Source organism: Prosopis cineraria, unplaced genomic scaffold (genome assembly GCF_029017545.1).
Source record: "Prosopis cineraria cultivar Desert tree isolate PC_DT_omini unplaced genomic scaffold, ASM2901754v1 PC6, whole genome shotgun sequence".
Lineage (NCBI taxonomy): Eukaryota > Viridiplantae > Streptophyta > Magnoliopsida > Fabales > Fabaceae > Prosopis > Prosopis cineraria.
In genome coordinates, this window is record NW_026555337.1 from 6,819,722 (window position 1) to 6,891,810 (window position 72,089).

General features: G+C 31.7%; 4 protein-coding genes and 1 long non-coding RNA gene across 8 annotated transcripts; 4 read left to right on the plus strand and 1 right to left on the minus strand.

The window, feature by feature from the left end:
* The first annotated feature begins 11,257 nt into the window (after positions 1-11,257).
* On the plus strand, positions 11,258-13,754 carry LOC129313355 (F-box/LRR-repeat MAX2 homolog A). The gene has a single exon (XM_054956364.1). The coding sequence runs from the start codon at positions 11,500-11,502 to the stop codon at positions 13,609-13,611; it is 2,112 nt and encodes a 703-aa protein (XP_054812339.1). The 5' UTR covers positions 11,258-11,499; the 3' UTR covers positions 13,612-13,754.
* Positions 13,755-13,831: 77 nt separating this feature from the next.
* Positions 13,832-26,804, minus strand: LOC129313354 (probable serine/threonine-protein kinase SIS8). 4 transcript variants are annotated; one of them, XM_054956362.1, is made up of 18 exons: positions 26,489-26,803; positions 25,928-25,979; positions 24,123-24,528; positions 22,491-22,694; positions 21,696-21,884; positions 21,289-21,548; positions 20,937-21,056; positions 20,608-20,700; positions 19,933-20,028; positions 18,988-19,074; positions 18,175-18,295; positions 17,257-17,539; positions 16,160-16,283; positions 16,056-16,075; positions 15,720-15,876; positions 14,915-15,203; positions 14,728-14,800; positions 13,832-14,117 (listed from the first exon to the last, which is right to left on the minus strand). In XM_054956362.1, exons 3-18 carry the CDS (start codon positions 24,369-24,371, stop codon positions 14,035-14,037), a joined length of 2,448 nt encoding a protein of 815 aa, XP_054812337.1. In that variant the 5' UTR covers positions 24,372-24,528; positions 25,928-25,979; positions 26,489-26,803; the 3' UTR covers positions 13,832-14,034. The 4 variants fall into 4 exon arrangements, with proteins under 4 accessions (XP_054812337.1, XP_054812338.1, XP_054812335.1 ...); XM_054956363.1 differs by lacking the exon at positions 25,928-25,979 and having other exon boundaries at positions 20,608-20,652; positions 24,123-24,374; positions 26,489-26,804; XM_054956360.1 differs by lacking the exon at positions 25,928-25,979 and having other exon boundaries at positions 24,123-24,374.
* Positions 26,805-40,095: 13,291 nt separating this feature from the next.
* On the plus strand, positions 40,096-41,809 carry LOC129313357 (uncharacterized). Its single transcript, XR_008593900.1, has 3 exons — positions 40,096-40,321; positions 40,987-41,052; positions 41,600-41,809. It is a non-coding gene; the product is annotated as an uncharacterized LOC129313357 (long non-coding RNA).
* Positions 41,810-52,224: 10,415 nt separating this feature from the next.
* On the plus strand, positions 52,225-52,970 carry LOC129313271 (uncharacterized). Its single transcript, XM_054956226.1, has 2 exons — positions 52,225-52,916; positions 52,961-52,970. The coding sequence occupies exons 1-2, from the start codon at positions 52,225-52,227 to the stop codon at positions 52,968-52,970; spliced, it is 702 nt and encodes a 233-aa protein (XP_054812201.1).
* Positions 52,971-53,035: 65 nt separating this feature from the next.
* On the plus strand, positions 53,036-54,487 carry LOC129313068 (uncharacterized). The gene is made up of 3 exons (XM_054955905.1): positions 53,036-53,168; positions 53,257-54,168; positions 54,249-54,487. The coding sequence occupies exons 1-3, from the start codon at positions 53,088-53,090 to the stop codon at positions 54,276-54,278; spliced, it is 1,023 nt and encodes a 340-aa protein (XP_054811880.1). The 5' UTR covers positions 53,036-53,087; the 3' UTR covers positions 54,279-54,487.
* The last annotated feature ends 17,602 nt before the right edge of the window (positions 54,488-72,089 follow it).

Sequence of the window (72,089 nt, forward strand, 5' to 3'; positions counted from 1 at the left end):
ATTATTTTTATATAATAATGAAGTCACCATACAGACATGTAAATTTTTTTTATTTTTTGATAAAATTATTTTTTATTTTTTCTTGAAAATGTTTTAACATTTAGATAAAAATTAAACCACAAATATTAGTGAATATTGATTTTTATTATCTTATCGGTTATTTCAAATAAAACAATTGCGGTTCCTTTTTCTTTTTTTTTTTGGATTAACAATTGCGGTTCCTTTCCCCTTGCATTGATTCCTGTGTGAAATGGGCTTTGTTGAATAATAGAATTTGTTAAATAGCATATAAATTTAATTTTTTTATTGCTAAAGAGATGTAATTCATTTTATATAATTTCAAATATACAAATATGATATGCTTTTCATAATTTTTTTTTCAAAGTATCATACAACCAACAATTATGAAACTAATTTCAAAGAAATTGTCTTCTTTTAAACAATGTTATCTATATATATTTCTAGGAATGATCATTCTTATTGCTTATAAGAATTTAAGTATTATCTTGCAAATAATCTAGTTTTAAAAGCAATGCCACCTAGTCAAGTTCAAATGATGACATCGGTTGATATTGCTTGAACGACATTTTTAAATCACTAAATTATAAATATTCTATTAAAATTTCCATTTTTAGTTTACAGTCCTGTCCATTCCATGAGGAAATAATCTTCACAGGCGATGTTGCTTACATGAGGACAAAAGCGCATTGTTGGGTGATTAAAATTTGTTATCTTGTTAGCATAAAAAATCATTAATTTACTCATAAGTTTACTTGTCCTTCTCATACTTGCACCAAGTATGTATGGATGTATACTATAACTAACTCAATTAAGACAAAATAATTGTGATTTTTTTGCAATTTTATATAAATAAATAAACTTAAAATATAATATATAACAAACTGCATTATTTACAAATTATAAATAACGTGAGCTGCTATCCAAATTTATTGGAAAATACTTGAGGCTTTCTAGTATCATGAAAATGAATCCTCACCTAAAAATTACTCTCTGTTTTTTTAACTACTTTTTGTAGATTAATTCAAGTAAAAACCAAGGACGCAGTTAAATGGCTGGGGATTAAATTTCATACATAGAATTCAATTAAGTCTAAATAAAAAGGAAGGAGGAAGATGATAAATTAAAAGATCCATTTCTATTGTACACTTTATATAATCATAAATAAGTTTTTCTGAAATGTCAAATTTGAGTCATAAAATATATAATCACATAAATAAAGATGTTAAAGGTATCATCGAGATGCCCATCAAACTACAATTGATAATGAATGACAATCCCATATATCAAGAGTTTCAATTAGTTTGAGCAAAAATGATAATTTTTCAGAGTATCAAGTGATAAAATAAAAAATATAAGAAAAAATTAATCTTTTAATCCTCTAACTTTTAAGTCATTTGTGACTCAGTCCCTTAACTATGACTTGCTGTGACTCAATCCTTCAACTATAACTCTTCTATGACTCAATCCCTCAACTTTTGAATCACTTACAAATTAGTCCCTTAACCTTTGTTAATTTTTTTTCATATTAGCTTATATCTCACATCAATGAATAAGAAGAGGATATTTTAAAATAATATATGAACATTTTTTTATCCCTCTTATTTGATAAAAAAATTTAAAAATAAAGATCGAGTTATAGATAAATCAAAAGTTGAGGGATTGAGTTGCAGTGAGTTATAGTTGAGGGACTGAGTTGCAGCAAGTCATAGTTGAATAATTGAGTTACAAGTGAATTAAAAATTAAAGGATGAAAAAATTAATTTTTTTTTAAAATATAATAACAAATCGGTTCTCTGTTTCCTTACTTCATCTAAAATATACCCGAGAGCATCTCAAGAGGATTAAAATTGAGTAGAGCATGAATAGGGCATAATTCCTATTTTTTGTTGAAAGAAAAAATTCCTCAATCTTGAGAGAGAGAGAGATAAGTAGATAACAACATATCCTAATGACATTGAGGCAATGATTGATGGTATTTGGGTGCCAAATCCCCATCATCCCTCACTGTCACGTCATGCATCGTCAAAACAACAAGGCTGCGATGGACGGTGGATGGTGGGACCACGTGGCACGACGGTGGCCCACATAGTGCATGCCAATACACGATTAAGAAGAAAATGAAATAATGAGCAACTTTGGGGCAAAGAACGGAATAGTGAGAGACTAAGACTTCAATGTGGATATGTTAACTTCAATCACTCTTTTAGTCTTCAGGAGTCTTGTTTCTTCGGATAAGGTTTCTCTACTGTTCCCGCTCTCGCCATCTCCCGGGCCCACCATTTCCTCTGCTAGAAAATCATTCCTACGCGAATCTGAAAAATCAATCCAAATTATAAGATAATTTTAAAGCCTCGTGTTCTCCACCAAAATAGTCAATTATTGCTAGATTATTGTTAATGATTTATACTTATTGTTAACTGAATAACTCCATTAATTGATTGACAATTTTGGTACATATTTTTTTAGTTTGAAAATAGATTCTAGTAAGTTTTTGAAACTCAAACTCACCTAAAAATTTTATAATAAAAAAGTTATTTTTTCCTTATTTTTTAAAAGTATAAATTGTTTAAATTAAAGAGTTCAGTGTATTTACACAAACTCGGAGATGATTTACAGGAAGATTTGAAAAAGATACGTTGCTCTATAATTTTTTACTTTATTATTATTGTTATTGTTTTAAAGTTGGTTTTATTATGTTTCCACTAGAAATCAATATCACAAATATTAATATCAATATTAAGTTATTAACTATATTGAATATAAATTTCATAAAAAGTCTTAATCTCATTAAAATAAGCTGTGGTTTATTTTTTAGAATTTAAGGGGCCCACTTATTTAATATTGAACCTAACACATGGCTGGTTTGAAAGTAATAATGATGCGTGAATTATGTATTAGATGTTTGTCAAAAAAAAAAAAAACCTATGAATTAGATGCTGACATGACCGCCATGGGGATCAAAAGTCAATGAATGATAATATAGGACTAGGAGTTAATTTATACTTACTTCAATTACATTCATAAATCAAATTTTTTAAAAAATATTTAATTTTATTTATAAATTATGACATAATTTTAAATAATATTTAAATTTTTTTAAAATTATTTTTTATAAGAGAGAAAAATAGCAGGATATTATTTTTTAAATTTGTTATATAAAGATATATTTAAGATTTTATATACTTTTATTTTTTATATTTTTTTACATTGATATTGATGAGATTGATAGAAATGATTTATAAAGAGGATCAAAGTAATATGTGTGTGTATAAATAATATGTATAAAATTTAAATTTGAATAAATAATCTACTATAAGAAAGTTTGAAGTGCATCCAGCCAACAATAATTTTTTTAAAGAAAATATATATTAGATAAATTTAATACGAAACTAGTTTTTTTTTAAACAAATCTCCTTTTTTTTTTGGGGTCTCTTTTTGAATTTGAGGATTATAAATAAAACTTTTCAGTTGAATGCTAAAAAGCTCTCACTGAAAGTAGCTCATTTGACAAGGTTGTAGGAACTTAAAAACAAAATTAAAAAAAAATGTTTTCAATTATATGCCGCTTTGAAATTCTAATATAATTTTAATTATTATTTTCAATAATTCAATTATATAGTAAGAAATATAATTATATTCTTTAAAATATATTAAGCACATGCTAGAGTTTTTAAAAAGGAGTTGACATATTAATCTTGTTTTCAATGTGTTTTTGTGTTAAAATATTAAACAACAGGCAAAAATGGTTTGAATAATAATATAAAATCATATTTAAAAAAAAAAAAGAAAAAGAAAGCTAAAACGACAATCCCTCTGCTATTGATTCATGCAGGTGTTTCCTAGTCCAGTTTTCAGTGGCAGGGGATAGTCCTTGACGCGGCAAACAAAACTAATTTTAGTGTGTGTCGTTTGTGTGTGCCAACACCTTATGTTTGGTCTCATTTAATATATACTTCCTCCATTAAAAAATATAAAATATTTTTAATTAAATCTCATTTTTAATAAAATAATTAATTATTTTTTAATTAATTTTATCTTTTTATATTTACCTTATTAAATATCCTACAATATATATAAAGTTATTATTTATAGATGCACTTTTGAAAAAAAAATAATGATTACATTTTAAAAAATTATAAATATTTTATATTTTTAAATATTTAATTTTTTAAAAAATACTTTATATTTTTAAATAGATGAAATATATTATTTAATTCACACTCCTTTGATTTAATTTGCCGTGCATTATCATTATGTAAAAGACATCGCGCCGCCGCAAACCTCCAAATGAATCGTGTCATCACAAGCTTAGTATTTTTAATTTTTTTTAAGGGATTGCATACCATTACAATCTTCAATTATAAGTTTAGGAGTAATTTAAAATTTAAAATTTTAAAATATACATTTTAAATAATTAAAATTAAGATAATTTTGTTTCACCATTAAATTTTAACAAACATCTAATAATTTTTTAAAAATTTAGACCTTATATGTAATTTTTACTAAATTTTATTATTTATTCTACCTTCGTTTAGTAAAAATAGTACATTAGACTCTATTTGAATGAATGTTTGTTTAATTTAACATGAGGACAATTTTGTTTATAATTTAAAATATACTTTTTAAAAATTTAAGATTTAATTTATTTTTAAACTTATAGTTCAATATTCAAATTACATATAAACTTTATATGAAGAACCGAAAAGAATTTGAAATAGTTTTACAGACCTAAAAATTCCCCTTAAAGATAAAATTTTCTCTTTGTAAGATGCACAACAAAACATTCATAAAAAACATTTAAAATCCATTAATTAATAATAAAACGGTGCCATTCTTTAAACCGAAACGGAAGCACGCGCTTAATATTTGTGTGGGTAATTAATAAATAATTGTGAATAATGAAGTGATAAAGAAAAGAAAGGAATGGATTAGGATGAAAGTAAAGGGAAAGCGGAATGAGTGGCATCCACAGGGACAAGAAAGTGAAGGCATGAATCAAAGGCTTTGTTAAGTATTCGTACTTCTCTCCTGCCTCCCTCTTTCTCTTTCTTGTTTGGATGACATTTCACTTCATGCTTTCTCGTTCCCTGGGCCCCACTTTTGCTATTTGCGTGTCGTTCTGCTCCTCACTCCCTACGTACACTAATATCATTCCATATCATCGCCCATATTTATAACATTTTATTTAAAGCAAAAATTTTCATACTTAAATATTTATTTTTAATTAAATCAAAATATGTGTGTTTTAATAAATTATTTATTTCATAACAAATTTTATTATTATGTTATGAACACGTTAAAATTTAATTTTTTAATTAATTAAATAAAAATATATTAAATATATAAAATCAGTTACGTAAATCATATCCTTTATTTGATAGTCATTGATATAATATTATTTGCAAACATCATACCTAATTTTTGAAAATGCCCTTGTCTTTTTATAACAGCTTTTTTTCCTTTTTTTTTGTTTTTGTCTGTGAGCACCAAGACTCCAAGGGATTGCCTCGCTTTCAATGAAGATTATCTCTGTCGTGATTGAACCCTCAACCGAGGAAATGTTATTCTTACTATAATCCCTGACCTCAACATCTAACTCACATGCCCTACACTCTCTACCAAGCTAAAAGTTTAGATCTAGATCTATGCAGCTAGTAAATCCCTTCCAATTAAGTTGTTATATATGTAATGTTGTGATTCAAATTTTAACTACTTACTTGAATAATGAGAGGCTATATCACTCATGTCACTTTGAGTTAGTAGCTTTTTCTCATTCTGTGCCTATGATGAAGTATGCAAATGGAAAAGGTAATGTTAGGACATTTCGAATTTTTTTTACATTTACTAACTTTAATAATTTTTTTCAATCTTATAGAAGTAGTTAATAGGGTCTTCTAAAAATGTTTAGAGGAAGTATTGCTGAATTAGAATTTATCATGCCAAGGATTTTATTAATATGCCTAAAGTGTTGCTGAGAGGAAACTATAAATCTACCACCTCACCTCAATTATTAGTAGTAAGGTAGGAATTACAAATTTTATAAGGAAGTGAGTACGCTCAGTCAACTCGAAGGACAATTAAACCTGTGTTTGTTTGGATTAGTATTTGCAAAATCGAAATTCTCCCGAACTAGAGTTGCAGAATAAACTGAAATTTGATTAAAATTTGATCTAATTTGCTTTTTATACATTATATGTTATAGGTTTTAATATGATTGGGTTAAAAAAGTAATTCGAATATATATATAAAATAATTATCCCAGGCAGCTTTTGACCTCTTAAACTCAGTTTGGATCAGCAAAGCAGCACTAACCCAAGCATGCCTTAAATTGATAACATGATATGTGGAAAGAATTGGCTTCTTCCTGTTTCTTTTTTTCCTCTCCACTTCCCATTCTATTCTGCAAATCAAATGTTGCATGGCTAGGATTTAATTATTAGAAGCAATTGATTGTAATGTTTTAAAAACTATACCAAAAAACAAGCTAAAAAATTAGTACATCACATTTTTCATAATTTAATCGGTTAAACCGACGGTTAGACATGTAACATAATAATTAAATAAAAAATAATTGTACACAATGTGTACAAATATATAAAAAATTAAAAATATTGATAATTTCATTTCCTAGACAATAATTATTTAGCCATAACACAATAAGTTTTAATTTACTCACTTTTTTTCATATGTATATTTCTTATTTAATTTATTTATCCTTTTAAAGTAAATGATTTTTTTATTTTATTTATAGTTTGATACATATAACGTAATTGAAAAAAAAATTACGTGCTCAAAAATTTACTATACCAAATTTAAAAGAAGTTGACACTGATTTTTAAAATAAGATGGACATTTTTATCACTACACTGAGAGTACAAAGAAAGAAATGGTTTGAAATGATCCAACCATTATGAGTCACTTCAGATTCTGCCTAACCCAACTAATTAAAACGTCTAAAACAAGCAACCTCTGAAATAATTTCAACTACGAATCAGATATGTGACTTAATTATGAGTGAGTCTTGAAAAAATTTAAAACTTTAATTTAGACCAAAAGGATTAAAGTAAAAATAATTTTAACAATAAAAATATGAAAATAACTTTTATTTGTTAATTTTGTCTGAAATGCATAATCATTATTTATTAATTTTTTTATTTAACTTATTAATTTATTATTATGAGTTATAAATTACATGATTTGACCTGTCATAAACTATAATATCAGTTGTTAATTTGTTAACTTTACTTATTAATTTATAAATATTAATTGTGAGTTACAAGATCTATTAGTAATTCACAATTAATATTAATAAATTAATAAATAAAATTAATAAATTAACATCCAATGTTACTGCTTATCTTACAAACCGACATAATCTATAACTCATATTAGTAAATTAAATAATAAAATAAAAAAATTAATAATTAATTATTTTATATGTAGCAAAAGATTAATAAATAAAAAATACTTTAATTTTTTTTTTTTGATGATTGAAATCATTTCCATTTCCTTCCTCATAAATTGAAGTGAAATTTTAATTTTTTTTTGAGACCTATTAATCATTAAATGATATCTTTGGTACTTAGTTGAAATTCTCTCCAAACTGAACCACGTTTACAGATCACTGTCCAATCAATAGGATGAATGAGGCGGGAGGGCAAGCAATGGGAGGTTGGAGGTTGGAGGTTGTGAAGTCCACGTGTGCGGTCTGTGAAGCCCATGAATCACTGTCCACTACTCGATCCCTCTGCATGCCACGTGGCTCTTTTTACCAACACCAGTCGCCAGCTCTTTCCTTATCAATGTCAATACCACGTTACATGCCACCCCACTCCTCATACACTGTCTAAAAGTCCAAGATTCTCACCATTCACGGGTAGCCAAATCTAACTTGACAAGGATATACACTCAGTTGATTAAGGGAACTAGTGCCCGTAATCATTAATATAATAAGTTTAACCTTAAATATTCATACATAGCGACACATTAAATCTAACAAAAATAACCAATCCTTTATAAACGTGGTGTAGAAAGTTGAATTTTTATTGCAACACGCATCATTGCAATTAATGAAACGATAGATGCACACAATTAAAATAAAAAAAATAGCATGGTCATATAACGTGGCAAGTCTGCAAGTCTTCTCAAATGTTATCTCAGTTAAAACTATTCCCGAATGTAATCTTATAATCTTATACCATACAATATACATCAACTACGTTAAAAAACCATATGATGTTTGCTATGACTGTTAGGATGTTATTAAGAGCTTTCTTAAAATCCGAGATCTTTACCCGATAAAGATTTCTTTTTCTGGGTTATATATATATATATAGAACGGGCTCTCAATCATAGCTTGTTCTTTTATGAAAATCTTTTAAAATGTATGGATTCATCTTGATTAATATTTTGAGATTGATATGAAACATTATAATATATATTTTTAATTCTAAATTAGAAATTTGATCTTTAACTTATAAAATAGAAAATTCATAAAATTATTGTCACTTAACTAATTTTTATAATTTTTTATGTGTATAATATTTTTTGTCATTTAAAATGAAAAGGATCAAGAATTAATAAAATAAAGTTGAGAGATGTTTGATTTAATTGGTTGAGAGAGTTGAATTAATTTATTTTAAGATCTCAAGTTCGTGTTTACATTAACAAAAACAAATAACTCCCAAATGTTTTAAAATATCGAGCGATGAAATGGAAAAAATAATTAACAAAATAAATCTCTTAAATTTAATTTTCACACGAAAAATATTTGGAACTAAATTTGAGTGATGTGGCATCAAAATTGCGCCTTGACAAAAACAACACTTGGATTACTTCTACAGTCTACCAAAGCCGCTTTCTTATAAACACAGCAAATACAGTTCTTATCAAAACAAGTGGAATACGGCTCCATCCATTGGTTATTATTTATTTTATTTTTAAATTCAGACATCCATGGATGGCCTACTTTGCACGAGATTCTCTTGCCCGCATTTATCAAAATTAATTAAAATTAAAACGACCAACTAAAATTAGAGAAAAAGGTACACGGTACATCGTGGAATCCTAAAACTGGAAAACATGCGATTGACTTCTCCTGTCCTCGTAAAACGTCACTGTTCAATTAAACTGGGCGAAATTAGGACTGTTTACAGGATTTTGTTGGGACAATGACAATTGGGTTTTAAAAGTTTTTGATAATTTTTTTTCAAAATAAAAATATTAATATAGATAATTGTAAATTCAAAAATTTCAATTGTAAGTATGCATTTAAATATCAAGCATGATTCTTATACTATAATATGCATTTTTATTTATAACTGTTAGAATAAATATTTAAATTTTTTAAAATTTTTTTATTAATAATATAAATATTATTAATTCAATATTTTAGGATTTAATTTTTATTTTTTTAATGCTAGGTTATGGAAAAACAAACCATGTCCTGATGTAACAAGTCATAAGGTTTTGGCACCCAAGCAGATCATTAAAGATTATTATATATAAATTTTTTTAAAAGGCTTGATAAGTAAACATGTCAGTACATCTTTTTTTTTTCAAAAAAAATGATTAAAAATAATTCTCTAATCTTTTATTACAATATCCTTGACACTCTTTATAGTTTTAAAAAGTAGACGGTGTTTGAATTTAGAGTTAAAAATATAGACAAACCCGACCTTTAAGGGCATGAGTTTTAAAGTTTAATTTTTTATTCTCAACTCCATTTCTAAAGCCTAGCCTTATGTGAAGGATTTAGGGTCGGGCCCGCAAGCCCTTTAAAAAAAATAAAATAAAATAAAATATTATAAATTAATTAAAAATTAAAAAAATCAAAATTTTTATAATTTTTTAGAAATTAAACAATGCACATATAGAAGTCTAGTAATAAAATTTAAATCTTGATAAAAAATAATTCATTTTTTATAAATACACAAATATAGTAATTATAGAAAAATGAAAAATATCAAATTTTTTATACTATACATTGATATTTATTAAATTATATTAAATTAATTTTAGAATAAATTAAAATTAATAATAATATAATGCATGTAAGTCAGGTGAGCATATCATTGGATTTAAACTTGTGTTCCATCAAAAAATAATAATAATAATATAACAGGGTTTGAAGGGTTACCCGAACTGAGTCTTCTTTTATAGGGTTTATCAGGATTAAGCCCTCAAATCCGATTACTTTTAAAAAAATTTATTTTTAAAATTTAAATTTTTATTTAAATAGAATCTCTGAGTTCAACCTTTATTTTCGGCTTGATGAGGTTTGAGCGACAGTGCTCCTATTTATAAAATTAGAATAAATGTTGATTTTGTTAAATTTAGCATTCAAACAGACTGAAAGGAAAGATCTTCCAATATACTTGATGGTTCTGCAGCAATGAAGAATGATGAAGGCAAAAGAAAAATAAAAAAAGAAGAAGAAAGATGTTGACTGTTTACAGGATTTAATGATTTATGCTCAGAGCATCTCACGAGTTTCAGGACTAAAAAAAATTAAAAAGAAAAAAAAAAGCATGTCGCCAGATCTTCAGACTTTACCCCTAAAGTTTAATAAAAATAATAAAAAAATTGGTACCATTAATTTTTTCATTAAGATGTGTGGCATTGAGTTTAAGGCGTCACATGTTTTCGTTGATCAAGTATTAATTGGTAAAAAAGTATATCAAATCGGGCTAGTGATAAATGAATAATATTATTGCCATGAATTTTTGACATCACACGTTAGTGAAAAAAAAAAAAAATTATTAGCCTACATTGATGGTTAGTGTCAAAGCATAATGTACATGTTATGATTAAAAGAATAGAAAGAAATCCCCACATTTAGTGATCTTAGTAAGTTCCTGAGAATTTAGTTAGGAGGTCCCAAATGCGAGATTCATCCCACACTAATTATTTACAACAATGTTATCACATGTTACAATGTTGATCCCAAATATGAGGCGACATGTTTCTGAAACAAAGAGATGACATTTTATCTGCATTATTGAATTTTAAGATGCCATTTATTCATCCATAAATATTTTAAAAGAAAAAAATGCATTTTTTATTTTAACTTAAAAAAAATTGATATGAAGTTAACAATCAACGCTAATGATCTTTAGTTAAACGATAATATTATATGGATTTTAATACTGGACGAAACGAAACTACATCACTCTAATAAAATACGAGTAGAGTACAAAAATCGTAAGAGGGGTGCGCAAGTAATTTGATGTAAAAATATCATCGAAGCAGAAAAGTAGCTGACTGTAGTAGTTAAGCAGAAGAAGCAGCCATACACAACCCTCTCTGGCTCTTCCTTTCTCAGCTTAGCTTACACTATCACGTGGCTTTCCATACTTCTTCACCCACCTTCACGCATGACGCACCTCCGTCTCCTCATTTAATGCCCAATCCTATCCCTTCCTCATTTCTATCCCACCCCACCTCTCTAGATACCTCCACCACCCCTCTACACCGGCGATGGCCGGGACCAACGCCACCGCCTTATCTCACCTTCCCGATGAGATCCTCGCCAACGTATTTGCTGCCGTCTCCGACACTCGCACCCGCAACGCCCTCTCCCTCGTCTGCCAGAGCTTCCGCCGTCTCGAGAGGAAGACCCGCACCTCCCTCACGCTCCGAGGCAACGCGCGTGACCTCCACCTCATCCCTGACTGTTTCAGCTACGTCACCGACCTCGACCTCTCTCTCCTCTCTCCTTGGGGCCACTGCCTCCTCGCCCACCGCCTGCGCGACGCTTTCCCTCGCGTTACTTCGCTCACCGTCTACGTCCGCTCTTCCGCCACGCTCCAGCTTCTGCTTCTCGATCCGTGGCCAGAATTGCGCCACGTCAAGCTCGTCCGTTGGCATCAAAGGCCAGCGTCGACGCCCGGGTCCGATTTCGCCGTATTGTTCGAGAAATGCAAATCACTGTGGTCTTTGGACCTGTCCAGCTTCTACCACTGGACCGAGGATCTCCCTCCTGTTCTGACGGCTAATCCGGTTACGGCTGCCTCGCTAAAGGGGCTGAACCTGCTGACGACGTCGTTTACTGATGGATACAGGTCTTATGAAATCCAGTCCGTCACTGCGGTTTGCCCTAACCTTGAGCACCTTCTGGTGGCTTGTGCCTTCGATCCAAGGTATCTTGGGTATGTTGGAGATGAGACTCTGTTAGCAATAGCTTCCAATTGCTCTAAGCTATCGCTTCTTCATCTTGCTGATACATCTTCATTGGCTAACCGGAGGGGTGATCCTCTCGACGAGGGGTATACTGCAGAGGATGCTAGGATTAGCCGTACAACACTAATTGAGTTGTTTTCTGGGCTCCCTTTGCTTGAAGAGCTGGTGCTAGATATTTGTAAGAATGTGAGAGACAGCAGCTTTGCCTTGGAAGTGCTGAATTCCAAATGCCCCAGGTTGAAGGTACTCAAGTTAGGCCAATTTCACGGGATTTGCTTAGCCATTGGGTCACAGCTCGATGGGATTGCCCTCTGCCAAGGACTTGAATCTTTGTCGATTAAGAATTGCGCAGACTTGACGGACATGGGTTTGATAGAGATTGCCAGGGGTTGCTCAAGATTGGTCAAGTTTGAAGTACAGGGATGCAAGCATATAACGGAAAAAGGGCTGAGGACGATGGCTTGCCTACTTCGCAAGACTCTGATCGATGTTAAGATTTCTTGCTGCTTGAATCTTGATACTGCTGCGTCTCTGAGAGCTTTGGAGCCAATTCGTGATCGGATCGAGCGGCTTCATGTGGATTGTGTGTGGAATGACTTGAAAGAAACTGATAGTCTGGGAAAAACCAACCTTAATTTCGGCCTTAACGGCTTTGATGAACCGTGTTCTTCAACCACTAAGGCTGCTGAAGAATTTGTGGATTATTTTGGGAGTAGTGCAGATATAGAAACAAGCAAGAGGAAGAGGCAGAGATGCAATTACTTAATGGAGGCCAATTGGAGCAACGGTAATGGTTATTGGTGCAACAGCTGGGACAGGTTGAAATACCTTTCCCTTTGGATAGGAGTTGGGGAGCTACTGACTCCATTGCCAGCGGCAGGGCTGGAAGATTGCCCCAACTTGGAAGAGATTCGCATTAGGGTTGAAGGAGATTGCCGAGACCGGCCAAAACTGTCTGAGCATGAATTCGGGCTGAGCATTCTCACATGCTATCCTCAGCTCATAAAGATGCAGTTAGATTGTGGGGAGACAAGGGGTTATGCTCTCACGGCACCTTCTGGGCAGGTGGATTTGAGCCTGTGGGAGAGGTTCTTCCTCAATGGTATTGGCACCTTGACTCTTCAGGAACTTGATTACTGGCCGCCACAAGATGAAGATGTGAACCAAAGGAGCCTATCTCTTCCAGCTGCTGGCTTGCTCCGAGAATGTGACACTCTAAGGAAACTCTTCATTCATGGAACAACCCATGAACATTTCATGAATTTCTTCCTCAAGATACGCAACCTGAGGGATGTGCAGCTGAGGGAGGATTATTATCCAGCACCAGAGAATGACATGAGTACAGAGATGAGAGTGGCTTCATGCAGCCGCTTTGAAGATGCTTTAAATAGTCGTCCATTCTATGATTGACCCACGAAACGCTTGGAAGCAGAGAGAGGGAAGAAGAGATTCTGGCCAAGGTTGTTTGTGTAATGTGCAGTTCATCATAAATATCTTTTTCCTTACAATTTTATCAGTAGCAATGCAAGGTTCTGGCCCAATTGAGTCATGAATATATCCAATCCATACAAATACTAGAAGTAGGTACGTTCTTTATGCACAGGAAATGATGCAGGGAAAAGATACAAAATTCAACTTTGCTTTGAAATACTTTCATTGCTCAAAAAGGAGATATGTTTGCACGGGAGAGTGATGAAAATTGTAACGATAACGTTTTCACAAGTTTGTGAAAAAGAACAAAAATCACGACTACAACGTAAGCCGGGAGGAACATGTTGCAACAACTCTTACCCAAAAAAGTTAACTATGTACAAGAGGTTCCCTCAGATTGCCTCAGCACATAGAGTACTCGCAATCAAGCAAGCGAGAAAGGATCTCCTCACAACTTGGCCGTTCATTTGGTTCTGCCCAACAATCTGCACAAGTACCACCCTCGATCAAAGGACAAGAAAGGGTAAAACATTTGGATAAATTTAGCTTTCCGCATATTATTTTTATCATTTGCCAATCATCATCCATAAGATAACACAAATAAATGACACTACTCTTTACAACAATTACTTGATGTGACCTGGAATATCAGAACAAAGTTTAAAATTCACATCATACTATACACAAGTCAAATCACATTTGCTACACATAATGCATGAAAAATCACATAATTCACTGTTATGAAACGTACCAATTATTATTTCTTTTTAATATATGGTATATATATAGTTTTTCTAATAAAAAAAATTGAAAGTCATCATAGTACAAAAGCTGGACTGGCTTGGCCGGTTTGAGTAAAAACTAGGACCGATTTTGCATAGTAATTTTTTGGGGGGTAAACTACATAGTAAATTTTTTAAAATTTAAATGACAGGGAGCATCTTACGATGACCTAAAAGAGACGGGAGTTGACTGTGGTTCTTTTAAGAAGAGATATTGCAACTGCTGATAGTAAGTGAATATTTTCTATACAAAAACATTTTATGATTGGATTTTGAAAGAATTCACTTTCACAAGTTATGTTTACACACAGACCTGCGATAAGCTTGCCTAACGGGCCTTCAGGAATCTCCAGCCTAGATCCCTCGTTGGCAACAGCATAAACCACCTAATTGACACAGAGATTGTAGGATCCAAAGAGTCAATTTTTTTAAAAAAATCAGAATGAAGCAAAAGACAATAATAGAGAGGCCAACATGAAAATGAGATCAATAAAACATACCCTCTCTGGTGGTATGCCCTCCCATGGCCTGTTCAAAGTACAAAGCTCCCACATCAACACCCCTAGGCTAAATATATCGCATTTTTCATTGAATGGTTCATTCCGAATAAGTTCAGGGGCCATCCATTCTGGAGTTCCAGCCGATGAAGTGTCTTTGATGGCAGACTCTGTCATGATCCTTGAAAGACCAAAATCACAGATCTTCACAGTCCAATGCTTATTCACAAGACAATTTGCACTTTTCAGGTCACGGTGAACTATCTTCATTCGGTGTATGCACATCAGCCCCCTACAACACCACCATGGGTGCTCTTTTTATAGTCTTCCAACAAATATGCATGCAAACTGATTTTAAGAGAACAAATAATAGTCTATCTGGCACTGAAATGCATTGAAATATAACCATTTTCATCAACAAAAAACATGGTATGACTGAAATACATTGAAATTGACCATTTCGAGCATGTTTGGTACGTGAAACCAAACAGGTAATTTGTACAGTGTACAGTGTGATGGAGTTGTCCAATAATTAAGTGAAGAAGCTCAGAATTTCTTATGAGTTGTCAAGTCCATTTATCTTCTATTGATGGGGGAAATGCTTGAAAACCGAACCTATTTGCATGTTATATAGATAATCTGTAATCCTTCTCAGCATTTAAAAATCGGTACAAGAAATGAGTTCATCACCATTGCCTCCATCATCCCAACAGAAATGGTTGTGGAATATAGAATTTAAAAACTGTTAAGCATGTAAAGTTGTGGCGAGGATATTATTTTGGAAGGAAATAAGAGAAATAATCCACACCTGCATATATCTCGCAACATCTTCAGTCTTCTCCGCCAGCTAAGCTTCTTCTTCTGGCCGCTCAAGTGGATCAAGTAATACAGTGATCCCATTTCCATGTACTCAGTAACCATTGACAAGCGTGGAGGCCTTGTGCACGCCCCAAGAAATAAAATTACTGCATAAAATATCATTTCCTGATCAAGAGCAGCTTAAATCAAATGAGACGTGCAACAAACGCCTGGAAATAAGAACTCAGTTGCTTTTGCATTAGTGATCATAATATCTAGAAGGCAAGATGAAAGTTTATAGAATGAAAGACCAAAATTAATAGCTTGTGAGGATGAAAGTGAATACCATTTGGATGTCGGAGCCGGCTGGAAAAAAACACAAGAGCATGGAGGTCAGGAACTGTTGGATATAACAGAAAAAAGCTGACAAAAAGTATAACAAATAGATACCTGAGAATTGATATCTCATTGCAGAAATCTTCCATGTTTTCAGCAGTTAAATCTTGCTCCAGAAAAACCTTGATTGCAACATCTGTGCCATTCCAAACGCCACGGAATACTTCTCCAAAAAAGCCTGAAAAAGATTGCAGCAATGATCAGCAAAGCCCTTAAAATCAGTTTCGCATGAAGTTATTCTTTCCTTCTCAATTTCAGTTTCTAATTTAGGGGATTCTTTGCTTTTCTGAGTTACGTCAACAACTCCACCCCAAATTAAAAAAAAATCCGCATGCTTCAAAATCATGACAACATTTTGACCATTTATTATAATCAGCATTCAACAGATAAGAGTTCAAGTGATGTAAGCTAGTCCATTTCACTTCAAGTCTAAAGCTTCCAGCCAGTGTTGCCTTGCATTCTCATTTTTTTTAATTTCTCCTTCCTTTCTTCCAGGTTATATTAAAAAAAAAAAAATTGATTACGAAAAGAGAAAGGGAAAAATAACAGATTCTTAAAAAAAAAAAAAAATCATCCAGGGTGAGTGATCAAAATTCAAATGAATAAAACTAATAATTCCAGGTACAAGAACCAGAAGAATACAAGGGCTGAACCCTTTTCATTTGCAGAAAGCTTGAATAGATTTCAGTAGAAGAAAAAAATCACAACAAAACCTGAGGTTTAGTGTCATTTGAGTTACTGAATGGGGAAAAAGAAAAGAAAAGAAAGACTTCAACCTTTCGACAATAAATCTCGTGAATAAATGAACTACGCAAGGAAAACAAGCAACTTGATATATGCCCGATAGCTTAATGCCATGGACCTTGCTTTGCTGTGTTTGTTTTCTTTCACGACTTGTTTCTTGCCTTTCTCATTCCAAAAACGGTTTTTTTTTTTTTTTGGTTTTTTTTGGGGGAGGGGGGAGGCGGAGCAACAACTGATCTGTCGCAAGCCAACCCAAATCAGAAATGCAGAAATCCAGCCCCATTCACAATCACAACTATTGACCTAAACCCAATTTACACACCAACGATATAAATCATAATGAATTGCACAGTGCAAATCATAGATCATGCAATGCCGATAATTGTTTCAAGTAATGCAATACTTACCGATCCCAACACGTGTTCCAACAGTTATTTCTGATAAGTCAATATTCCATTCTTCATATGGTAAGAGGGGTTTATTATTAAACATTGAAGATTCAAGGACTTTATTCCATGTTGACTGCAGTTCGTTCACGCCATATCTTGATAGTCCACTTCTCTCAGATGTCTGACCCCCATAACCATGCGGTGAAGAGGGTAATGACATTGCTTTTTGGGAATTTACTTCATCAGGTGGAAGAGAATTCAAAGTAGCTCTCTCATGACCATCTCGTTGGAAATTTGACATCTGTTAAATTGCATGGAATCAGATAAACTTGGAAGATATTTGTGCTAAAACTAAATAATAAAGCTTGGTACCATAATCATTAAAAATAATTTTTTAATAATAAAGACACTGTAATCATTAAAAAAATCTTCAATGATCAAACACAATAAATGCAGATAGCAATTATCAGATTCTCATCCTGGTTTATCATTCATTCAACACCAAAATTGACCGTGTTTGGGTACAGTACCATCAATTACATTTACCCTTTTTTTTTCCCATATACAGGGATTTAACCTCAGAATACGGTCAAAACAATATATTACCAGCAACAGAACTAGTAAAAATATGACGGAACCAAAGGTACAGAAAGAAGTAAAACATGTGGAAACACAAGATTATCATTTGCCAACCATGAGAGCTCCTCTAAAGTAGTTTGCAAGACAACAAATTAATTTATTTAAAAGAAGAAAAAGGGGGGGGGGGGGCTAGATCAGTGGACAATAGCATCATTTAACAAATGAAGGCCATGGTCATCTATGATTTTGGAGAAATAATTTAGTAAAATGGGATTGCATAAGATACAATTTTCGTCATACGCTGAAAGATAGACAGAAAGGTTAGATAGAACAGTTCACAAAATAATGCAGACATACATTTTTCTGAAGGTCTCCGATGCTATTTGCATCGTTTGCAGAATCAGAGAATGAGCTATTATCTCCTCGTTCTCTCAGAAGACGATTTTGCTTCAGCGTTTCATTCATCGCACGTACAGCCCTGGATGTATTATAGCCACTTTATATCAGAAAACAGATGATAATACATAAGTTAGTCAAATAAAGATCACCTAAAGATTAAGCACTTGATGAAAGTATAGGTAGCAATATGCATACTTCCTTTTAGTTATTTAGGAACAAGTTGAAATAGTCAATCACCATCTCACAACACTCCATTAAATTAATTCACTAACAATTAGAGTCAGAATACAATTTCATGGCAGCAGGCCAAATAGGGGAAATAATTTCTCAACTACATGGCACCTATAATTTGTGGTAAACAGAACCAGGTAAAAGCAGTCAAGGGATGATCAATGTCATTGTCCCATATACTAAACAAAATACAGTTTGCCAATCTTCAAGGAAATAATGAATACAGATAATGGCAACCTAAACCATTAACTTCAACAGATTCTGTGGCAAACCCCCAAGACAAAGGTCATCTTAGAAAAATATAAATAAAATGAGAGGGGGAGAAAACAGAAAGACTGAACCCTATTAAGTCTAAAATAGAAAATAACAAGTAAAGTTTTTCATACATAAAACCTAAACAACTAGACATGCTACATTCTTAGACAGAATCCAGTGAAACTATCATCACTCATATCCAAGGAACCAACGTGGGCAGGCATGTATCCAAAAATCACAATGAAGCAAGCACAATATAGGAAGTACAATGGAAACATGATCAACCTTACGATATCATCACCAATCTCAGGTGTCATGCTGACACTTCTTCTTCTAATCCTACGAGCTTCTGATGAAGACGCACCATCTGACCTATAGTATAAGGATAATTCAACTTTTAATTCATGCATATATACCTTGGTAGAGAACTATAAAGAACATATGCCTCCAAAGTAAAGACAAACGACCATGAGTGATGATAGTTAGGAAAGAATATTCTTCCCAGTCCTTTGTCCACACCACCAGGAGTGATGATGATTAGGTTATGTTCCTTTTTTTCTTATTTCACTTGTCATTCGGTTGGCAGCTCTCTGGAGACAAATTCATTGCTTTCATCAAAACTATAACTGACACCAACATGCAAATCTTGAAGATTAATGCTACAACCTTGTACAAAGCTTTAAGATAAAGTTTTGCAGAATTATGTGGTATTTAGTGACAATGTGAATTCATGACACAGACAGAAGAGTAGATTCTACCTACAGAAAATCATGTTTGATAAGATTGAATACAGTTAAGCAAGTGTAAGGGGCTTTATTTAAGGATAATATATAAATGTATAGTCTAGTAACAGGTAAAATAATATAACTATTTCAGCTAATAGGAAAGAAAGGAATTACATATTTTTCTTGACAAAGTTTCAAGTACTAAATACTCTGCAATTTATTTTACAATTTATAAACCATACATGTCAGAAATCAACTATAGTTCAATAAATGTTTAATAAATCAAACCAAAAAAAAAAAAAATCAATGACAAGGCAACCAAACGTTGGGTAGAAGAGAAATTAAAAATTTAGTAGACAACAATTCTCATTCAAACCACAGGGAGAACCCAAATATTTAGTTAAAAATAAAGCAGCTAGACAATACAGGAGACTCTAAACATATATGACCACATAAATTTATATCGGAATATAAGCAAATGTTAAGGGACCGTAAAGGCAGGAACCTTGATGCAGCCTCCTCATCAGCAAAGTCTCTGAATACTTTCCTATCACCACTAAGCATGGACCGTCCACGTCCTTTAAATGATGGATGCTCTGGACTGCAAAACATCATTTAAAACAAAAAGAAAAATTATAATAATATAGGAAGTTGCATCAAAATCCAAAACATGATATGATATAATCAGACCAACGTAAAAAAGTTGCAGTGACCCATTCTAGCATGATAGCATCAAATTAGCTCACAGCATGCTACATTTACAGCCAATGGAAAAGCTCCCATCTTCACAAGTGATGGAATGCATTCTGGGAATTTAAGTCCAAGCACAAACACAATGTACACATCACACGCATGCACGCCAATGTAAGATTTACACTCACATCATGAACATTTATAAGAACTGATTTTTATCGATCCACCTAAAAGTTATTTGATATAATTGGGAGTTATAACAACAGGAATTATTTAATACTACTATTTGATGATATGAAGTCATTCCAGACCCAAGAAGAAACCCATAGAGCCAAGTAAAAGAAATTAAAGGAATAATGAATAATCTAACAAACTGGCTCAGAGATTCTAACACAACGACCAGCAAAGCAACAGCATCAGATGTCATATACAAAATCAACATCTGCATGCTCATGATAACAAGAAAACAGGAGGAATTGCAACTAACCTGGAACTTGCTGTCCTTTGTTCAGCAATGACCTTTCTTCGACTACTGCGTCGACCAAATGCAATTGCAATATTGGGTTCACTATGAGACAAACTGAGGGAATTGGCAAAAGAAATTCAACAAGAAACCATTGGCAGTTTATAATTTGAGATAAAAATGTTTCACCAACTATTTAACAGATTGAACCTGATGACATAACAATTTAAAACTGAAATTAAAAAAGGAAAAAAGGGGAAAAGAAAGGTGGGGAAACAACCGCTTCAAGTGAAAAGGAGATGGTGAAAAAAGGCTGGAAATAAAGTTCTGGGTGTAGCAACGTAAATCACTACCTCAATTTCCTATCCAGACTGGTGTTTGCTCGTAACATCAAATTTCGCAAAGAAAGGCCTGATACATTTGAAGGAGTATCAAATCTCCTCTGGAATGGGAGGTTCTCCTCCTTTTCAGCGCTGTAATAGAAGACCATGAAGATAAATGCCAGCCCACTTGACAACACTCAGAATTAGCATGAACAGATTCACGTAGATGCCAGAATATCACAATCGACTTATTCTTAAAAAGGTGGGCATTCAATTTAGGACCAATGGTAGTGAGAGACTAACTTGACTAAATTAAGTCAATGCATAACCAGAGATTGAAATAAAAAGTATGAAAGCAAAAACTTAAGTGCAGCCATTACACCTGTCAGGATCCACTTTCTCTGAAACCCCATATAAAGGACTGTTCGGTTCTAGTGGTGAATCACAGGAATCATTTTCTGCAGAATCACTCTCTCCTGCTGCAGAAATATGTGTCATGAAAATTGCCTTGTTTGATCGAGGTAATAATTGACCAGGGCATCTCATGAGATCAACGAGCAGTTCCACAGAATTTAGTACAACAATAACTGACATATGCTTGTATGAGTCCACACATTCAACAACCCCATCGTTTGGCAAACCCTGTCAATGAAAATGATAAAACAAGTTGAATCGTCCAAAAAGTAGATATCGTGATTAAAATGGGATGTTTATTATGACCTCTTATATTAGTTGTGAGTATAAATATGATAGTGAGTATTAAGCATACGAGCAGAAATTAGTGCTTACCACCATGAGCCTACTTTCAAGACCTACGGTATCTGCTAACACTTTAAATAAGATTGCTCGAGGACAGCATGAGCCATTCTTTATTTGTCCGAGTATCTGGGCACCTCGATTCTCAAACATGTGGGAGGTTTCCTCTACTACAGCTTTTGCTGGACTTTCCACATTTGATCGCTTATAAAAATCAGAAACCTGTACAGACAAAGTGATCAACATGGACATGAAACACCCTGGCTAGAAAATTCATTAAAAGATGAATATAGGCAATGAGATGAAAATATCACACATGATGGTTCCTAAATCCTGTAATGTCCACCAACATTTTAGTAATAATGATGAAATGATTGTGTTAGGAAAAAAAAGCCAGCTCACTGAAGTCAGACAGCAAAAACTGAGCAATGCAGATAACTAAAATAAGCAAACTTCAAGAAAACACTTAGCATCATGTAGGTTTTAGGAGTTCGCTATCAGATTCTCTAATAAAGACATGGCATGTGGACTTTTTTCCTTTTTTAAAGCTTAGAACCACATCAATGGATTTACCAAAAAAGTTCCTCCACATGCTAAATTTTTATAAGAGAACCTGATAGCAAACAACCTTGCTTAGGTCTGGTCTGTAAATCTAACACATTATTGGAGACAAATAAGATTGGATGAACTTATAAAATACACTTCAATACAATTTCTATGAAGGGATAAAAGCTTTTAGCAAAATGGTAATAGGACCACAGGCATATATAAGCTGTCCTTAAGACTGAGAACAGAAGCTACACAATAAAATCCAGTAACAATACATACTAGTCCAGCTATCTTTTTTATTATCGCAGCTGGATTTGAGTTCAATCCTTTAGCTAGGGCCACGATCAATTGCTTCAACATAGATAATTTTTTATCTTTCTCTGCGTCTACCAAAATGACATCAGCCTTTAGACCCTCTCCACCCAAAGCATGAATCTCATCCATGGTAGGAATATTATCAAAAATTTCCTTGAGCCTTTTATCCTGCACATTATCAGACTAAACTATTATTACATGACAGAAAAGTTAAAGTAAACACCATTTTGCTTACGCACCAAATACAAGGATACGACCAACAAACTCAAATAATGATAAGTGATTAAGAAGTTATTGAACAGCATATCACAACCAAAATCAAGTAAAAGCTACAAGCAGAGATAGGTAACTGAAGAACCTAAAGTCCTAAACTAAATATACTAAACAGAGAAGGTTGAAATACGATAACCTTCTCACATTCAAACAAACAAGTCACCGAATATTACACTTTGCATGAAATATATGTATGCAAAATTTAACCAATATGAATTCCCAATCTCACTTAGTTTTCCTCTCTTCATGCAAAATCAAATAATCCTTTCTTGAGCAATTAATGACGCCTGTAGCATGCAAACTACTAAAATAAGTCAGAGACAGATAAGGTATTGCCTATGAAACCTTTCAAAGTAAAAGGATGTTTAAGTTAAACACCAAAACTTTAGCTCTTTCATGCACAGTCGCCACTCCAGGAGCATCTCAGAGATAGTTTTTCTTTTTTCCCAGTGAAAGAGATATTAGTATTTTACAGCAACAGACGACAAGATTGTCATAAAGATAATATCCAAGACAAAGGACCATAAGTTTCTCCTTTGACCATTATCCGTGACATGATAAACCCACAACATTCACTTATTGAAGATAGTGAAGGAACCAAAGCATTTTATGCCAGGGCTTTGCACTTTAAATTTGTTTCCCATTTGAATTCACCAGAATCCATGTTAGTTGTAGCCCTAGCCCTCATCTCATCTTTGCCATTTAGATACCATGCTTGACAGCAGATAGCATCTACCACAAAATCTACTAGAACTGTATATTATATCATGAAAGCATTAAAAAAAAAAAATACAGCAAAAGATCCTTAAACTTACATAATCAGACATCATGTACATGGAAGATTCACTACAAAGACAGATCTTGAATTCCATTTTTGACAAAAGATACACTAAAGGAGAACAAGCAGAAGATTGGATATTAGGATACACAAAGGAGAAATTCAGATACAAAGAAATGCAAATCATGCCTAAATAAACATGGGATCTTTTCCTACTCATCCCTTGTAACAATACTAAAAAAGAAAGTACCCTGCTAGCATGTGTATTAAGAATTTTAAAACATGAACCATCAAAATGCTTTATGCAAGAAATTTATTAGATGTGAGATTGAAAACTTAAAGAAGCTAAGAAAGCAAAGAAAATAAAAACTAACAATAGGAGTTCTCAAGACAGTACTTTCGAAATAAATTTCATCAAAACCAGGATGCAGATTGTGAAACAAAAGAAAAGGTTATCAAGTGCAAAACTATATTGCACGGGAAATGCTGGCAAAAAAGCAACCAAATATCTGCACCAAGAAGAAAAGGTATGAATAGATACTCACGGAAATGACCGAATAAAAACCATTTGGTATTGGTTCTGCAAGCATTCCAGTGCGCCAGAAGATTTGTGATGCTTTATAAGGTGACAAAACATCTTGCTCAAAATGTCTAGGTGATCCTTTATTATTTAAGCTCTCTTCTTGAGAACCCAGAGAAACAGATCCAAATTTTTCAACAAAGTCTGAGGGCCACCATGAAGAGTTTGATGGCCCTTGTTCTGCAGGCCCTGCATCATTTCGTCTCTCATCCATGTCCTTGTGTATTTGGAATGTAAAATCATTTCGTCACAATTCTTAACCCATAAGAGGCATCAACAAGCTAAAAGTAATTTGGTAGTTTCAGCCACTTGAGCTGGAGTCCATGTGACATGCATGAACCAAAGTACCAAACAAGATATACGACATCAATCTGAAAAACAACATCAGAATTTGAAAGGAAAGCAAATCTTAAAATATTATATACTACATGGAAGCAAAGCATTCAAATTGAGAGAAAATAAGATTGCCATAAAAAATAAAACATGAAAATTTGTTCAATGCCCTAGTTCCACCATTGTTTCAATATGCCACGTGAAGAAAACAGACATGACTTGTATTCTATCTCACACTTTCAAAGGAATATAGAAACTGTAAGGCTAATGACCATCGAGACGTTCTGTTGAGTATTGACCGTTTCCAACTCAAAGCACGTTCCCCTTAAAACACAGAGAAATCAGAAATCATTGTTCCTTACATCAAGGATGCAGCTACTGACCCAACTTTCTCATGAAAAATATCCAAAAGCCTAGCTTAAAGGGAGGAACTTGCTTTCAAAGCAAGGGTGTGAACATGGTCATACGACAAAATATTCAAATAATCAGCCCATTATTGTGACTAACAAAGATTTCACATCTTTGTATATATACCACACTTCCATACATGTGTTGTTTACAATTAATATAATTCCTAAATGGCTGCACATCCATATTAAATTTCATTTTTTTTTCCTGAGGTGAAAAATCTTTAACGTATTATATGACATTTTCTTTATTTAGAAAACAATCTTTTGGTGACAGAAAATAGTAATTCAATCACCTCATGCACAGCCAGCAACAATTTGTGTATGAAAAAGATTAAGGTATCCAAGTAAGGTGAGCTCCACTAAATCAAGGGGGGAAAGTTTACCTTAGATCCAACACACAAGTATATATAATACTATGCTATTAAGGCAAGTACTACTGTAGCAGTTCTAAAAATACTATTACTGAATTAATCACAAGGTTCTCAATACTTCCTGATTTGAAGTATCTTCTTGCTCCATGATCAATCATTTCCCCTCCTTTTTTTGCCTTTTTGGCTTCCTTTCATGGTTTCTTCATTTCTTTAAGATACAATATATAAAGTAACATTTGAAACAATTTAGTTACACTAATTCCTTTTATAGATTCGTCAAAAGCATTACTAATCCTACCTTGTTTCAAGTATCTTCATTTTTATTAGAATTGAAATGACCAACACCCTTAAATTTCCAACTAAACCAAACTATCCCAACTCAAGTCTATTTTCTTCTTGTTTTTTGATCAAAGTTTCTTTCACATTTTCTGCTTTTTCTTCCCTTTTAGGTTCCTTCACTCAATTTAGGTTCAAAATAACAGGGAATGTCAATGATTTCCATTTCCTTCATTTATCAATTTATTTCGTTCTTTTCTTAGATGCTGATCTCTCTAATAAGGACCATCACTTTTCCTCCTTCTCTTGGTTATTACACCAAGAAAGCAATGATTGAAATAGGAAAGGATTGCAAGACCGTCCATTGAGAAGGGACAAACCTAATTACTCCAGCAACAATAATACAACGCAGAAACCGCCTATTCTCGCATCCTGGATTGGTATGAAAATTCGTAGCACCAAAAATTTCAAAAGAAAAATCAGGGCCACTGTTAAAGAAACCATAAAAATCAACTGTATGCAGTAAAAGCTCGTAATTCTGACGTTCAGCCTCTGCAAGGATTCAGTTTTTAAAATTGAAACTCACAAAAGAAACAGATATCAAGTTCAACAGCATTAGAATCAAATTATTGCTGATGAGACGTGCTCACTCCCAAAGAAAGCCAATTCATAACAAAACTGAACTCCAGTGAGGCTAAATCGCCACATGAGTCCAAAAACAAAATTTATATTCCTCTGAAAAACCGTTAATTCCCCAATGCTAACAAAACCACCGGAAAACTCGCACCAGGAATCCAAAGTCATCAGAAAGACGAAAGAAACATAACTGAATTCAAATTGTCAACACAAAATGACAAAAAAAAAAAAGAAAGAAAGAAAGAAAAAAAGGCCCGGAAAACAATCATCAAGAACACACACGAAAGAAAAGATGAGTGATATACCTCCAGAAGATCCAAGCATTTGAGCATAAATCCCGTATCTGGTGCAAAAGCATTAGAATCTCAGTTCATCCACACGAAGGGCATCATCATCATTCATTCATTCATTCATTCCCCAGTTATTATAGAACTGAAGTAGTCAAGTCAGCGACAGGAATATGAATGGCGAGAGAGGGACACTGTGTGTGATGGAAACGAGGAAATAAAAGAGAGGTTCGGGATTTGATTTTTGGGAGACGTATTTTTTTGATTGATCGAAGAAGAAAGCGATGGGCTTATATTTCAGGGAGTTGATGTGGAGTGAGGAAGGGAGGAGGTGAGAGAGGTGTGGTGGGTCACGTGCAGTGCAGGCCACCTCTCCCCCATGGCGGTATGTATATGTGTACGTTTGTATGTATTCGCAGTTTCACTCATTCACAAGTCACACCGCTTCGCTCGCTTGAAACAAGAAAATGCCCCTATTTATTGTACACAATGCAAATCCAAATTTATAAATGCTGAAATAAATTCTAATTGATTGTTTAACAGTTTGTTTGTTATGTTTATCCTTCGGAGACCATTTTTTTCAGCTGAGTTGGTCTACGTGCATTGTTCTGGATCGCATGAATGAATTGCAATGTTTATCAATTATAAAGGGTTATTTTCTTTGACATTAAAATTGATGATTGGTGGCAATGTTATTTTTTGAATGAAATAAATGTTTCCTTCATTTGTCGACTTTTGATGATTTTCATCTATTCAGAATACTATATTAAGAAATTAGTCATCATGATTTTAACAAATCGAGAGGTTAGATAGTCGAACATATTCATGCATGCATTGTCTATATCCATGAATTTCTTTTGTCTACGAGTTGATTGACTTTAAAACCACCCATGCATCATCATATATGATTTAATATTTTTATGAAAAATTGAGCTTTTAAAAACCAGCAATAGTATAATTCATGTTATAGACTGTATGTAATGTATAAAAAAAAATACGTATGACTCATAGATATTTCACTCCTAACAGTTATTATAACTCTTTGGAGAAAGTCTTAAAAAAATAATTAATGATATTTAAGTCATTCAAAAAAATGAGTTATAAGTATTGAGTCATACAATTATAAACATGAATTATAATTGTAAATTAAAAATAACATTGAGAATTTACATGCTTTATTTATAAATTGAAACATCTAAACTTGTAATTGTTTGAATTAATCTTGACAACTTAACTTTTAAAACATTTTATTGGGAAATCTGGAAAATTTTTTGCATGGACTACCTCATCCATTTTTTATCCAATAAAATTACATTAGTTCAATTAAATAAAAGCTTACTCCCTCCAATCTAAAATATAAACATTTATCTTTAATTAATCTTAGTTAAAAATATAAACAATCTAGTGTGTATGAAAATTTTTCATTTTACTCATTATATTTATTAACGTAAATATTTGTATAAATATATCTCCAACTTATCATATAGCGTGTTGGTAATTGTGTTAGAAGTAAAAAGAAAAAAGAATATATATTTTTGTGTGGATGCATGAGAATTTTATTAGCTAGGATGAATTTAGAGGGAAAAGCAGGAGTGCTTGCCCCGTCACAAGATTTTCCCAAAAGATACTTAGTTTTTTTACTTGTAAAAATGTTAAAATTAATTCTAGCCCCATACTATTATGTACTATTGCCTTTTGGCCCAATGCAATTGTTTCTGGTTCCATCCCTTTTTATTGGTATGTGAATTTATTTAAAAAAAATTATCTATATTTTGAACCGCAGGGAATATGCGTTGTTATTTTTAATAATTTTGTTTTTATAATAAAGTGTTTCTTTAATTTATTGTATTTTTGCCATCTATCATTATCAATATAATTAATTTATTTTTACAATTATTTGATATGGTATGTTTTTATTGAATAATATACAAATAATATGGTATACTGACTCCATCCAAAAATTTCGCTCATTTTCTATGCTTCAATTCTTTCTCTCTCTTTTGGTTTAATTACTATCCATCTTTAAAATTAGATATCATTAAATCACAGAGCATAGGCTTGACTAAAAAGAAGATTTAGCATTTTCATTATTATTTTCTCTCAATTTTCAAAAACTATACGTGAGTCAGACTTTTTTTATATACGTAAATATTTCCTTATTGGAAGTAGTGCCGTAAAATATTGGACACTTCCTGCAAGCCAATATTCATCCAAGATGTCGGACATTTTGCAGAAAATTAATAACATTAATTTTTTTCTCATTTTCATAAATTTCTCCAATAATTATATTGTAAAGAGTGATCATATTGAAAAAATAAAAGCACATCATATTTATCTTATTTATTGTAGGAAAAAAAAGGCTATATATTTATTTTATTTTTGAGAAATAAATTACCAAATATATAAGGAAGTTACAAACATTAATACAACTAAAGATAAATTTAAAAACCAAAGTGTATAATACTTTGATCATATTTATAAGTTATTTTTAACATATTTTACGTGTATCAAAAAAAAATCTTAAAAATTATTAACTCTGTCTTAAAATTTAATAAATTATTAACTTTGCTCCTATTAAATATACACATTTTAATAATATATTTTCTCTCTCTAACTTTTAATGGAAGATAAAAAAAATTTATGATAAAAATTTAATGACGTAACTTATAAATAAAATTAAAAAAAATTCCCTTATCTCTACTCTATAAATAAGATAAGAGGGAGTACCAATTAAAATTAACATAAATAGTGGGAGCTCTCATCTTTGAAAGAAGTAGTTGAGAGTTTAAACCCATCCTAAAGCGCATTAGAAAAATACATAATCTGAATCTGAAGTCCTAAAGCGTGCGAGATATCAATCAAATTGTGTTTTATTTTCGGCCAAAAAACTATGAACTTACTGTAGGTGGGCCACGCGGGTTAATTCAGTGTAGATCTTATTTATCTATGTATGTACATGTACGTTCGTCCCAAAAAAAAAAGCATGTACATGTATGTACATATATTACAATATTGATTGAATTTTTTTGCAACGTACGATATAAGAGATGAAAATCATTTTTCCTTTTCTTTAATAAAAAGTGAAATATGTATAATAAAATGTTTTAAAAAGTTAGATAATAATAATATTTAAGGAAGAAAGGGAAGCAATAAAAATATCTAATAAATATACAGAGCTATATTAAGAAATAGATTTCTCGTTGAAATGGTAGAGAATGTATGCTATGTTACGAGTCAAAACTTTTGACAAAAAACTCCCAACTTCATCCCTTAATTCAGTTTCAAACCAGAGAAAATGAATCCATTCAAATTAAAGGTCATTCAAATTTTAATTTCAATTTTGCAGCACTGATGAAACTAATAAAGCATGAATCTACACACAATAGAAAATCCCTGCAATTTCAAAAATAGAGATTTCTTGGGGAAAAAAATTCTTGAACTTTTGGCATTCCATCCGCTATGAAAGAGCGAGTACTAGGTCATTTTTCTGACAATCAATAGTATATTTACATCAAAGAAACTTAAAATTGATAAAGTAAGTAAAACAATAATCGCTACAGAAGACTTTTGTGGTTTTTTCTGTACTAAATCTAATTGGTACAGTACTGGTGGGGCCCATCTGGTCAATGGGCCCGGGCCAGTTCATCGTTCATACCCTCGATCGAGCTGCCATGCACGTGGGGAATTAATTAGGTCAAGTTGCTTTGCTTCTCATGTTTCCAATTCATCGATCATCCGTGGTTGTTTTATCTGGAAGATAAACTAATAAAAAATATAATTTTTTCGAGATCCAATCTTTCTTTATTACCAGTAAACAACTGGTGATCAACATATAAAAACCATGGTTGAATCTGATTTCTTTAATTATTAGGATTATTGTACGTATAAGAACAATTACATTATTTGAAGAAATTCCAATTCGAATATGCGTGTCTGGTGTGAATTAGCTTATGGCACCTAACCGGGATGGGATTTAGTATTTTTTTTTAATTTTTAATCAACTCTTTGTAATCACAAGATTGTGTATAATTTAATATGTTAATGATTTTATATTTTCAATAATATTATGTTTAATCATTGAACCACACAAAGAATGAATGATCAAAATTGTGATTAGATTGATTATAAACAAAATATTGCATTAATTTATCAAGGCACTAATTCAATTAGCAAAATTAATCTTATTTTCAATATTATATATCCAACTCTTCATTGTGAAAGTAATTGATTGTTAGTATTAGAGGTGAAGAAAGAAGTCACACTTTTAGAAAATAGAAAATGAATTAAAAATATATAAAGTTTATGGCGTGTCTAACTAAATGGCTTAATTATTTTGGTAAAATAAATTGCCCTTAACCATACTTAACATAAAGAATTTAATATGATATCATAAGCTATTTGAATGGGGAACAAAAAAATTGAGAAAAGGGAAAAAATTAAAAAAATAAAGATGAAAATACAAGAAATTAAATAGTATAAGAAGAAATTAATTAGACATAAGACTTATGAGAGTTAAAAACAAGTACAAGCTGAGGCACAAAAAAAAATGAAAAAACAAGAAGGAAAAAAAAGAAAAGTAATAAGAAAAATATTAGAGATAAAGAAAAAAGTCTCACATCCAAGAGATAGATTAAAAATATATAAAGTTTAGGATGTATTTGTTAACTTAAACTATTTTGATGAATTAAACTATCATTAAGCATACTTAATAATAATTAGATGATGAATAACATTTTTAAAATACAACTCCATCTCCCAGTAGTTTTCATTGTGGGGAAAATATCATTTTAATGATGGTGGAATCAATAAAAGATTTTGAGATGTCAACGGACTGCTTTGAAAATGATTTTAGCTAAAAAAGACTATAATGACCCTTGCCTTTTTTTTTTTTAACTTATCAACTAGCGAATATTTCATTATTAAATGCAAGTAGATACTTGTTAATTAATGAGTGCTTGCTTGTTAAAGCATAATCTACATATACTTGTTTCTTCCCATGTACAACTAAGTTTTTTTAAATTATTGAATTTATCAATTAGCGAATGGCTTATTGTTAAATATGAATGAGTATTTGTTAATTGATGAATGACTACTTATTGAAACATAATTTATAGTTGTCCCTTCTCACAACCAAATTTTTTTATATTATTAAATTTGTCAATTAACGAATGGCTTCTTATTGCAAATGAATATTTATTAATTAATGACTAGTTACTTATTGAAATATGATTTACAGTTATCCCTTCCTGTAATTAGATTATTGAACTTGTCAATCAACAAATATAATGAATGGATATTTGTTAGTTCATGAATCACTACTTGTCAATTAAAAAAAAAAAAAAGAAAGGCAAGGGTATTATACTTTTTTGCCATCGAAATCACTTTTAAAGCAATCTCCTAATCTTGTAATAATATTTTATAATTTTTTATCTTTAATTGATATTAAATACGTTTAGTGGTTATTGAATGATATTATTTCTTTATTGGGTTTTGTTTTTAAATTTTATAATTTATTTTTTAGCTTTCCTTCCCTTCTATCTGTTCTATTTAAAATAGTGTCCCTTTATTTTGAAAATTATTCAAAAAGAGACCACAAGTTGGCATTAGCAGCACTAATTTTGCCGAGGTCCAGTGCCCTAATTAATGATTGTCCGACGCCCTTCTCCCTCTCACTCCATCTCACGTGTTTTCATTTCAAGGAAGTGAGATTCATTTTTTTGTTTTTTCAAACCGGACTTTTTAATAAAAAAAATATAAATTTTTCCATTTTTCTTTTGATAGCAAGGGTGCAACCAAACTATGTTTGGTGTGGGTTATCACAATCAACTAAAAAAAAAAAAAAGTTCAATATCATGAGGTGGAGAAGTAAATGAATAACAAAACTAGGCCAGCGCCTCCAAGTGAGCTCAGAAAATTGATCTGCTGCTGCATTGCCCTCTTGATTAATGTCTTATAGAAACCTCCTAATATCTTTGCCAAGTCTGATGAATTTTCTCAATAAGGGTGAAATGTTGATGCAAAGGATTGCAAAATTCTCAAATTAGGTGAATAGCTTTGATGGAGTCACTCTCCATGATAACTTTCCCATAACCCAAGTCTCAAGTTTCCTTCAATAAATTTTTCTAGGTCAACATGTTTTTTTCTCGCCATTTATGATAGGTTTAACAGTGTTAAGACTGCTTCATCAAAATTAAGTAATTAACACCGTTTGGACCTGCTCATAATCCTGTTGAATCTTTTTCAAAATAAAGCGGTTAATGTTTCAGTCGAAGCGAAAAAAAAAAAGTAATAAATCACGAAAGTAAACTTTAGATATTAAAAACAAAACGTGTATAATTAAAATATAGGGAGTTCTAGTGGTATTTTTCCTTCATTAAATGATCACTTAAAATTCAGTTCGTTTAATAACTAACAAATTTTAAAATAACTATTTTGATTTTGTGTATGTAATGAATATAATGATTACGTGCAGTAACAAATTTATTCAGTTAAGTAGTATTCTATAATTAGTATTCACGACTTACATAAAATTAAAAGTATTCGATCACTCAAAAGTTAATGTTGAAGATATGCGGCCCAAAAAAAAAAAGTTGATGTTGAAGATCCAATCACTTGTCATCATAAATTCAATCTTGTATTTGATGCAAGAAAAAAATATATATTATACGCGCATTAAAAATCACGAACTCTTAGTATTTACAAAAAAGAAAAAATTAATTATTGAATTCCCATAATTTTATTGAGTTTTACTTTTAATTTATATAATTTTTTTAATGTTTAATTCTTATAGTTTCAGAAAGATTAAAAGATTTTTGTCTTTCAAGTACTATAATTTTAGTTTTTTTAGGACTAAAAATGTTAAACAAAATTATAAGAATTAAAAATAAAAGTCAATAAAACAAAAATGGCTGATAGTTATATTTTACCTCACAAAATTTATAAATAGTTTGCCATGTTATATATTCCATACGAATACATTACGTACACATTAAAACATGTACTGCCATGTTATATATTTCCATTACATTGTGTACACCGGAAAAGGAGTATATATGTTAAACATATATATTACATGCAATATTATTTCTTATTTTTCATTGATATAGGTTGAAACCGAGACATGGATTTAAGTTGCTTTGTTGGAAAAGGATGGAGAATTCTTGGTTGCAACGACGAGTAAAGTTGCGAGGCAATATGCTTTTGTTTCCTGCTAATTGCTTCCCTTTGCACCAAGAAAGAGAGATGAAGCCGCAGTATTTGACAATATGCCATTTCAGAATATAAAGTTTTTATGTTTTATATTGAACGAATATTGGTTATAATTTTTATTAGATATAATAGTATATATTAACTTTAACTAATAGGCACGAGTTTTAGTAGAAGAGGTTGTGACTATTTAAGCATGAAATTTCAGTTAACAAGTTCATACATGTGAATGCAGAAAATATTAAAGAGAGAGTTATTCCTAATTAAGTATGACAATGTTTGAATATGACTCAACTCGCTAGTCATATAAAAAATATATATTAATTTTATTTTTGAAATATATATTTATTACTCCCTCCATTCTAGATTACTCCCTCTAGTCCTATTTATAGAGTAGAGAGAAGAGAATTTTTTTTGTTCTATTTATAAGTCACGTTATTAAATTTTTATTATAAATTTTCTTTTTTACCCTTCATTAAATGTTGGAGAGAGAAAATATATTATTGAAATGTGTATATTTAATAGGGACAAAATTAAGAACTTATTAAATTTTAAGATAGTGTTAATGAATTTTAAGATTTTCTTTTATACTAGTGAAACATGCTGGAAGTGACTTATAAATAAGATCAAAGTAGTATAAGACAATACTAGAACTTGAAGGTATTTTGTTATCCCAAAGTATAAGGTAATTTGACAAAAATGAGCTTTTATTAATGATGCTCTTTCAATATTACTTTTTAAGTTGAGAGAAAATTGAAATAGCTGTAGATTTAAATTTATATTAAATGGAGAGTAGTGTTGGAAGTTTATATTTTTGTTTTAAAAAAGTATAAATCTATAAAGTGTCATTAATTATTGTCATATTGAATTATATTGATATGTGTAATTTTGCCTCAAGTTATAGGATGGAGGGAGTATTTGATTGTAATTTTCAAAATACCTGGTTAAGCAAACAAATATGTATCACATTCAATTTTTTAAAAATAATGACGAAAAAATGAATATTATTTCACTAAATTTAATTAAGTATATATATATAACTTTAGATTAATATGTTATAATTTTGACAAAACATATATGTTGTTTTAGTAAAAAAAAACATATATGTTGAAATAGATCTCTAATGGAAACTTTTACAGCAACAATAAATTAAAAAATGATTATTATTTTTGCGCGAGCTCCAGTATTGTGGCATACAAGTCTTTGATCCATGCTGGTGGGCAAGCTATTGGGGACACTTCTTTCTGGGTATATCTCTAATTGAAAATTTAATCATTGCTGCATATCTAAAATTAAAAAAAGAAAAATTGATGATAAATAAATAATAAAAACAAATATCTTGAGGATGACAGTGACTGACATTTTCAAACACAAGTGAGGCTCGGTGATAATAATTTGAATCTGAAATTATTGAACATAATGGCATATAAAGTATATATTTACTTTTGGGAGGGAAAATATTCGAAAGCAACCCAGGGTCGTCAAAAAGAGTCAATTAACTTTTTTTTTAATCACTTTTTTAAAAAATCGAACATGTCGATTTTGACTCTGTGAATTAAATTAATATTCAAGAAAAGGCCTTCAACTGCAACCCTTTAATTTGCAATAATGATTGTGAACATATCATAATAGAAATTGGATCGCTTTTATAAATAAAATAAAGTTGGATTGGAAATGGAGCACCATGCATCAATTACCATATGCCCTCGAGAAATTATTAGATGCTCCCTTACTAGAAGTAACTCAAGTTGTAGGGAGGACGATAGTGTTATAAATTAAAACCTTTCCAACATAGTTAAAAGAAAAAAAAAAAGGAAAGAGGAACTAGTGATGCTTTAATTGAGTTAAAAAAAATCAATATCCATTAAAATATGGTTCTTTAATTTTTTTATTGTGTATGAATATTCCCTTGTTAAACACAATCTCTTTTTTATAAGTTAAATGTGAGTATTTCTTTCAGTAAAAATTTAAATTTTAATTTATTACATTGTGAAAAACTAGCTTAACACTTTTGCTCAATTTAATTCCTATTAATTTGATATAATTAATTGGGTGTTTACCCTTCCATCAATGTTAAACAGCATATGAATCCTATTTGTTGCAGTCTACAAAAATAATTCATATAAGTGACACTAATTTTTATAGTAAATTGAGATATGTACGTGTCATCACTCATATTGTCATATTATTTATACACTATAATAATATTTTCTGGCAAGATAAATAGTCTGGTGAAAACTGGATGTGCGTGTGGAGGAAGAGATAAAAATATTAATCTATTCAATTTACATTATTTCACTAAACAGAAAATAAATGACACAGTAATCGGAAAATATCATTGGGGTTAGGTTTCTTCATTTACATCCTTTAAACCTCTATCCAAACATATACTTGTGGAAAATTCAAAATTGGCAGTTCTTATCAAAGATTCTTTTCTACATATAAAAGCAAGATGGATAGTCTAACATGATATGAAAACAATGAAGTCACTTATCTACTTTTTCTTTCATTCTTTGCATTTGAATAATTGGTTTCAGTTTTCATTAGGGCATTAATCTCTCCAAGTTTGTCTTCTAATAACGACATGTGGCAGCCTATGGATAATTTAGTGCCCACGGTTGACTAATTTTGTCCCTTCACTCACGCATCATGATACTTCTGGTCAGAAACAATCTGTGTGTGTGTTACACTGTTACTGTGATATATGATACTTTTAACCAAAAAAATAACAAATCTAAAAAAAAAAAGGGTTTACAGTTACCAGTGATTTAGGTCCAAAATCTTCTATTCCGAAATTGATTTTTACATCAACGCAAATCATTAATGGATGAACGGACTTTTTTGTTTCACCGTAATAGAAATAAAAGGAAATTTCGAGGTTAACATGATTTAAAAAAATAATTTTCTCACTTTTTATTATAAAATACTTCTAACCATCTCACAAGAATGAAAATTAAGAAGCGGTTAAATTATTAATTTTGTATAAACTAAAGTTAACTTGAATATTAAGGGCTCTTGTACGTCACTTAAATAAATTGTTGGTAATTTGAATCTAAGCCTTATGTATATAACAATTTAATTAGGAGAGGCAAAGGTCATGTAAGGTCTCCCTTACCTAATCATGTTTAACTCCAAAATCAAGATAATCAGGAGATTAACCCCCAAAAGATTATTAAAGTTGTAAAATTACATAAAAGAAAATTTTTCAAATTATATACAATTAGGATCCCTAAAGTTCAATTTCAAATCTCAAACAACACTTATAACACTCGAATTAGAGTTTAAAAATTGTGCAAAAGCTTGAAAAACAAATGAGACCTACAATCATGAGTTTTAAAACTCAAAAATGAATGTTGTGCAAAAAACAACAAGTGTGCCGTGGCTTGTGACATGTGCACCGTGGCTTATCCTCTTTATGCCATGCGTCTCACGTCGCGGCGCATTACACATAAATGACAATATTAGTGCTGTCATATGACAACACAAGGAGCAAATTTTTTACGCGTCCTAAATCTTCGTTCGATCTTCGATTGAGGTGGTTTTGATGTCTACACAAAGCTTTCTCCTAATTCTAGCTAATGGTAATGGTTCCACACTTAATTTTTTTTTTCTACAAAAAGTTAGATATCAAAACCCATTATCACCACTTTTCATACAAAACACACTACTTTGTGTCCCAACTCAAGCATAGGTGCCAAAAGCTTACACCGACCATCCGACCATACTCAATGGATTCTAGCGGACCCATGCAATGCACCACACTCAATCAAAAATACATATATCATAAAAGCACCACTCAATCCCAAATTTCACAAAACATAAGGGGGTAAATGTTGCATAAAATCATCATCTTCATTTTAAATCTTTCAAAATACACTTATTCATACTTGCATAAGTATTTTAGCCCTGTCGACGGGTTTACAACTAAAACTCACTAACTCAAGGCATAAAATATGCAAGTTGTATACTATGATAATACAAGTAGCACAAAAACAATAACATGTGAACTTAGTTGGCAATTGCATTAACATTTACATATATAAACAATAAAAGAGGCATACAAAAAGGATTACTCCATAATTTTAAGCCTCTATATGTTTTCTCCTACTCGGATCTAATAAGCTAGGTTCTGAAATATTGAGAATTAAAAGGTAAATACAATCACTCAGTAATCAAGTTTACCTAATCTATACAGTTACATATCAATTGCAAATAGATGTAAATAAGCAAACGCACAGATAACACATATAAAAACTTGGTCACGATTCACAAAGCTAACAACCAGGTGACCGACCTAAAAACACATATATTCATTTTTAAATCATAATACACAATATGGGGCCATAATACTATCAACCACTCACCCCTAATACATGTTGAACCACCATACTAGTAACTATATGGTCGAATTTATATGCATGATTATATGCCAATCTTATACCATTTTGTTACCTCCAACATGAAACCGGTGGTTATCATGTGGCCACATCCTTCACAGACTAATTTAGCTTTCCACTTGTGAGGAGCTATTGAACTAGGATTAACTTACTCACTTATATAATTCAGTTTTCCTCAATACTAATAACTATGAAGTGTCATATTCCTAATCTAGCTTTCTCATAAATCAATAAAAACTAATTAGGTTTGAGTTCCTCATAGAACAAGTGGGACAGTCTCAAATTAACCATGAGATAAGGGCTACCTTCTGATTCTAATGATCGGTGCTAAAGCTGGTTCTCGATTCTAATGATTACTACTAATACCATATGAATTTTAACTAACTACTTCTCTCCCTAGGCAAACTCTTGCCAATGATCATGCTATGCATATTTCTCACATAATATGTATTTTAAAACAATCAATTCATGGCACATAAATTCACATACCCGAACACTCCATATACTCAACATATTACACATCACAAATCTATACCCACAATGACAAATCATAATCAAACTCTTAAATTGTAATTGAGTGGCATAATCAAGGTTTTCTTTTACAAAAGCATTTCACAAATTAAACACATTGCTAATATGCATCTTTAAGTTAAATCATTAATCACATTTTACAAATATAATTAATATTCAACTATATAGAGTTAGTTTTCTTCTGATTACCTTAAACTTTTGAAAGGTCAAAGGTTTACCCTCACACAAAACACTTCCAAAGCCACTCCCAAGCTTGAATGGTGCTAAAATTAAATCACACTACATCCATAACACAAGGATACCCTTATTGTTTCAATCTTGAGGATTTACTGACATATATCTCCACACACTCTATTCTATCAACCTATAAATCACTACCCATTCATACCCAATGGGTCTATTAGATTTCATTGACTCTCATTATCATTAACAACTCTTCAAACCATCATTATGGACATAAACCTCTCATAACTACCACATTTATGTTGATATTTGAATATTAAATGTTCCTTTGAGCCAACCACTTTCACAACCATTAATGTGGTATCCTAATACCTTAAACAACTCCATTTATACTCATTTTAATCAACAGGATCAAATCTATACTACTATAAACCAAAAATCATTCTTTTAACTCAAACTCTATCATAAATCAGCATAAATGAGGAAGAAAAAGGAAGAAGAAGGCATAATAAACTTACATTGAATGTTTGGGAGCTTTAATCTATCCACAAAGGTCGAAATGTGCGTGCTCTAATAGAGCTTCAACATTCTCTTCATGTTTACTCTCCTCCTCCTCCTCCTTTATAGTTTTCACGTAGAATGCGAACTAATTTATTAGAAATTTTAGTCGTGCGCTACGGCGCATGGCGTAGAAAGGCCCGTTACATTTAAATCTATTCATGTGCCGTGGTGCATTGACTACACGCCGTGACATGTGGCACAGAGAGCAACCCTTCACCTTTTCTTCCTCTTTTCTTACTCAGTTGGTCTGCCATTGATTGAGACCCACTTTTAGGGCTGAAATCACAACAATTGCACCAAATTAGGCTCCTCTGACCGCACACCTCATTACTCACTAATCAAAATTGTTGAATTAACCAATCATGATTAATTTTTTAGGATTTTACAAGTTGCGCTACATAAAATTTGGGAGGGGGAATGTACCCCAGGTGTAACATCCTGATTTTTATATAATAAAGAAATTGTGGAATTTAGGTTTTGAGGAAAAAAATGATAATAATAGGAATTTATATTATTTGAGGTTATTTAGAAATAATATTATGATTAGGTATTTAATTATGAATTTAAAAATTTAAATTTAAAACCACATAAGCAATATTTAGTTAAGATATAATACATAAATAATTTTTTTTATGTGTGTGTTAAAAAAAGAGAAGGTAGAAGGAACAAAAAAAAAGGGGGGGTGGAAGGTTGTTGTTTTTAAGTCCCACATTGGTTAGATGAGGGAAGAGAAGAGGTGCCTTCATGTATAAAAAGGAGGGGGTGTGTGCATTAGGAAGCATGAGAGGCTAAGATGCAATTTAGAGAAAATTGCAACTTTGGGCCCAAAGGTTTGAATAATTAAATTCAAACCTATAGTTTTTTTTAATATAATTTTGGGACTCACAATCCCATTTTTATATTATTTTTCTCTCTTCCTCTCACGTTGCTCGGCGTTTTCTCGCAAGGGGGGATTATTTTCTTTTTTCTTCAGGTATGTTCTAACTTTCCTGTTTAGATTAGCATTTAAAAATTTATTTAATTACAAAATTAATTTTATAGTTATTTTTTAAATAATATTAGCTTTCTAGTGATATGATTATTTTGTAGGATAGAGTAAATATTTTGATTAGGATTTGTTCTATAGGATAGTAAATCTGATGATATGATGGATTAAAAATATAGGTTAAAACTCTTAGGGATATAATAAATATTATAGAATATTTTCTTGAGGTTGAAACTCATGTTTAAGAATTTTTGAGTTAAAATCTAGATCTATATGGTTGAATTTATGTGGAATCTGAGATGTAGGGATAAACCTATGATTATTAAATATTTATTTAAGTATGAATAGGTATTTTTGAGGTTATAGAAAGGTGATTTGAGGCTTCAGGATAATTTTAAAAATTTAATTTATTTTTGGACGAATTTTTAGAATATAGAAGGATGAAATTGTGATACTAGAAGTGATTTGAGGATAAAAAAATAATAGTTTATTAGGGTACGAGAATTTTAGAAAAAATTTGGGAAGTTAAATGAGGCATAAATCTTAAATTAGTGTTAATATGGATTATAGATCTAAGACTTTCTAACTATTTAAATTAGAGTTATTTATTTTAATGTAAAATTAATATATAGTATTGTGAAATAATTATGTAGATTATATTGACAAAGATAGTGGTGAAAAAGGAGTTGTGAAGGGGAACTTGTTATTCAAGACACAAGGTAACCATTATTAATGTGTTGTGATGAGTGTGTTTGTGAATGGTTATGTGTTGTTTTGTTGTTTGGAAAAATTATGAATTATTGAAAATAAATACTGTATATACTTGTTTGAAATTATTGCCAAGTGGGTTAAAAATTTTTTTGTTTATCATGATGAGATATTATTGTTCGGATATATTCCTGTTTGGATATTTGAATGATGCATGACTTGTCAGGGTATTTTAATGTATGGTGTTAATGGGAATTTCTGTTCGGTTAATTATTACCACGTGGTAAGCCCTCATTGGACCCAATGAGTGGCGTGTCGCTTGGTCCAACTCACCTTTGGCCGGGTAATTTGGCGTCCGAGCACGGCGAAAGGAGGATATAAGGTGCAGTCATGCAAATTAAATACTTGTTCGGTTTGTTTGAAAGTATTGTTCGGTTAAATGTTTTGTGTGCCCACTTAGCAATCGCATGATTAGTTACATCCGCATGCATCATTACATATTAATTTTTGGTTACTGGGACTTTTAAGTCTCATTCCCCGTGGTTAATATTTTTACAGGAGCGAGTCCGGCCGAGAAAGCACCAGAGGTGTAATTATGGTGTATGAGACACCATCTTTTACGTTGCCTCTTATTTTAGATTATACAATGTATCTTGTGCCAACTTAGGACATATCTTCTTTGTGAAGCATGTAAACTCTAATCCTTTTTATTAAAAGTATTTATATGACCAAGAGGATTATGTCTGTCGCTCTTGATTTATGATCTGATTTGAATAACATGCTATGAGGATCATGTCTGTCCCTCATGGTTCTAATTGTTTTTTTGAGATATTTTAAGACCTGTGGTATATTGTCTTGGATGTATCGTGGTAGAAATTTTTCTACCATGATAAGGGTTCAATAAAAAAAAAGGATTTGTTGAATTAATAACTTGTGAAAAATCGGTCTGTAAATTTGAGGGTGTTACACCTGGAACTTAGAAAAAATTACAAGAGTTCATATGTTCGAATAATTTGTACTTCTTGACTCAAATATTTTGCGTCCCAGCCCTTAGTCTAACTTTAAAGATGTTTGGGTTCTAAAAAAATTTATGCTCTCTTGAAGTTAAGAATGACATTATCAGTTGCCACAACAATGATAAAAAAAGCCTTTTCTGATGTGAAATTTGTGAAAAATTGACTGCAAAACGTATGGGATGAAATGATTACTTAACAATTTCATAACATAAAGCCATACAGGGTGTAATATTTATTAAATTATTAATTTTAACAATATTACGCCTCATGACCTAGGGTCTTGGTACTAAGGAGAGGTCTACCTTATACCCTCAATGTCTCAGGGGAAATATTGTCTACCATTAGTGAACCTGCTTCCTATGCACACGAATATTTTTAAGTTTGCATTATATTCTACCTCATAGTTAATGACTTTAATAGAAAAATTAATTATTTTGTCCTTATAATTTTGACTCGATTGTAACTCAATTCTTAAATTTTAACTCATTCTAACTCGATCATCATATTTTTAACTTATTGTTGCAACTTATTTCCCGAACTTTGTCTCTTATATCTCAATTCTTGTCATTCTAGTTTAATAATTTAAAATATTGATCTCTATATTTTAAAAAATAAAATTATAAAGATTAAAAATATTTTAAAATTTTAATATTTTTTATTGCTCATAGGTATCATTTTATTAGAGGTAATTCTATTTGAGGCACGATTAGATATTTTAAAATTTTAATCTTTGTAAATATTAAAAAAGGGTTTAATAACTTAAAATATTACTCATAAATTTTAACATAATTTTAATATTTATAATTTTATTTTTTACAAATATAGGAAACAATGTTTTAAAGCGTTAAAACTAGAAGACTAAGTAGCAAGAGTAAAAGTTTAATGATTGAGTTATAATCAAATTAAAACTATATAAGATAATTGCATTATAACAAGTTAAAGTTTAAGGATTGAAATATAATCCAATCAAAATTATAATAATTAAATGATTAATTTGTTTAAAATTAATTAATATCCTTTCAAATAACCTTCAACAAGGATCATCCATCTCGTTTAAAATGTACCTTATGATAAAGATGACTGAGAACATAACACTAAATGGGGGGGAAAAACTCAAGGTTTTGTGTAATTTGACTCGTCAGATACCAAACTCATTCTTCTACCAAGGCTATATTTTGAAGAGTCTATCAATTAATCAGAGTTGATTGATTAATTATAATATATATATATATATATATTATTTGCGTGCATGCATCTATATAGAGGCGGGATTTTGACCCAGAGGAGTGGGTTTCAAACGAACCAATCAAAGCGTTAGGTAAGCCATGGCTGTCATTTTTGCGTTTGACGAGTTAGGCATAATTTATGGATGAAGTCACATACAAATTCATGCATAAAATAGCTTGACCATTAAGTCAAATAAGCTAGCATTCAAACTCACGCATTTAATTTTGTATATATAGTTCGTTGATAATAATGCAACTTATGACTACCTTTTTAAATTAGCACATCATTCTATCCAAAATTCACTTGCCACAAAATGAGGTCATCCCAAAGCTATAGCCAAGACTTTATTTTTAATCAACTAATTAATTAAGGCTTTAATTAAAATGGAATTTTTGACTATCAACATTCATGCATTTATACACAAGGATAAAACAACACAAACAATAAATTGTATGTATAGGAATAATATTCCATATCTTTGCTTGTCATCCCTATTGCTTTCTTCATTTTTTTAGTTTCTTAGGAATGCATCATATATATATATATATATATATATTATGAAAGCACTTGACGAAGAATATAATCAGCATATGCTTAAAAATTTAGTAATCAAATATTCCACGCCTAGCTTGAACATGATGATGACTTGACGTAGATGCTATCAACGCTCAAGCTATGCCTACTCCTTTTATATGAAAAATTAAATTATTATCGAATCTTTGATTAGCTTTATATGGTAAAGGGTTGGGAGCTTGTGTACAAAAATATATTAATAGTTTTCCCTTGTTTGGAATTTTTTAATGTTTTTTAAGATACTTGTGTATATCACGTATTCATTACTTTGGGGGAAAAATAAAATATACATCTGTATCCAGCATCTGCCTGTTATTTTCGTATACATTAAAATTTTTAATTTTTATAATAATTTATCATTTTTAAGCTATCATGGGGCCAAACCACAAAAACTACTCTAAATTAGACTCTTGTGCAGTCTTTATATTTTTTTACATATAAAAAATTGTATAATTGAAATACAAGAGAGACAATTTTATATAACTAATATTTTAATGCATGTATGTACAAATGAAATTGAATAATTAATTAATCACAAACACTTCTAATTGAAAATTTTGACAATAAATGATGTCTGTCTGTGTGAGTGTGTTAATTTAATGTATTGGAATAGGATGCAAATTAAATGTTTTTTAAGCAGGATTTTTTTTTTTTACAGTCAAGGAAATAAATATTTACGCATGGAGATAAATAGGGAAAAAAAAACAGCATAAGAAAGACAAGTGACCTTGTGCACAACTATGTTCTCTTCGACGACAACATCCATGATTCAAATTAAGTTAATTCCAAACATAATTATAAAATAAACAACTTATAATGGAACAAAAAAAATCAAGACATGGCATGATAAACCATTGTAGAAAAATTGAAAGGCATAAACACACAAAATAGAAGAAAGGCTAAGTACAAGCATCAGTTCTAGTAAAAAAGGACAAGATCTTGAGTTCAGTCATATACATGTAAAAATTTTTAATTAGATCTAACAATACTTGAATCTGATCTTATATATTAGATAGCCATGTAAAAAAAAGAAAGGCCAAGATTCATAACATGAAATAGGTACTAAAGTTGATTTTGTTGCTTTGTATGAGTAAAAGAAAGGTGGGGGATTCTTCCTATACTTTAGCCTATAAAGAAAATTATATGTGCCTTTGACTCGGTCTTGGATATCACTTCCATGCACAATGCCTTTCACTTGTTTTATTAATATTCTCTTTCATTTTCAAACCGTTATTTTAAATATTTTTTATGAAAAAGGGTAATAAAAGAAGAATTATTTGTATATATCTGGAGAGATAACAATGATGAGTGCTTTTATCAATTTGATATGCCTCGTAAGGGAAATATTTTTACCATCAATTATCTAAATACTTGAAAGGACATGCATCGCTGATGTAAGTTTTATTTATTTATTTTTTCCACGAAGAAGAAGATTAAAAAAAAAAATACAACACCACGGGATTATAAATTGTAAAATATAAGGATATATTTGATAACTTGTTTTAGAACAGTTTTTGGTTTTTTTTAAATCTGTTAAATAACATATTTTTAAAAATGTCTTGAAAAAAATAAAATAAAATATTGTTATAAAGAATGGAAAAATAAAAACATCTTTTATATGTTTTTTCTTTTTAAAAAATAAGAAAAAATAAAAAAACTTATTTTTATTATTTTTTATTTTAAAAATATATTCTATAAAACATTCATTCTGATAATAATAAAATAAAAATAATTTTAAAGAGCTCCTAGATATGTTTGCTGCCTCTCTTTAGCATTTTGGGGATGCTAAGTGTCAATCATCAAATACGCCCAAATTTCTTTCATGGTCAAGAATGCAACCAACTTGGGGTGAACAAATCAAGCCCGAACAAAATAGCATAGGCCCAACCTAAACAAAGCCCAAAGAAATCATGATAACGCATTACAAATTGAAGTATGGAGATACTGTATTTTACAAAACACAAAAAAGGTTCGAGTCGTTTTTGCCCTTACCCAATAAAAGCTCCCTTTTCTCTTTCCTTCGCGAACAAAAAAAGAAAAAAGAAAATGACAAGAGAGATTCAATTTTTTTTGGAACCTATAAATAAATGATAAGATATATTATTAACTTTTTATTACAAGGTTTTTCCTTTTACCTTTCATTAAATATTAGTAAAAATATTGTGTTATATTTTTTAAAAATATACTCCCTCCATTCAAAAATATAAAGCATTTTTTTAAGGAGTTAAAGAGATGAATGTTAAAAAATATAAGGTATTTTTAATCTTTTGGTGTGTAGTCATTGCTTTTGTTCCAAAATTGTCCCTATTGATAATGACTTTATATTTATTATAGAGTGTTTAATAGAGATAAATATAAACAGATAAAGTTAGTTTAAAAATAGATAATTATTTTATTAGAGGGTGAGATTCCTTACGTTTTTGAATGGAGAGAATATTATTGAAGTAAGTATATTTAAGATGGATAATTTTGAAAATTTACTAAATTTTTAAAAAGAATTAATAAATTTTAATTTTTTTATTAATTTCAATAAAATAAATTATCAATAAGATAGGAAGAATATTATTTTAATTTGTCCCAGATAAAACAAGAAAAGAAACACTAAACAAAAGAAGTGAAAAACTTATACTCCCTCTGTTAAAAAATGTAAAAAAATTTTAACCAAATTTCACCTTCAATAAAATAGTTACTCATTTTTCAACTAATCCTATCTTTTCATATTTACTCATATTAAATACCCTACAATAAATATAAATTTATTATAAATAGGGATACTTTTAAAAAAAGGCAATAATTACATCTTGAAGGATTAAAAATACTTTATATTTTTAACATTTAATCTCTCAAAAAATGTCTTATATTTTTTAATGGGGGGAATATATATTCATGCTTATATATTTAAAATGCTTATTTTTAATTAAATCAAAATATATGTATATTTTATGAATTATTTAATTTATAATATAAACTCTTATTTTTAATATTATTAATATATTAAAATTTATTTATCTTAATTTAATTAAATAAAAATATATAAAATATATAAAATTAAGTATATAAATTTTATGAAACGAGACACCGAATATTTATTGTTGGTGATGGGCGTTGATGAGAAAATCGGAATTGACGTTATGGTAAATGATTTTGTCGTTTTTACATTTTTTTTTACCAGCTGTCGTATTGACATTATGCCAGTTACTCCAGCCAGGACAGCCTGCCCCTTAATAATTACATGTTTGACTATGGCAGCTCACGTTATTAATGACATCGTTCAGCGAATTGAGCCATTGACATGCCACTGTGCCCATTTCTGGTTATATTTACAATACGTTTTTCACATGTTTTCCTAAAATTTAACAACTTTAAAACTTATTAATTTTATTTAAAAATTTGAAAATTTATTAATTTTATCTTTACTAAATATACATATTTTAATAATATTTTTTAACATTTAATAAAAATTTAATAGAAAAATTTGTAATCAAAATTTCATGAAATAATTTATCAATAAGTTAAAAAAAAAGGTTTGCTTTATAAATAAAATAAGAGAAAGTGTAGCCCAAGCCACTCTCTTGCATTATTATAATTTGTTGGCGTTAATTTTTATTCTTCTACCACTCTCTCAACATGCTTGAGTCTAGAAACAGATAAAATCACTCTTCTTAAATTGACTTCATGCTCTCAAAATGCTGCAAAACTTGTCACGCCTACGAAAATCATTATAGATAAATATGATCTAAAACAACCTAGAAACTTTTTCAACTAAACTCAAAAACCTTTTCAGACATGAAGTATTGGTAGATAGATATTATAAATATAGGACATATTTTTTTTTTTTAAAAAAAGATGGATGGGCTATAACCTAGGTCGGCTCTGGTAATATTCATGTTGTGTCAATTTAAACAGTAAATTACATTACAGTGTCTAACTATTTTAAGAATTCTAAGTATTGTCTTTCTCAGTATTTTTATGGTATGAACTGATGAAGTATCCGGTTGGCCAAAAATAAATATAGCTATTTTGTGAAATCTATTATGAGATATTTTTTTTTACTCATTTTCAGAACAAACTGTTCTAAGAAAACAGTGAACGAAACAAGTTTTTTCATTTAAATGAAACATATAATCATTTTTACATTTTTTTAAAAACACTTGGGAAATCTATACTACATATCTTTTGATGCAAACTGTGAAAAATAAGAGAATCGTGTATTTAAATTTTAAAAAAACTTAGAAAAAAGATCGACTGGCCTCAAAAAAATTTAGTGATCATAAAAACAGAGCTACGTTTGTGCAATTTCATCAACACACAAACACACACAATAATATTATAATATTTTTTTTGCATGCTTAATTTCCATTTTAACAGGATTGGCTTAGTGTTGATGGGAGTGATAAACACCATATTCCTCATCGAGTCATCATCTGTGATGAGATATCGACCTTTTAGAGTTTAACTTTTTCAGTTGTAATTTTTTTAAAAAATTTTTGGAAATGTTTTTATAAATTTATAATTTTGGTAAATACAATATAAAAATATAGATGATTTTCTAATTGGTACTTCTTATTTTTTTAAATACAAGTTAAAAATCTTAAATTTAAACAACCCAAATCTTATTAGAGATGATGAGCAGTGAAGCTAAAGTCGTGGACAAGATAGACTTGTGTTATTATCCATGATAATATAATGTAACCCAAGAAAAAAAGAAGATAGAGAATCTATCTGTAGTAGGAAACCTTACTCATATAGAAGATGAATTTAATAAAAAGTAGTGTTGGTTGGTAAATATCTTGTAATGCTATAGTATATCATCAAGTCACTGACACCTTACCAGCAACACCAAGCAAACAACCCTAAAAAAAAAAACAAAAACAAACAACAAACAACATCATGCTGTCTTAAATATAAGATGGATTTAGAATAATTAATTTTTTTTAATTTCATCCCTTATTCATTATGTTATTTGAATTTTTAAATAATAATTTATTATAATCATTAATTATAAAGAAGGTTAAAATTGGAAGGTTATAATTTTTTATAATTTTAAAATTATAACTAATATTTCTTAATAAATGTGAAAATTTTTAATTTTATTTTATATTAAATACCTAATAGTATGGGCAGAAACAAGTTCTACAAAGTGTATTTGCAGAGATAATCTGTTCCCGACGGCATCACATACAAAATTGCAATGATAGCGATGTTGTGTCATCACTCCCTCCACAGCATTTGATAACCAAACTTAATCTCTCTCTCTCTGTTTTTTTTTTTTTGGGGTCATTTTCCTGATTACCAATCAATAATTGTATTTCAGAATTTAGCCAGGCAACAGTATTGGATATGTGCATCAGTGCATAGCATTTAATTAATTCAATTTATAGCATTTTCATCTGCATAATTGATTTTGTTACAAGGCCTAATTTACTTATCATACAACCACCGTATCTTGTTTAGTCTATGTCAATTAGTTTCATATCATTCATTATGCTTTGATTTCAGATCTTACTCTATGTCTCATACTGTGGACTGCGGTTATGCCTAGTGGCTTGTTTAATTTAATCAACATATCAATATAAAATAAAAGAATCATGACAAACCATAATGTTATTCTCGAATTATGAATAAAAAGGAACTTTTCAAATTGCACCATGTAAAAAAGCCCATCAAATTATCAATATTCTTGAATCTCCAAGGTTATTTACCAACTTTTTTAAATATGCATATTTCTTAATATTCAATTTACTCGTGTAATAAAGTTATAATAGAATATAATGAGACCTTTTAAACAACTATTAATGCAATCCAAAACGCTTTAACATATTTTGGATGATATATATTTTTTTAACTTTTTATCACTAAGTTAATCTATAGACAATAATCACATTATACATTGAATTTTGCAGTGGTTCCGTGGTTCGATTTCTAAGGGTATACTCCCTCCGGTCTAATAACAGGGCAATCAACTACTTTGTGCTCCTAAAAAAATTGTTAGTTATAAAATTTTAATTTCCTCAATTTATTTCCTCAATAATTTTATATCTTTTTAGTATTGCCCTTACGCGAAATAAGTGCCCATATTTAAGCACTTGACTCCTTTAAAACATCCATCCTTAGCTGCCTGAAGTAATAAGTAATAAATGAATGAAGGATATAATTGTAAAAAATTATAAACAAAGCTTCTTGATTACATTAAGGTAAGGGTTTACAAATATCACGATCTATAAGAGAATTTCTCTCATCAACCACTACTTCTTGTGTAAGAGATGGAGGGTGATTAAAGATATAAAAATTATTATTCAAAACGTGAGATAGCCAAGCTAAACTATCAGCAAAAAAGTTAAGATTCCTGAAGACATAAGGCATAGAATACACACATGCACACATTCAATTATACTCTTATTTTATCATCTTTCATTAAAGTAATTAACAAATATGTATTGAATAAGCTAAATATTATATTTATTCAACTTAAGGGTATGATTAAAAAGATATGAAATTTTTTAAAAGTTAATATTTTAAATCAATTGTTTGGAAATATAAATTAATTAATAATGACTCACTTTCTCCAATCTTATTTATAAAATATATTCTAAAAGTAATTTTTAATTCAAAATATAGAATACTTTGTAATAATTAAATTATTTTTTAATTTTATTTTTTTAATTAGTATAAAGGTATTTAATGTAGTTATATTATTGTTTAAAGTCAAGTTTAAAAATAAAAGTACACATTATTTTTTTATAATATCAAGAAAAAATTAACTTGTAAATGAAGGAGTATATTATAATCCAAAAATAGTATTTTTGTGATGGGAGTATATAGAAATGTATTCGAAGGATTAACTGATTAAACGAAGGAATATATTGAAACTACTTACTAAAAAGTGTAGAGTTGATATACAACTAGCCAAAAAACCATTAGAATCATTAGTCAGTGTCCAAACTTCAATGCATCATCTTATCTGAAATAAATATGAAACATGTAAACCAAGAATAATTTGACTCAAATCAAATTTCATAAAAAGTGTACCAAACCCGGTTCGGAAGAAAATTATGAAGCAACAAGGACCACTTTGGACGAAGGCAAAAAACAGCGGTAAACCCAACATTCACATTCATACCGCTTTCACATTAATTTCTGTGTAACTGCATAGAGCTGTGCTCCTCAAGGCGTATGAGTGTCCCCCACCTCTTCACAAGATCCCACATCCATTGGCCCACCCCATGAATGTAATCCCCCAAAAGTTCTTTTCAGCTCAACCCAGATTTTCTCTCTTATTATTAATACACTATCTCTTCAAATTTTAACACTACAAGGAATTGCCTCTCCAACCGTGTAATCAATCGCGTACGTACGGACTTGTTTGCTTTGTCCTTTCATCAAACCCCAACGTCACTTTCTTTCTCTTTCTCTCATTCTGGACCCTCTTCTTTACCATCAGATTATTGTGCCACATATGAATTCGCCTCTGCTTTCTGGTTTTTCTTAGCAACAAATTTAGTGGGTCGCTATATTTTCACTAGCTTCTCTCTGGGTGTCGGTGATTCTTTGGTCTTGTAAATGCCCATGAATGGTACGATCGGGCTTGTTTGTTTCTTTTGCTCTTTGCTTCGTTTTCTTGTTAAATGAAGTATTCTGATCAACGGTGGTCTTACTTAGCTCTAACTAAAGGCGGTGAAATTTTCCGTCCTTTGTATGTATCTATTTTTCTAGTCATGTCGGTTGGTTTATTTGACTGTAAGGTACGATGAAGCTGGGGATTAACATATTGAAGTGGCTTCTAAATGGGATATCTTCTGTCTTTGATATCTCTTCTCTTGATGTTTGATGATATGCACGCAATTCAAAACACTGAACTTATATCTCATTGGGCCAATTTGTTATTTGGTCTGTGTTTCATTAGCTTTCTCATAAATTTCTACTGCGCAAGCTAATCAACCGACTTGAAGGACTCTGGTTCTAATAGATGCATATTTCCCATCTCCAATTCCATGTATGCAGTCTAATTATATGCTTCTCTGACTAGCCTATAATCCAGAAAGTTCAAAATCTAGGAAGGTAGGAGATTGAACTCAAAATATAGGAAAATCCTTTTGAGCAATTTTGAAAATTTCTATTAAAGAGTCAGCTTAGTTATTATACATGTCCTAATCACATGCTTGATGAATATAAATTGCCTTGCCTTGACTTGATGATCCTCCTTTCATTGGTTCTGTTCCATATGGTACACATCAACAGATAAATAACTGACATTTTCCATGTTGTAGAACATTTGGTTTCCCCCCAATCTTCATTTTATTTGAGTTTCAATGTGATTTGATTGTGGTGTTTTGCAGAAATGCAATTGCATGACATCAAACAAATCTAATGGAAGAAAAGCAGTTAGATTTTAATCAGCCATTTTTATCAGCGAGGAGGTTCTCACCGAAAGTGGCCTCTGAAACTGATAAGAAAAGCAAAACCACCAGCAGCAATTCATCAGCAAGATTACCTCCTCTTCCTACTTGTAAATCAGATTTGAAATCAGGTCCATTGAGCCATCCTGGAGCTGTTCCTTTCATATGGGAGCAGACTCCTGGAAGACCCAAGAATGAAGGAAAATTACCAACATTTGGTGTTGAACAGCCTCCTCTTGCTCCAAATCTTCCTCCTGGGAGGGCTTCAAGAGTTAAACATCAAGATTCTGATCAAATTCCTAAACGAAGTACTGTTTCTAAGAGTGCAACAAAACATAAGATTCTAAAAGAGGCAATCCAGGAAAAGGATAGTTCTAATTCAGATGATGGAGATGAGGCCTATCAGGATGCACTTGATACACTTTCCACAACTGAATCATTCTTCATGAACTGCAGTGCCAGTGGCTTGAGTGGGTTGGATGATCAAGAAATACAGCCCTCTGGAAGCTTTTCTGGTGATCAACAGGCACGCAACTTCATGATTGGTCGGTTTTTGCCTGCAGCAAAGGCAATGGCTTCTGGATCACTTCAATATACCTCAAGGAAGCCACCTGTTGCAGAGGAAGAACCACGGCAGGTTAAGAAAGTAGTAAGCAGACAGAGGTACAGTCCGCTCAGGCAAATAGTTCTGTCACATTATGCACAAGATTTTGGTGAGGGGAAAGTGAGAATGAAGATGACGACAATGAAAGTGTTGGATCTGAAAACCATGCAACCAAAGTTTGCAGGCTATTTCCTGGATTCTGCTTTTGGAATCCTTTACCTGAGTTGAGAATGAAGGATAGGGTGCTAAGTTCTGCAGCTCATGGAATGCAGGCCAAGTCAAGCACTACTCATAGTGGAGCTAGAAAAGAGGTATTTTCTCAACTTGCTTGTCTTTCTCTTTTGTCATTGCTTCGGGTAGAGTTGTTGTTATCTGTTATTTACCTTTGTTGTATTGCAGCATGCTATAACTTCTAATAAAGAGAAGAAATCAGTATATTCCAAATTTGGCTTTGGAGAAGAAAAAGTGAAAAATGGTATTGATCAACAAAGAAGAGGTAGCAGCAAATTATCAGCCTTTGAGAGTACTCAATGTGGTTTTAGATGTGCAAGCCCTGTGGTTGAGAAAACTCTGTATATAGATTATGTGCATAAAGATAAGTTACATTCAAATTCTTCTTCTTCTGCAATGAAAGGTCAAACCAATCATACATGGGATCCTTTTAAAACTTCAATTAAAGATAGTGGCAATTGTAAGAAAATTTCCATCGATCCTAAAATTTCAGAATCTCTTGATTTGCCTTTTAACTGTTGTCCTTGTAGATCCAGTAACGATGTACAAATGCATGTCACAAATCATTCCAATAAATTAGAGCTAGAAAAGCAGAGCTCAACAGAGCCATTAGAGCACGAAATCGACTCGGCTAAGAATTCAGCGATCTCAAATCCACAAGTGGCTCAATGCAGCAAAACACTATCAGATAATTTAGTGATCAGGAATCAGGAAAATTTTGATGGTCCAGTTCAGAATCCTGCATCATGGAGAGGGTCGAGATTGGCTGGCGACGTAGAGGTTGATTTAAAGAGCCTAGTTGCTGCTCGTTCAACTGATCAAGAATGTTCAAAAAGGGTGAGTGATGGAAGAACTGACCTAGAAAATCAATGTCAAAAGAGACTAGGCAATCAAGATGAGATCAATTTGAGGCTTTCTTTTTCTCTTCTTTCACCGAAAGCTCCATCAGATTCATGGCTCAAACGAACTTTACCTATCATTTCCTCAAGTAATGCCATTGCTAAAATTCCAGCATGTTGTCGAATTACCAATACAGCAACACATGATCCTAAGTGGGAAAGGATTGTCAGATCTTCTGAGGTATGTAATGGCCATTTTGGGTTCTCTGAGGTACGATCATTTTGTGCTACCACTGATGAAGCGGTTTTTGTTTTCTTCAGGAACTACTGACACCAATTCCAGAAGATTGAACTTTGTCTCGAGAGACGGTCACTGATGAAATGATTAGCTACTTTTTTGGCTGTATAAAGGTTTAAAACACTTTGCACTTGGTCATTGTATTTTCATCTTCCAGGCCTTTTCTTCTGTGTTCCTAAGTGGGTATATACTATATTTGAAACTGTAAATTACAATTGGCCTTTTCTCTTCATCATGTCAAATGTACATGTAGCTAGATTTTCAAATATATATAATATAGGAGTAGAATTTATAGTAGAACACATTATCTATTTGTCATTAGTAAATAATAAGGTTGATTACTCAAATTTCATACAATGCACAGAAACTGAAAAGGACGCGGATGGATATTGCTACCCATTTGAAGTTTTCGCGTAAGCAGGAGCTAAACTTCCATATGGCAGGCAACGATTTAACGAGAAATTTCAGTTACTCAGACCTATATTTGATAAGCCAATTTTACTATATAAAGAAAAAAGGAAAGCGACAGATAACTTCAAACTTGTGAAATATATCAATCATGGACTTTGGTACGCTGTGGATATTTAAAAAAAAAGTCATATTTATTATTCTTCAATTCTAAAAATGATGGGAGTTGAGCTGGAAAAGTGACGTCTATTGATTGGAAATGTGAGAAGAATGAACATGAAAAATTGTTTAATTCAAAATAGTTCTCAGGCTTAAAAATTTTCTTGGTTTTCGTGATTTCCAACTTTTATATAGATAGGGTTATCAATTCGTTTTTTTTTTTTTTAAATTAAGGTAGTTTTGAGAAGTTTTCTTTGGATGGCATGGATTAGAGTGTAATGACTAGGAGTTTGTGAAAACAAGCATGCGGCCCGTGCAACGTATGGAGTGTTAAGAAAATAAATAATAATAATAGTTAATAATTATTCATAATATAAGATGTTATTTAGTGAAAATAAATTTTTTAGGGTTAGCTATTGACATTTACAAAACACAAACTAATTCCAAACTAAAATTTATAAATATTACAATAATGTTTCAAATTAATTTTAAATAAAATACTTTGGGATGCAAATGATATTTTTAGGTATACTTTTTGTATTTGTAATTATAATACAATTAAGATCAATTAAATTTAAAGCAATCTTTAATAGTTAATCTTGTATTAATTTAAAAAAATTGAAAATGGTTCAAATTAATTTACACCAAAGATTAATTTCATATCAATTTTTTTTCACTAAATTTTATGAATAATTATTATATTTTATTTGTTTTAAAAGAACTTGCTTGAAATGAAAAAGGAATGAATATAAGGAACAAAAGATCATAGTTGCCAAGAAATAATTTGGAAATATTAAACCTTTACTAATTTAAGTACATTTAACTATTGTTATATGTTCTATATTAAGTTATTACTTCACTATTAACATTAACTTTACTTTTTGTGATACATCAGAGAATTAAGAGCATGAGAATCTATATATATATATATATATATATAATCATAACGCATGATGAAAGATGCCAAACATCATCTAAAGTTAAATTACACTCACACAATTTAAAGCATGTAAAATACATTTTTTTTGTAACATAATGTTTTTTTTCCTTGCACATATACTAAAAAGTTGTGATTAAATGACATTCAATGGCAAAAATAAAAGGGATATCAATAATTTCCTCATACTTGTTTTGAAAATGAAATAATTTCAATAATTCAGCCATGAAAATACACAAAAGAGAAGAAAATTATAATGCATTTAATCAAAATATTCTGATTATAATGAATAAGAGATAAGATATTATTAGACAAAAAAATATAAATAATTATCAGGGCTCAAGTGGATCTAGAGCTTTTATTGTATAACTTTCATTTGAATTATTCTTTGTGATTGTTGAAGCGATCAAAAACAACTTTGTCTAAGCCTTTGATTAGAGGCCAACGACATGATAATTTTGCAAATTTTGCAAGAATGCATGTGAATGTGAGTGAATGCTCTAAAAAAAAGAAAGAAGAAATGTGAGCACGAAAGTTATAATAGAAAAAAGGTTTTAGGAGTTTCAATATTTAATTTTGGATATAATTAACAGGTAGAGGTGGAAAAAGTGAAGAAAATATAGTGGGAGTGAAGATGTGGAGGGCTACCAAAAAATCTTTGGTTGGATTTCAATTTTCCACTCTTCCAGAGTTTTCACTTTCTTTTCAAAAAAATATTTTAAAAAAATTAGATACAAATATTTTACTTATTATTTTTAAATTAGAATTTTAAATTTCATTTTTTATACAAACAAAAACAGGAATTTCATTCATTATTTTTAAATTAAATATGAAGTTATGAGTAAGTTAATGGGAAGTTGACATAGTAGGAGGATATTTGGGATAAGGTAGTTTTATTAATTTTTAAAAATTTAAAAATATATAAAGCAAAATAGAATTAGATATTGCTTGCGATTCATAATTTTCTTGTTATTTTTGAAGTACAAATTTGGAATTATAAAAAAAATAAGTTAATGAGAAGTTGAGATAATATATAAATATTTGGAGGGTGAGGTAGTTTTACTTATTTTTTAAAATTAAAAAATAAATAAAGTAAATTAGAGTCAATGGCACTCGGCGACGTTGGATGCTACTTGCAGTACATAATTTTTTAATTATTTTAAATTAGAAACTTGGAAGGGTAAATAAATAAGTTAATGGAACGTTGGGGTATTTTTTTCATTAATTTTAAAATTAGAATTTCAAATTTTATTTATTATTTGAAATTATAATTTTGAAATCATGAATATGTAAATAGAAAGTTGAGATAATAGGAAGATGTTTGGAGATAAGATAGTTTTATTTATTTTAAAAATTTTAAAGTAAAAAAATAAATAAAGTAAACACAAAGCAAGAGACACGTGTTGTCATCAAATATTGCTTGCGGTTTTATTTTTTCAGGAAGTTGGGAATTGGGATAATGAGGAAACATTTGAAAGTAAGGTAGTTATATTTATTATTAAAATTAAAAATTAAAAAATAAATAGAGCAAAACAAAATTAAGGACACATGTCTTCATTAGAAGCTACTTGCGGTTATGCTCTTTTAGGAAGTTGAGAAAATGGGAAGATATTTGAGGATAAGGTAGTTTTATCTATTTTTACAAATTAAAAATTAAAAAATAAATAAAATATAATATAATTAGAGACACATATTGTCACAAGATGTTGTTTATAATTCTACTATATATATATATATATATATTTTAAAAGAAGGTAGAATGGCTAGGAATGGTTTAAGTCATCTTTAGCTACTAAACTTTTTTTTTTTTTTGGGCTGGCATTCCAATTTGGAGGGACATAATGTAAATTAACGTTGTAACAAAATCCTTCTCACCCCATCTCACTATTTCATTTCCTCCCATTTTGAAACTGAAAAAATATAATTATAACTAATTTAAAATTATTAATTTTATGATAAAGTTTAGATAATCGTTAAATAGTACCGTTTATTTCTCAAATAAAACTCATAAAAAATGGAATGTTTGTTTCGTTCCTCTCCATCTTACTCAATTCCATTTTATTCTATTAATAATCATTTCATTCCATTATACCCTGTAGTTTCATATATATCCTTAGCGTCTAAGCTTAATTAAAAAAGAATAAGCTTATAATGCTTGTAGACAATAATTTAGGTAAAGCCTCATTTGCAACACTGATCTGGAGAACAAGAGGGTACTATCACTTTTTTTTTTCCCTAATTGTTCACATGTGTTTTTTTATTTGATGCAATTATATTCGAGATATAGTCGAGTACTAAATGTGGACACAATTTATAATAGAGATTCATACTTTAGTTTGTTACATTGCAAGGGACAAGCCCTCCATTAGATCCAACTCTGATTGATAGAGTATCAATGTTTAAATATTAAAAACTAAATCTATGAGAATTTAAGTCAAGAAACCCTATTTTTCTCTATCTATTTGTTATTTATATAGAGACATTTGTCCATTTGATACTGGATGAGATACAAGAAGGGGATTTAAGACATATAAAGCTTTTTTTTTTTTTTTTACACACCAAAGAGACATGTAAAGCTTAACAAAGATGAACCACTATTCTTCCTTTTCTTTGTGAATGATCATTCTATCCTATAGTCTCATACATACCCTTTAAATTTATATCAGAATCATTGTCAGCATAGCGTTGGTTCTTGACTTTAGATTCCATAACCATCCGTAACTTCAAAGCCAAGAGAAGTTCATTGATCATTTCAATCAGGATCTTTAGAGTGTTAGCATCTTCTACTCCCGCTGCCCTTCTCTATTTTCCTTCCACCCACAATCCTTCAACAACTTGCCACCCACTTCCATTTAGACACTTAACAAACACCATCTCACCTTTACCCGTAAGCCATCATAGCTGTTAAAAGCACGACAACACTCTTACCATAGAGATATCTAAAACCCTAGGAGAGAAAATGAACACTCTTTATGACATGCTTAAATATTATATTTTTTGTAATTATATGTGTTGATATCATTTTTCAAATTGAGTTGAAAATAAATTATACAGAAGTTCTAATTTTTGTAGATAGTTATATAAGAGAAACAAAACCAAGAGATAAAAAAGTGCATGTATACTTTTATTCATTCAATCTAATTAAATGTTTGGATCTACAGTTATTGTTAGTCTAAAAAAGACCACGCACCTTTACGTGCATCAAGTATATTAAAGGAGCGTGTCTTCTAATAAAAAAGATATGAGATTCTTAGGGTCTCAATTTCCTTGAATTGTTGTGTAATTTTCCAAACAATGGGTTCAATTTGTGCAAAAAATCAAATATATTAAGGAATGGGAAAGAAGAGTATGCATTGTTGAAGAACATCAGGCTCCTCAAAACTACAGGTAATCCTAAATCTAGGCATAAGATCTAAATCATGAAGTCATGTTGGGTAAGGTTCTGTAATGCTAAGGGTAAGTTAGGCTGTTTGGTAGTCGAAGTGTTTTTGAATGACGAGGTCTCTAGTCTCTATTTGACTATTTCTGTTGTTTTCATAGGAGGGAGAGGTTGCCCTCTATTGAAGTTTCGTGAGGGATATTTTTGTATTTGTCTTTATTTTACCTTTAGTTTTGTATATAAATAGTGGCTGTATAGAACATTTTGAATCAATGCAATCAGCTTATTTGTTTTTGCATTCCCTGTTCATTACTTGATGTCTGCGGTCCCATAGTCTCAACATGGTATCATGAGTAAGGTCACTAGTCGAAACTTCAAGAAGTGGATCGGGTAATCAAGAAACCCAATCCATTGAGGTGTCTTCACTGGTGCAGAATGCTGTGTTTCAGCACATCAATTAGAGTGCTGAGTTTCATTGATCTCACAGATACGCTTATATGTATTTCGTCCTTGCCCTAAATCCTCTCTGACCTCCCGTTAACTCTCGATTCGCCCTGGGTAAACCTTGGGGATCTTGATCATCGAAGATCCAGCCATGGTCAAAGAGCAGAGGAATACTGGTAATGTTATTGATTTCACCCACCATCTTTATCTGCACCCTTCAGACACACAAGCAGTGTCGCTCGTCCCACATATCCTTACCGAACTAGAAAATTACGCGATATGGAGTAGATCCATAAGGATTACGTTGCTTGGGAAGAACAAAATAGGGTTCATTGACGGATCTTACACGAAAGAGTCGCAGGATGCGTCACTTCATCCATAATGAGAGAGATGCAATGCTGTGGTGTTATCTTGGTTGCTCAACTCTGTGTCAAAAGATCTAGGAAATGGGCTTGCATATGGACAGAATGCGTTCCATGTCTAGATAGATTTGAAAGAAAGATTCGATAAATTCACTAGTTTAAGAATCTTTGTGGTATATCGTGAAATTAATTCGCTGGTTCAAGGTTCTTTGACAGTTTCAAGCTATTATATAAAGCTGAAAGAATTGTGGGAGGAGCAATCTATGTTAATTGCTATCCCAACATGTAAATGTGAAGTCTCAAAGGTGTATGCTGACTTAATCTAGCAACAACGTCTGCTCCAATTCCTTATAGGGCTTAATGAATCGTATGGACAAGCAAGAAGTCAGATTCTCTTAATGTCACCTCTCCCCTCTGTGAATTAAGCTTATAATATGATCATGGAGGATGAGACATAGAGCACTATTGCTGGATCTAATAAACCATCTTCTATAGAAGGAAGTGCAATGGCAATAGGAAGAGGACAAGGATGTGGAAGAGGTCATGGCCGTGGTAACTCATCTCTGGAGTGCTCTTATTGTCACAAACGAGGACACCTTAAGGAGAGCTGCTATGAAATTATCGGATTTCCAGATAATTTTAAAGGAACAAGGAGTAAATGATCTCAAGAAGGCAAATCAACTCAAGAGAAAAGTGAAGCTGCTAACAGTGTCAATGAGACAGAACAGACTGTGGCACCTTCATTTACATAAGAGCAGTACAAGCAGATTCTACAATTGTTAAGGAAGGACTCTGAGACTACTGTGCATGCTCTTACTGGTACAGGTTTGCATAATTCTTTCAATTTTAAATCTAAAATTCGTTGGATTTTAGATTCTGGAGCCACCACTTATATGGTGAGCAATTTGAAGTATTTGGATTCTTATAAAGAATATGCTGGTCCTGTGAGAAAGATTAAGATTCCTAATGGTCAAAAAGTCCCAATTACTCACATAAGAACTACATCATTAGGAAGAATAAAATTAAAGGATGTATTATATGCTCCTGAATTATGTTTCAATCTGATATCTGTACCTAGGCTGACCAAAGAAGAGAACTGTATGATAGCTTTTTATCCTGACATGTGTTTGGTGCAGGGCCTTTCGGATGGCAAGATGAAGGCGATTGGTAAATTGTTGGAAGGATTATACATTTTGAATGTTAACAATTTTGCTGTTAATGCTGTTGAAAACAATATAGATAATGAACTCTGTGATGAATGGTTATGGCACTGTAGATTAGGCCATCTTTCTTTCCCTGTTATGAAACATTTATACTTGTTAAAGGATACTGTTCGTGGGAATAATAAAATTTGTGAGACATGTATTCAGTCAAAGCAAACAAAGCTACCTTTTTCTTCTAGTTCTATTAAGACTCAGTGTTGTTTTAAATTGTTGCATACGAATATGTAGGGACCATATAGAGAGCCCACATATCAAGGTTATCAGTATTTTCTTACTGTTGTTGACAATTTTTCTAGGGCAACTTGGATTTTCTTGATGAGACATAAAAGTGAGGTTGTTTCTCATATTAAGCATTTTGTGGCATATGTTCTAAACCAATTTTCTACCTCTGTTAAGAAAATCAGGATAGATAACGGTAAGGAATTTTTGAACAATGAACTGAAAATTTTCTTGGAAAATAAAGGAATTTTACATGAGACAACTTGTCCTTATACTCCAGAGCAAAATGGAGTGGTTGAGAGAAAACACAGAATAATTTTACAAGTGTCTAGATGCCTTGCCTCACAAACTGAAGTTCCTATTAGTTACTGGGGTGAATGTATTCAAACAGCTACATACTTGATAAATAGAACCCCATCAAGAATCCTATAATTCAAAACACCATATGAACTGGTTTACAATAAGCTGCCTGATTTCAGTACATTAAAGATTTTTAGCTCACTTGCTTTTGCCACTGATTTAAATGTTACTGACAAATTTAAATCTAGATCTTTTCCTTGTGTCTTTCTGGGGTATCCCAAGAATCAAAAAGGATTTATTCTACTTGATTTGAGAACTAACCGTTTATTTATATCTAGACATGTTAGATTTATTGAAACTAAGTTCCCTTTTAAGGATGTCAAGGATTTTAAACAAAATAAAGCTCAACAGTCTTTTAAGGAAATGCTATGGTATGGTTTTGATTTTCTCTAATTTGAAAATAAAGAAGATAACCGTGGTATCTCTGATCCTATACCTGAACTACGTGCAGAATTAAATGAATTAGGAGAGTCACATTTTGTTGAGAGTAATGACATAACTGAATCTAATAATCAAGAGGGACAAAGGATAAGACCCATTAGGGATAAAAGGCCCCCTATTTGGTCCAAGGACTATGTTTGTTCTACTTGTGATGCTCCCAATATTAAGTACCCTTTGCAAAAGCAAATATCCTATAATGCTGTATCTAACTCCCATAAGTGCTTTCTTTTATCTATTGCCTCTAACCCAGAACCTAAAAGCTACCAGGAAGCTATTAAAGATAAAAAGTGGGTAGAAGCAATGAATATAGAGTTACAAGCACTAGAACAAAATAAGACCTGGAATATAGTGAAATTACCAAAAGGTAAGAAACCAATAGGATCAAAAATGGGTATATAAGATCAAATATAGAGCAGATGGAAGCATTGAGCGCTATAAGGCTAGATTGGCAGCCAAGGGGTATAGTTAAAAGGAAGGGGTAGATTATCAAGAGACATTTTTCACCAGTGATAAAAATGGTTACTGTTAGAACTGTGCTCTCCTTAGCTGCCCAACACAAATGGATTTTGCATCAAATGGATGTCTATAATGCATTCTTACAAGGAGATCTTGATGAGGATGTTTATATGACTATCCCACAGGGACTTAATAGTAAAGGGGAGAATGTAGTCTGTAAATTGAATAAATATCTATATGGATTAAAACAGGCATCGAGGCAATGAAATTTTAAACTGACACAAGCACTTAAATCTGGTGGTTTTAATCAAAGTCTACATGATTATTCATTATTTGTGAAACATTTTAGTAATGGAATTGTATTAATCCTTGTATATGTGGATGATTTATTAATTACTGGAAGTTTTGAAATAGGTATTAAACAAACCAAAAACTTTTTGCACAGCAAGTTTAGGATAAAAGACCTCGATGTTCTGAAATATTTTTTTGGGAATAGAAGTAGCTCGTTCTAGAAGGGGAATAATGATGAATCAAAGAAAATATGTGCTAGATTTATTGTTTGAGACAAGTATGAGCAGATGTAAACTATTGAAAGTGCCCATGGCTCCCAACTTGAGACTCACAACATATGAAGAAGGAAGAAATAAAAGGGAAGAACTTTTAAAAGATCTCAGAGAATATAGAAGACTAATAGGTAAGCTGATTTATTTGACTATGACTCACCTTGATTTATCTTTTTCTCTGCAGAACCTGAGTCAGTTCATGCAAAATCCTACAAAGGCACACATGGCAGCAGCTAAAAATGTGCTGAGGTATCTAAAGCATAAATCGGGACTAGGAATACTGATTAGTTCCAAAACTAATTTGACACTGAGATGTTTCTGTGATTCTGATTGGGTTGCGTGCCACACTACAAGAAGATCAGTTTCTGGCTATCTTTTGAAGTTAGGAGATTCCTTAATCTCCTGGAAGACAAAGAAGAAAGGAACTGTGTCAAAATCCTCAACGGAGGCTGAGTACAGAGCATTAAGCGTGGCTGTATCAGAAATAGTGTGGGTGCTGGCATTAATGAAGGACTTAGATCTGTACAGCATTGAACCTGTTATGGTGTATTGTGATAGTAGGGTAGCCATACATATAGCAAACAATCCTGTATTTCATGAACGTATAAAACATATAGAGATTGATTGCCATTTTGTTAGAGAAAAGCTTCAGCAAAAATTAATCTCGTTACAGTATGTTCGTTCAGAGGATCAAGAGGCCGATACATTTACCAAAGCCTTGGGACATAAGTGTAACATCCTGATTTTTATATAATAAAGAAATTGTGGAATTTAGGTTTTGAGGAAAAAAATGATAATAATATGAATTTATATTATTTGAGGTTATTTAGAAATAATATTATGATTAGGTATTTAATTATGAATTTAAAAATTTAAATTTAAAACCACATAAGCAATATTTAGTTAAGATATAATACATAAATAATTTTTTTTATGTGTGTGTTAAAAAAAAAAGAGAAGGTAGAAGGAACAAAAAAAGGGGGGTGGAAGGTTGTTGTTTCTAAGTCCCACATTGGTTAGATGAGGGAAGAGAAGAGGTGCCTTCATGTATAAAAAGGAGGGGGTGTGTGCATTAGGAAGCATGAGAGGCTAAGATGTAATTTAGAGAAAATTGTAACTTTGGGCCCAAAGGTTTGAATAATTAAATTCAAACCTATAGTTTTTTTTTAATATAATTTTGGGACTCACAATCCCATTTTTATATTATTTTTCTCTCTTCCTCTCACGTTGCTCGGCGTTTTCTCGCAAGGGGGATTATTTTCTTTTTTCTTCAGGTATGTTCTAACTTTCCTGTTTAGATTAGCATTTAAAAATTTATTTAATTACAAAATTAATTTTATAGTTATTTTCTAAATAATATTAGCTTTCTAGTGATATGATTATTTTGTAGGATAGAGTAAATATTTTGATTAGGATTTTTCTATAGGATAGTTAATCTGATGATATGATGGATTAAAAATATAGGTTAAAATTTTTAGGGATATAGTAAATATTATAGAATATTTTCTTGAGGTTGAAACTCATGTTTAAGAATTTTTGAGTTAAAATCTAGATCTATATGGTTGAATTTATGTGGAATCTGAGACGTAGGGATAAACCTATGATTATTAAATATTTATTTAAGTATGAATAGGTATTTTTGAGGTTATAGAAAGGTAATTTGAGGCTTCAGGATAATTCTAAAATTTTTAATTTATTTTTGGATGAATTTTTAGAATGTAGAAGGATGAAATTGTGATACTAGAAGTGAATTGAGGATAAAAAAAATAGTTCATTAGGGTACGAGAATTTTAGAAAAGAATTTGGGAAGTTAAATAAGGCATAAATCTTAAATTAGTGTTAATATGGACTATAGATTTAAGACTTTCTAACTCTTTAAATTAGAGTTATTTATTTTAATGTAAAATTAATATATAGTATTGTGAAATAATTATGTAGATTATATTGACAAAGATAGTGGTGAAAAAGGAGTTGTGAAGGGGAACTTGTTATTCAAGACACAAGGTAACCATTATTAATGTGTTGTGATGAGTGTGTTTGTGAATGGTTATGTGTTGTTTTGTTGTTTGGAAAAATTATGAATTATTGAAAATAAATACTGTATATACTTGTTTGAAATTATTGCCAAGTGGGTTAAAAATTTATTTTTGTTTATCATGATGAGATATTATTGTTCGGATATATTCCTGTTTGGATATTTGAATGATGCATGACTTGTCAGGGTATTTTAATGTATGGTGTTAATGGAAATTTCTGTTCGGTTAATTATTACCACGTGGTAAGCCCTCATTGGACCCAATGAGTGGCGTGTCGCTTGGTCCAACTCACCTTTGGCCGGGTGATTTGGCGTCCGAGCATGGTGAAAGGAGGATATAAGGTGCAGTCATGCAATTAAATACTTGTTCGGTTTGTTTGAAAATATTGTTCGGTTAAATGTTTTGTGTGCCCACTTAGCAATCGCATGATTAGTTACATCCGCATGCATCATTACATATTAATTTTTGGTTACTGAGACTTTTAAGTCTCATTCCCCGTGGTTAATATTTTTACAGGAGCGAATCCGGCCGAGAAAGCACCAGAGGTGTAATTATGGTGTATGAGACACCATCTTTTACGTTGCCTCTTATTTTGGATTATACAATGTATCTTGTGCCAACTTAGGACATATCTTGTCTATGGAGCATGTAAACTCTAATCCTTTTATATTAAATGCATTTATATGTCCAAGAGGATTATGTCTGTCCCTTTTGATTCATGACCTAATTTAAATAACATGCTATGAGGATCATGTCTGTCCCTCATGGTTCTAATTGCTTTTTGAGATATTTTAAGACCTGTGGTATATTGTCTTGGATGTATCATGGTAGAAATTTTTCTACCATGATAAGGGTATGATAAGGGTTCAATGAAAAAAAAAAATGATTTCTTGAATTAATAACTTGCGAAAAATCGGTTTGTAAATTTGAGGGTGTTACATATTGGTATCAGAGCATATAGTCGGTTGGCAATATACATTGTTATGGTGCTTCTCATTGTATGGCCATGATATAGCTAGGCTAATTTTATTATTTATATCTTGTATCCTTTAGGAGGGGAGAGAAAATGCCTGTTACTCGTGGTAACTCAGGATTCCAACATGAGCACCTGCCACCGCCACTGCCAAATGAGGAGCCTGACTTGGCGGAATTAAGAATGCTTGTAAAAACATTAACAGACAAGGTTCAAGGATACGAACAAGAGTTGACGGAGCTAAAGAGGCAAAAGGTAACTGAAAATGGAGATAGGGCTCATGTTGAGAGTCATGTGGGGGAAGGCAGTTCCTCACATCCTGCCACTCTGAGAGATCATGAGTCTAGAAGGAAAGAAATTAGGCAGGAGGAACAGAGAGCCCCACCGACCATTACTGATGTGTGGGAAACTGTTAGGAAGTTTAACCCTCCTACGTTTGATGGTAACCTTAAACCATCCGTGGTAGAGGAATGGGTGAAGAGACTCGAATCCATCTTTCGAGTAGTCACATGCACCAGCAATCAAAAAGTACAAGTAGCATTAGTGCTCCTAGTGAAAGGAGCAAGAGATTGGTGGGAGACAGCAGGGCCCAGGGATGATTCTACACTCACCTGGGAGGAATTCAAGGAAAAATTATTCAGGCATTACTTTCCATCAGAGTTAAGGTCTGAGAAGGAAGCGGAATTCCATGCCTTTAAGCAAGGGAACCTCGATGAGGACACATTCATTGCTAAGTTTCAGGAGTTATCTAGATACTCCACGTACCTGCAGTATAGGGATGATTCCGAATGGAAGGCTAAGCGCTTATTGGAGAAGGCTAGACCAGAATTGAGGGAACAATTGGCTCATCTAGATATCCGAGATTATGATGAAATGTGCATAAAACTACAAGTAGTAGCTCGCAGTAAGAAGGAGGTTGAGAGAGAGAAGAGGGGTTATTCATATAGTAGACCCCCAACCTACCCTCGACCCACCGGAGGCATTATGAAGAAAAACCATCAGGGTTCGAGTAGCTCATGGAACCAAGGAAGGCAGAAGGGTCCATTTCAAAGGGGCCAAGGACAGAGGAGCTATCATAGTAGTTATCACGGGTCACAGAGGAGCCCAACAGTATCTACCCCTGCCCCGAGTACAGCGAGCTCTCAACAGTGCACTAAATGCGGGCGTCGTCATTTCGGACAGTGCTGGGTTGTTACATTTGTGGGAAACCCGGTCACATTGCAAAGTTTTGTGGGGACAACCAGGGCTCAAATATGAAGAACCCTTCCCAACATCCTACTGTCTCTGGTCGTGTGTTTGCTCTTACTCAGGACACCATGAACTCCCCAGATGCCATTAGAGGTAACATCAAAATCCTTCATCATGATATTGTTGCACTATTTGATTCGGGTGCTACACACTCTTTTATTTCTGAAACTTGTGTAAAGAACCTTGATTTGCCTGTGTGTATTTTACCGTTTGATATGAATGTGTCTACTCCTGCGGGAGAATCTGTGAGGACCGCTAAGGCATGCCTTAACCTAGTAGTCGAGTTTAAAAATAGGAAAACAACTATGGACTTAATTATCCTACCACTGAGAGGTATGGATGTAATTGTGGGAATGAATTGGATGGCTGCAAATGGTGCTATCCTAGATTGTAGAGAGAGGAGTGTGTCTTTATCTTCTTTGTCGGTGACCCCAGTCGAGACTCAAGATCATGTTTTCTTGTCGGCGGCGCAAGTTGATAGATGTATGAAGAAGGGTTGCCAGGCCTACATGGTTTTCTTCTCTATCCAAGCTGAGATTGATGAAGGCGTGAAGAATATCCCAATTGTCAAAGAATTTGCGGATGTATTTCCAGACGAAGTCTCCGGTTTACCCCCAAAGCGCGAGGTAGAGTTCTCAATTGAATTGGTACCCGGTACAGGGCCAATTTCTAAGGCTCCTTATCGGATGTCCCCTTCAGAGTTAGCGGAACTGAAAAAGCAAATCGAAGAGCTACTTGAGAAGGGTTTCATCAGACCGAGTGTTTCACCTTGGGGATCTCCAGTCCTTTTTGTAAAGAAGAAGGACGGAAGCCTCCGATTGTGCATTGATTATAGACAATTGAACAAAGTAACCATCAAGAACAAATATCCACTTCCGAGAATCGATGATTTGCTGGATCAGCTTGTGGGATCCGCAGTTTTCTCAAAGATTGACTTAAGGTCAGGGTACCACCAATTGAGAGTGAGAGCAGAGGATATACCTAAGACAGCATTTCGGACGAGATATGGGCATTATGAATTCATGGTGATGCCGTTTGGACTTACGAATGCTCCTGCGGTATTCATGGATTACATGAATAGGATCTTTCGACCCTATTTAGATAAGTTTGTAGTAGTGTTTATTGATGACATTCTTATTTATTCAAAGGATGAGGAGGCTCATGGTGAACATTTAAGAATCGTCTTGCAAGTTTTGAGGGAACATAAGCTTTATGCCAAATTAAGCAAGTGTGAATTTTGGCTCCAAGAAGTAAAGTTTTTGGGCCATGTTGTGTCCAGAGATGGAGTTGCGGTGGATCCTAGCAAGATTGATGCAGTGATGAAGTGGGAACAGCCAAAATCTGTTACAGAGATACGAAGCTTTTTAGGTCTAGCAGGTTATTATCGTCGCTTTATTAAGGGATTTTCGCAAATTGCGATGCCCTTAACTAAGCTAACTAAGAAGGATGCCCCATTTATTTGGACTGACAAATGTGAAGCTGCTTTCCAAGAATTGAAAAAGAGGTTAACCACTACTCCAGTATTGACTATTCCTGACCCTGTGGTGCCGTACACTCTGTACACTGATGCTTCTTTAAAGGGTTTAGGATGTGTTTTGATGCAAAATGACCGAGTGGTTGCCTATTCCTCCAGACAGTTGAGACCACACGAGGAAAATTACCCTACTCATGATTTGGAGTTAGCTGCAGTTGTGTTTGCTCTGAAGATATGGAGACACTACTTGTATGGATCTAAGTTTCAAATCTTCAGTGACCATAAGAGCCTGAAGTATTTATTTGATCAAAAAGAGCTTAATATGAGGCAGCGACGATGGATGGAATTTCTAAAGGATTATGACTTTGAATTACATTACCATCCGGGTAAGGCTAACGTGGTAGCTGATGCCTTAAGTAGAAAGACTATTCATGCTGCACATTTGATGGTTCATGAATATCATTTATGGAACAGTTTTCATGATGTTCCAGTAGATGTGATTGAACATCAAATGGCCGCACTCCAGGTAGCAGACTTTGAGAGCAAATTCTGGGAAGATCTCAGAGTCTCACAGCAGAGTGATGACTACTTAAGGAATATAAGGAAGGAGATAGTGGTAGGTAAGGCCCCAAATTTTACCATCTCTGAGGACACAGTGATGAAGTATAAAGGTAGAGTTTGTGTACCTAATGATCCAAGATTGAGGAATATCCTTTTAGAAGAAGCTCATAGGAGCAAATATACAATTCATCCCGGTATAACTAAAATGTACCATGATTTGAAGCGAGGTTGGTGGTGGCCAGGAATGAAGAAAGATGTAACTGAATTTGTTTCTAGATGTTTAACGTGTCAGAAGATAAAGATAGAACATCAGAAGCCAGCTGGAACACTGCAACCGTTAGATATTCCAAAGTGGAAATGGGATGATATTTCTATGGATTTCATCACTGGACTGCCAAGAACACCCTCGAGTAAGGATGCTATTTGGGTGATAGTAGACCGACTCACCAAATCAGCTCACTTTTTGGCGATCAAGTTTACCTCTACATTAGAGAAATTTGCTGAGATATACATTAAGGAGATAGTTAGACTTCATGGTATACCCTCTAGAATTGTGTCAGATCGTGACCCAAGGTTCACTTCAAACTTTTGGGGTGCGCTACAGAAGGCTATGGGTACCAGACTGAGTTTTAGCACCGCATACCACCCCCAAACAGATGGACAAACAGAGAGGACGATCCAGACTTTGGAGGACATGTTGAGAGCTTGTGCCATTGAACTACCAGGTAGTTGGGATAATCATTTGCCATTAGCTGAATTTGCTTATAATAACAGCTATCATTCTAGTATTGGGATGGCGCCTTATGAGGCCTTGTATGGAAGGAAGTGTAGATCGCCTTTATGTTGGACAGAATTAAGTGAGAGGAGTATCATTGGTCCAGAAATTGTAGAGCAGACCACCCAGAAGATTGCAATGATTAAGCAAAAATTGCTAACCGCTCAGAGCCGACAGAAGAGCTATGCTGATAAGAGGAGACGGCCGTTAGAGTTTGAAGTAGGAGATCATGTATTTTTGAAGGTTTCTCCAGTGACAGGCATTGGTAGATCCATTAAGGCAAAGAAATTGACACCTAGATTTATGGGCCCGTATGAGATCTTGGAGCGAATTGGATCTACTGCATATAGAGTTGCATTACCTCCACAGATTGCAGGTATCCATAATGTGTTCCACGTATCACAGTTGAAGAAGTACAACCCGGATCCCTCCCATGTTATTGAACCTGAAGAAGTAGAATTGAGGGAGAATTTGACCTTTAGATCCGAACCGGAGCGAATTGAGGACTTTAAGGACAAACAACTACGCAATAAGACCATCCGACTCGTGAAGGTGATTTGGAAGGGTGGAGCCCTAGGTGATGCTACTTGGGAGACCGAGGAGAGTATGAGGCGAGATTATCCACATTTATTTGCTTAGGTACATAGTTTCTAAGCTTATCTATTAAATTTTGAGGACAAAATTTCTAAAAGGAGGGGAGAATTGTAACATCCTGATTTTTATATAATAAAGAAATTGTGGAATTTAGGTTTTGAGGAAAAAAATGATAATAATAGGAATTTATATTATTTGAGGTTATTTAGAAATAATATTATGATTAGGTATTTAATTATGAATTTAAAAATTTAAATTTAAAACCACATAAGCAATATTTAGTTAAGATATAATACATAAATAATTTTTTTATGTGTGTGTTAAAAAAAAAGAGAAGGTAGAAGGAACAAAAAAAGGGGGGGTGGAAGGTTGTTGTTTCTAAGTCCCACATTGGTTAGATGAGGGAAGAGAAGAGGTGCCTTCATGTATAAAAAGGAGGGGGTGTGTGCATTAGGAAGCATGAGAGGCTAAGATGCAATTTAGAGAAAATTGCAACTTTGGGCCCAAAGGTTTGAATAATTAAATTCAAACCTATAGTTTTTTTTTAATATAATTTTGGGACTCACAATCCCATTTTTATATTATTTTTCTCTCTTCCTCTCACGTTGCTCGGCGTTTTCTCGCAAGGGGGATTATTTTCTTTTTTCTTCAGGTATGTTCTAACTTTCCTGTTTAGATTAGCATTTAAAAATTTATTTAATTACAAAATTAATTTTATAGTTATTTTCTAAATAATATTAGCTTTCTAGTGATATGATTATTTTGTAGGATAGAGTAAATATTTTGATTAGGATTTTTCTATAGGATAGTTAATCTGATGATATGATGGATTAAAAATATAGGTTAAAATTCTTAGGGATATAGTAAATATTATAGAATATTTTCTTGAGGTTGAAACTCATGTTTAAGAATTTTTGAGTTAAAATCTAGATCTATATGGTTGAATTTATGTGGAATCTGAGATGTAGGGATAAACCTATGATTATTAAATATTTATTTAAGTATGAATAGGTATTTTTGAGGTTATAGAAAGGTGATTTGAGGCTTCAGGATAATTCTAAAATTTTTAATTTATTTTTGGATGAATTTTTAGAATGTAGAAGGATGAAATTGTGATACTAGAAGTGAATTGAGGATAAAAAAAAATAGTTCATTAGGGTACGAGAATTTTAGAAAAGAATTTGGAAGTTAAATAAGGCATAAATCTTAAATTAGTGTTAATATGGACTATAGATTTAAGACTTTCTAACTC

What these genes read in the sequence shown, in the direction of transcription:
- LOC129313355 (XM_054956364.1), top strand. Translation starts at nt 11,500, where the DNA reads ATGGCCGGGACCAACGCCACCGCCTTATCTCACCTTCCCGATGAGATC.
- LOC129313354 (XM_054956360.1), bottom strand. Translation starts at nt 26,515, where the DNA reads ATGCTCAAATGCTTGGATCTTCTGGAG. An exon ending in ATTGGTGATGATATCGTAAG is followed by an intron (nt 18,296 to 18,987) that starts GTTGATCATGTT and finishes TAATACATCCAG; the next exon opens with GGCTGTACGTGCGATGAATG. An exon ending in GTTAGGCAAGCTTATCGCAG is followed by an intron (nt 14,118 to 14,727) that starts GTCTGTGTGTAA and finishes GTACTTGTGCAG; the next exon opens with ATTGTTGGGCAGAACCAAAT.
- LOC129313271 (XM_054956226.1), top strand. Translation starts at nt 52,225, where the DNA reads ATGGAAGAAAAGCAGTTAGATTTTAATCAGCCATTTTTATCAGCGAGG.
- LOC129313068 (XM_054955905.1), top strand. Translation starts at nt 53,088, where the DNA reads ATGAAGGATAGGGTGCTAAGTTCTGCAGCTCATGGAATGCAGGCCAAG. An exon ending in ATAGTGGAGCTAGAAAAGAG is followed by an intron (nt 53,169 to 53,256) that starts GTATTTTCTCAA and finishes GTTGTATTGCAG; the next exon opens with CATGCTATAACTTCTAATAA. An exon ending in GGATTGTCAGATCTTCTGAG is followed by an intron (nt 54,169 to 54,248) that starts GTATGTAATGGC and finishes TGTTTTCTTCAG; the next exon opens with GAACTACTGACACCAATTCC.